The 52416-nt window shown below is 41.0% G+C and overlaps 2 protein-coding genes across 2 annotated transcripts; both read right to left on the bottom strand.

Annotated features, from left to right (window-relative positions):
* Positions 1–15581: 15581 nt before the first annotated feature.
* Positions 15582–20958, bottom strand: KRT12 (keratin 12). Its single transcript, XM_077779222.1, has 8 exons — positions 20326–20958; positions 19866–19948; positions 18500–18656; positions 17471–17632; positions 17249–17374; positions 16888–17108; positions 16156–16226; positions 15582–15673 (listed from the first exon to the last, which is right to left on the bottom strand). The coding sequence occupies exons 1-8, from the start codon at positions 20956–20958 to the stop codon at positions 15582–15584; spliced, it is 1545 nt and encodes a 514-aa protein (XP_077635348.1).
* A 7444-nt stretch (positions 20959–28402) lies between these two features.
* Positions 28403–35692, bottom strand: KRT20 (keratin 20). Its single transcript, XM_077779208.1, has 8 exons — positions 35288–35692; positions 33282–33364; positions 31613–31769; positions 31162–31323; positions 30909–31034; positions 29781–30008; positions 29034–29073; positions 28403–28500 (listed from the first exon to the last, which is right to left on the bottom strand). The coding sequence occupies exons 1-8, from the start codon at positions 35690–35692 to the stop codon at positions 28403–28405; spliced, it is 1299 nt and encodes a 432-aa protein (XP_077635334.1).
* Positions 35693–52416: the final 16724 nt, after the last annotated feature.

Below are 52416 nucleotides of genomic sequence, written 5' to 3'. Positions count from 1 at the left end.
TGAAAAAAAAAAAAAGGGGAAGAGGGTTTTTTTTTTTTTTTTTTTCTTTGGTCTCTAGGCCTTTCCCTTCACCTTCAGTGGGGAAGGGTCAGGCACTTTGGCTCTGACTTCCCCATTTTTGTACAAGTTACTCACCGGATACATACTATATACCAGAAACTTTGTGGGGTTCTGAAATGCAAAGGTAAGTAAGAAGCGGTCCTGCTCTCAAAGAAACCATATCTTGGGAGGCAGAGGGCAGGGGGTAAGACACAAATAATTACAAAATAGGATGAATTTAGTAATACAGATTTATGTACAGCATATGAAGCACCAAGAAAGATAAGCCAGAGGACAGAGGGAGATGCCACTTATAAAAAAATGAGTAGGGGAAAAATTTCAGTGTATGTGCTGCCGAAGCGAGCACAGTGGGGGAAAAATTTCAAGGCAGAGGGACAAGTGGGCATAAAGGAGGTATAAATATGCATTACTTATTTGAAGAACTGAAGCGTTTGGTTTGGCTGGAGCATAAAGTTTGTATGAGTGATTTCCAAGAGATAAGATTGGAAAAGTAGGTTGGTACCAGTTGGGGAAGGGCCTTTAATACCATGCTAAGGAATTTGAGCTTGGTCCCGTAGTCAGGGGGTGGACCAATAAAGGTTGCTAAGCAGGGCATGAACATGATCCTAATTTTTAGAAAGATAACATTGTTGCCGGTGTACTAGATGGATCACAGGGAAGCCGAGGGCAGGGAGATGAGCTAGGAGGATTTGCAAGAGTCTGGGGGGAGGGGAAGAGACAATGAGAACTTCAGGAAAGCAGCAGTGGGGTGGAAAGAACGGGAAGATAGAAGATAGAAATGGTTGCATTTGATTATCGCTTAGTTTTGAGGTGAGGAAGGAGAAGGAGGGAGTGTCAAATTACAAAACGTTTCCAATTGTGGACTTTGAGACATGCCATTGACTGATGTGGGAGTGCAAAGGAGGAGCAAGTTTTGTGGGAAAGATAATGAGCTCAGGATAGGGAAGATTAGGGCCGAAGCGCCTGTCAGCATCCAAGTACACATACTTCAAGGGCAGTTGCAGTGTGGGATTCAGAAACTGTGGCTAGATTTGGAAGTTATTGGCAAAAGAGCAGCCATGAAACTGGATGAGAGTTCACAGAATCCATAGAGACAAGAACCAAGGATAAAGCTTTGAGAAACTGTAACATTTAAGGAGAAACAAAAGAGGTTGAAAGGAGAGAGCTAGGAGACAGAAGTTTCAAGAAAGCCAAGGGAGAGGAGAATTTCAAGAAGGTGAAGTGGTCAACAATGTGGAAGATTTCAGTAGTTCAGAAATGTCGAGTAGGATTAGAACTGCAAAGTCGCTTTTCAATTTGGCTGTTTGAGATTCTGAAAAGACCATATAAGTACTGGGAAGTGAGTTCTCTCAAAGCTCCTGAAATACGTATGTATTCTCAGTCTTTATAGTTTGTTGATTATATAACATGACCATGTGCTCAAATTAAAGGATAATTTTAATTTCCTTTAAAAAGGAAGTTAATAGAAGAATTGAGGAGAGTGCACAAGGCCAGATACTATCCATATTGGGGTGATACTTGAAGCCTTGAGAACAACTGAGTTTTTTAAGGGAGAGAAGAGCAGAAGGTTAAGGCTGAATGGTGAGGAAACCCCAGGAAGTCACAGTATGGATTGAAGCACGAATGATTCACCTGGTGGAGTTTCTAGAGCCTCCCAGAGGTTTTTCCAGGTCTTGAGTTTCAAAATCTGCAGAGAACGAGGGCTAGAACAATGTCCATGATATTGCCACAAGATCCTTGGAGATCTGAAGGCAAGCATTTTCTGGGCAATTTAGGTCCCAGAGCCAGGCTGCCTGTCATTAGGGAAGAAAGGAAAAGGATGGAATGAAGCCATCTGTGTCTTGTATTGCTGCCACATCCCACGTAGGCATAGAAGACAAAAGAAGGGTGAGGAGGGGAGCAAGGGTAGAGGGAAGATTCTTGGGTGTGGAATGCACTTGAAAACAAAAGCAAGTAGAGTTTTGTAGCTCTTTAGGGCTTCTGGGAAAGCAAGAAAAGGAGAATGCTCAGGGAACTAAGAACGGAAATAGCATTTAGGTATCTGGAAGGAACAAGTAATCAGAAATAATAGTGATCCAGGGCGCCTGGGTGGCTCAGTTGGTTAAGTATCTGACTCAACTCTTGATTTTGGCTCAGGCTGTGATCTCATGGTTCATGAGTTCATGCCCCACATCAGGCTCTGTGATGTCAGTGCAGAACCTGCTTGGAATTCTCTCTCTCTCCCCTTCTCTCCCTCTCTCCTCCCTCTCTCTCTGACCCTCCCTTGTGTGCTCTGTCTCTCTCTCTCTCAAATAAATACACTTTTTTAAAAAAGGAAATAATAGTGATCCTGTTGAATTACTGTATTGTACACTTTAGAAAACTAATAGAACATTATATGTTAACTCTGCTGGAATAAAAATAAAATACTTAGTGAAAGAAAAAAATAATAGTGACCCAAGACAGGAGTGCCTGGGTGGCTCAGTTGGTTAAGCGTCCGACTTTGGCTCAGGTCTTTGATCTTGCAGTTCATGAGTTTGAACCCTGCAGCGGGCTCTGTGCTGACAGCTCACAGCCTGGAGCCTGCTTCGGATTCTGTGTCTCCCTCGCTCTCTGCTTCTTCCCCACCTGTGCCCTGTCTCTCTCTCTCTCTCAAAATAAACATTAAAAAAATATATAGTGATTCAAGACACAGGGCAGCCTCATTGATGTAGGAAATGACCTGTTGGATGATTAATTTAAACCTTATCACAAGGAACTTTGAAAGAATAGATCTGTAGTATCATTAAAAACATGACTGAAAAAATTCTGTGTTTTAGAAGAGTCAGTGTGGCAAATGTGCACAGAGCTTGGAAGGTGTGTATTCTTCTCTTTTGTGCTTTGAAAATGATAAGACTTCATTTTTAGGTATAGTGAACCAAGAGGCCGCCTTTCAGTACTTGAAAGAGGTAGTCACGGCTATAAATATGAATGTGACAGTATCCCCATGAACTTGGGATTAAAGGAAATGTAGTTGCCTTCCTGACTGAACTGATAAAACCAAAATACATTCTATTTCCCAGGGCCAACAACTGGGTAAGAAGTGTGGTCAGGGAATATCAAAGGGGGATTTAGGAGAGATCGCTTTGGGAGAGCGATGCTGAATTTGGGCACGGGGTCAATCCACCCACTATACTGGAGTTGTCTAATGAGTAGCAGAGATCTCTTACCTGGCCTCGGTGAGATCTGGAGGAAACGTTCCTCAAGTCTTCTATTAACTTCTGCTTGAATTCTGTGCTTCCGCAACAATTTTCTGATTCCTATTTCACCCCATCAAGTATAGCTATAGCAGGAAAGTGAGTGTTCTGAAAGAGGCCTTGAGCACCTGGAAAGACATTTTGCTTATTGTTGCTTAATTAGCTGGCATTCTTACCTGTACACTAGTATTGTGCGGATACAATTACTTTAAGTCACCATGAAATTCCACGTCATCTCTGAGTATACTGGTGAAGTCCAGTTTCTGGGCATGAAAGGCTGAGAGGAACAGATTCTGGACCAAGGTAAGCTTTCCTTATTCCTGACTTAAATATATAAATATATATATATATATATATGTTCAATGGTGCAATATTCATTTATTTCCTGAAGAGACAGGCACATGAAACTGATTCTAAATGCAACTCTTAAATTCCACAATCAATTAAAAAATGTGGAAAAGGCTCTGCTAGTTACCAACAATGACACTTTCCCTATCTCTTATGCACAAGTGATAAGTAAAGCTTATAGCTTTCAACTTGCAGTTCTAACTTCCCTAAACCTGGTAGTCATGTGTTTGGGAAGCATCATTAGAATCCTGCCTTTTCCAGCTTTCAGACCAGCTAACAGCACCTGGGTGGGGAATCTAATATGTGATATTTTTTAAAAGCTCTTTGATAATCAGTCTTGTAGGCTACCCTCTCCCTCATAATGTATTCCTGTATCCTCTGTTACTGGTTTTACAAATAATAGCATGAAGTATTACTTTCAACAGTTGGTAAAATAATATGGAGCCTGTATCCACTCAAGAATTGATGATGAAAAATAGGAAAAGGCTTTGGAAATGTGTAGATTAGAGATGACAGATCAAAACATTTCTTGCTGCCACTCTTCTGTCCTATGTCCGTGGCAGACATTACTAATTGAAAATGACACTCCTTCCTGCTAAACCTGGACTGGCTTTGGAACTCTTACTCATGACCTTAATCCAAGAAGCCACAATCAGTTGCCTAGATTGGATCCATGTGAGCGAAAACTCTCTGCCCTTTCTAGTTTAGATGAGCTCTTAGGGATTCTGGTCATCAAATTCCAGAATTCATCTGGAAAGGATCTAAAAGGTGGCTTAGCTTTTGAGTTTGATGTCATGGGGGAAAACTAATGCACTCTGACCAGAAGTCTCTAGGTACTCCGATGGAAATAATACCAGACTAGATAGATGGACAGGAATTATTAGAATGGAATTATCTAGACCACTGTCACATTCACCATCAAGGTGTCAACCAAGGCAGATTTTATGAGGGACCTTAGATGCTGTTCCCAGTGTTCAAGTCCTCACTTTGCCTCTCACTGGGTGTGTGGTGAGTTAACATCTCTAAGCCTCAGTATCTCATCTGAGAAATAATACCCAATTTGCAAGTTTGAGACTGCCCATGTAGGTGACACATGCAAAGTGTCTTGCAAATGATAGGTACTCAAAAATGTTAGTTCTGCTTCTTTGGTTAATGATACTCAATCCCAAGCAGAACTCCCTTAATCAAAGATCTCCCGTTCTCTACTTGAATGTTTCTAGTGAAGAGTAGCTCGTTATCTCACCAGGCATTCCATTTCTGAGCCACTCTAACTACTAAAAACTCTCTCATTGCATTGAACTGAAATCTGCCACACAGTATATAGCTTGCTGTCTGCCAACATAGAACTTAGCTTTGGAATCTCTTGGATATTTGAAGAGTGTTACTCTACCCTCCTAAATCTTTTATTTTCTAAGCTGAGGGGTCATGAGTTCATTCAATTGCCCTTGAAGGACATGGTTTTCATTTCCATTATCATCTAGCTTGCCATTAGTTGTATCACTTCTAAATCTGCAGGATTAACCAAACTTTTTTTTTTTGGTCTCTAGTGTTAGTTCAAGGATTATTTTTTTAAGGAACGCATGCTAACTGTGTTTTATTCCATTGCATCAGTCTCCAGCATAATAGTACTTCCAGAGATAGAATCCAGTGTGAATTTCTTGTTTTCCAATTAAATATAGAAGTTATTTAAATTTAGTAATTAGTCATTAGTAACATAACACCCTTACCTCTCCCTGCCCCCCACCTGGGTTCAAGATGGCTCAGGTGTCTTGAACACATTTGTAATGGAAACTTGTTTCACTTACATTTTGGGTTCACCCTCTTGGGTGTGGGGCCAAAGCTTGTCACTTTAGACATTTCTGATTGTGGTGTTGATTAGCTAGTTGGCTCCTAAGCTATAATTATCTTCCTCCTTCAGTTAAAATCACAATTCAGTATTACAACATGAGCTATTGCAAAATCTAATAATATGCATTGGATTTTTATTTCACTCTAACAGACTTTCCCTGACAATTCATATTTTTTTCTTCTGGGTTGTTCAACTGTTAGATGTTGCTGTTCGAGCACTCCTGAGCAGGACATTCTTCCTAACAAAATTTGATCAGTGGGCACTTTGCAGTATTGTTGGCTTTGTTTTCCTATGGCCTCACTTCTGTAATATAGTGATTAAAATACTCTGTATTATTATTCCAGATTACAGAATTTTGAGTGACTCATAAACTAGAGCCATACCTGTGTGACAGTATAACTGATGCCAAAATGCAAAATTCAGTCAACATATGCTTTATTTTAAACTGTGCCAAATGATGGGCGTGACTAATAGTTTTCATTGGATTTCAGCCAGTCTTTTCCCCTGAATTTTTCAATCATCTTCACAATGTATAACCTGAATGTGATATTTCATTTTATCTTATCTTATTTTATTTTTTAAAGTTTAATTATTTATTTTGAGAGAGAGCATGAGTGGGGGAGGACATTGAGAGAGGGAGAGAGGGAATCCTAAGCAGGCTCCATGCTGTCAGTGTAGAGCCCAATGTGGGGCTTGAACTCACGAACCATGGGATCGTGACATGAGCTGAAACTGAGATTGGACACTTAACCAACTGAGCTACCCAGGTGCCCCTGAATGTGATATTTCTAAACATCACTTCAACCACCATATATTGGGCATACCTACATTCTGTGAGGTGCTGTATACGTGATGGGGATGTATTTCTAGATGGCCAGTAATGCATGACCCTGGCTTTGAAAAGGAATCAGACACACAAACTCATCCTCTATAAATAAAGTTCAGACCACCATGGTCAAAGAATATAGGGTTCTCAGAAGAAAGAGGATCACTTAATCTTGTGGGAAAGCATTCCAAGGAAGCTGCCCTTTGGTTCTGTTCTGCCTGCCCACTTTTGTTTAACACCATACATTGAGATTTTATATATCCACCAAGGCTCTGCCCAAATGCTTTTTCTGCCCTGGTCTTCATGCTCCAGCCTGGTGTATTCTCTCCATCCACCAAACTTCTGTAGCACCTCATTTGCGTTTTCTTTCTGGTCTAGGCAGGTGTCTTCATACCTCAAGATAATGTTATTCACATATATGTCTGTTTGCTCACAGTTGCTTCTGTAATGCCCAGTAAATATTTGATTGAGAGAAAAATCTACTTTAGGTAAAGCACCTTGATTAATGAAGGAGGAACACATTCTATTTTGGTCTAGATTGCCAGGAATATTAAGGTTTCAGTCTCAATTTTTTCATGGAAAGCTAATCTGTCTTCCATCAGTTGCTTTACGTGAACTCAGTTTTGTATCCATAGTGAGTTGATTGCCTGTATATGAAGCACACTCTACTGGTGAATAAGAAGTCTGGGGTTACTTCTATAAGTGAATTTTAATGGAACAGTTTTGTTTTGTTTCTATTTATAAAGCCTTCTTAGAAACTGAGGTACTCTTTTGTGAAAACCATTCCTGGGACTCTTTAAATATATGGGAAAAAGTCCTCAGATTAAATGCCTTAAAAAAAGCATCATTAATTAAAAGACTGCTTTATTGAAACTGAAGATCATCATGTACTGTCTGTTGAGCAATATGATTGATATAAATAGGCTTTGTGAAATTACCAAGTGAGAATTTGTGCATCTTAGATAAAAAAAGTTATGTTTCCACAAAGTGTCAAGTAGATACTTGAAAGGTTCTCTGGAAATATTAGTTGAATTCAACAAAATTCTCAGTAAAATGCAAACAATTTCTTAATGGCATTTTAGTCCCTGATAATGTAATCATTTAAGTAAGATTTCAGGAGAATAAGTGAAATTCATTTCCATGTGACTTACACATTTAAAAAAAAATAAGGCAACCAAAATGAATAAATCTAAGTTAAATCTATTCAAGGCATCCTATTATGTATGTATGTATGTATAATTAAGATACAGTATTCTCTTAGTTTCAGGTATACAATATAATGATTCAACAGTTCTGTACATTTCTCAGTGCTCATCAGGTTAGTCCCCTTTATTTCACCCATTCCCCTATCCATCTCCACTCTGGGAACCACTAGATTTTTTTTTTTTTTGGTCTGTTTTTTTTTTTGTTTGTTTGTCTCTGTTTTTGTTTGCTTGTTTGTTTCTTAAATTCCACATATGGGTGAAATCATGCAGTATTTGTCTTTCTCTGATGGACTTATTTCCTTTAGCATTGTGCTTTCTACCCTCTAAGTCTATCCTAGAGGGGATGTTGCAGATTGCAAGATTTCATTCTTTTTTATGACTGACTAATATTACACACACACACACACACACACACACACACACACACACACACACCATATCTTCTTTATGCATTCATCTGTTGATGCATACTGTATTGCTTCTTTATCTTGGCTATTGTAAATAATCCTGCAGAGCATCCTTTTAAGGCCTCCTATGTGATGGACTCTGCTTAGCTGCTGTGCATTGATAAACTTGGGTTTGTTTATTCAGTCTTTCCAAAGATAAGTGGTGGAGGATTTTGGAGTTAATAAATAGAGTAAAATCTGTTGAATGTTTCAATAAAGTAATAGAAGAAATATATCAACCCTTCTCAGTATTCATGCAACAAATGTTTATGAAGTGCCTCTTATGTGGTAGCCCTATGCTAAATCCTGGGGATATGACAGTAATGTTGTTCCAGCTTTTATTGAGTGAGTAGTCTGGCACTTGTATGCAATTCCATTCATACATATTCAGCAAATACTGATTTTCTCCTACGCATTGGGCTGGACACCAGGGCTATGGTGGAAGACAAAACAATAGAGACCTTAGAGATTTTACAATGGGAGAAGCAGGTGTTAATTTAGTAGTCATGTAAATTAATACATAAGAAGATCACAGTATACTATGAGAGTATATACTAGGAGAACCTGATGTGATTGGTGGGGGGAGAGGAGAGAGTAATCAAGACTTTTCAGAGGTGACCTCTGAATTCAAACCTGACAGGTGAGTAGGAGTTAGCCAGGCCAAAATGGAGAAGAAGCACATTCTAGGCAGAGAGGGAAAGGCTGTGAGAAGAAGCAGAGTATATAGAAAAACTGAACTAGGCCAGTAAGGGAGGTGAAGTATAAAGGAAAGGCTGGGGGAGGCACACAATTTGAGAGACGAGAAAGGGACCAAGCCAGACCTTGCTGGATTTTGGTCTTTATTCCAAGGACTATAGGAAGCCTGAGGGGTGTTAAGCAACAGGGTGACAGGGCGAGGTTTGTGTTTTTAAAACAGTCCTTCCCTGGCTCTGGAGGGGTGAACAGTGGAAGGAGGTGTAAGCAAGTGGTTTTCAGGAGAGGGGGCGATGGGCAGTGGCCTGGACAGGGTGGCGGTGGTGGTGGGGATGCAGAAGTAACTAGATTATAAATGTTTAGGAGCAAAATGCCTGATAACTGCCAGGATGTGCTCAGGATATTTGTTAAGTGAAAAAATAAACCGGTGGACTCAGGAGACACGGAGCTCGACCTAGTTAAGAAGTTACAATAGAAGGGTTTTGACACCAACACTGATGGAATAACTTCTCTCGGCTTGTTTGGCCACAGTACGTTTTGACGCAAATGTATAAATATGTTAAAATGACCCTTATTTGGTGATTTTTCTGTCTCAACCAAACATAAATGACCCACAGGCATTCTGAACAGAGAGAAATGATGATATAAAACATTTGGACCTACGTTTATATAGCAAGTATTATGGCATATCATGCGTTTTTGAAACTTAGTTTTATGTGACTAGGTTTCCCAGATGTCAGTACTTTGGAAAATGCGGCAAAACAACCTCCCTCTGGATAAATCAGGGAAGAATTGTGTAACCTGCTGCTTTGGCTTTGTGTCTGGGGAATTACGATATTATATTGTCCTTTATCTCCTCAGAGATGATCTCCTCTGTCATGCAGCTTTTCACTGTGTACCCCGGAGGTGACAGATGATGATGATAATGATGACTAAAATGTTCATCGGGCTCCCCTCCCTGCTGAGACCTTCCTTCCCCTAGAGCAGTTCTCATCTTCCCACCGGTTAGCCTTCAGTTCATGCTCCTTCCAGCCCTGCAAGCTGTGAAAACACCTCCCTGAGTCCCATAGGACAAGGAGGTCCCGCACTGAAGACTCCACTGGGGAACTGGGCCAGCTTCTCCCACCTTCTTCCCCACCCCCCAGACGACTTTTCCTTACCCCCAGCCTCTGACCAAAGAGATGGGGAAACTAGACCTCATTGTTCTGCTTTATCTGTAGCACTACCGACAGTGAATCCTCTGTTGGTCTGGATCTAATTCTGCATTCTTGGCTCCAGGATTATCTCTTAATTAGATACTAATTGTATATGTTTATTTGTTTTTTTAAAAAACAATGATGAAAATGTACCTTATTACTTATCAGCCTGCTCAGTTACTTACTAGGTAAGATGGGGGAAGTTTAATAGTAAACTTACTCTCTCCTTCCAGAATCAGCACATGAAGTTGTGTAAAATGGGTGTCCAGAGAAAACATCTTAAAGTACTTTGGAGGTACTTTTATATAATGGAAAAGTGTAATGTAAAATATAATTAAATATTTAAGAGTATCCTAACTTAAAAAAGTATGCCATGGTGCCTGGCTGGCTTAGTCGGTGGAACGTGTGACTCTTGATCTCGGGGTTGTGAGTTAGAGCCCCATGTTGGGTGTAGAGATTACTTAAAAATACAGTCTTAAAAAAATACCCTGAAAATACCTTTTGAACAGTATGAGTTGCCCCTCTTAAAAACTTCTAAAACTCCTAAAAATGAATGAGGAGGTTTATCCTCCAAAAGGAATTGACGAAGCCTCCTTACACTTTTGGTAAATAATCACATTTACTATGTGTGGAGAAATGACACTTTTGCGAATTAAAAATGGCGACAACTTGTCTTATTCTATTTGCACCAATGCAACAAAGGAGAATAATGTATGAAACTATCATGTATTTACCTTTAGTCCATAAAAGCTGGTTCTTTTCTTTTCTTCTTTAAAGTTTATTTATTTATTTTGAGAGAGAGAGGGTGCATGTGCGGGCACATGAGTGGGGGAGGGGCAGAGATAGAGGGAAGGAGACAATCCCAAGCAGGCCCTGCCCTCTTAGCGTGGAGCCTGACATGGGGCTTGATGTCACACATTGTGAGATCATGACTTGAGCCAAAATCAAGAGTCCGTGCTTAACGAATTAGGCCACCCAGGCGCCCCAAAAGCTGCTCATTTTCAGTAGAAAATATATAGACTTACATATAGTTGGTACAGAATAAATATTGGTTGAATGAATGAATACACAAATAAATGAGTACGTGGTGCCCCACACACATATAGAAATATACCAGCTGATCATTGTTTTAAAAATTAAAAACTATAACTGGTTAAGAAAAGTTGTATTTGCAGCTCTGTTCATTTGAAATATGAAATCGCAACCCTAATGACTTTTTTAAAAAAATCCCATGGTATTCACAAATAAATGAACTATTTAAAAATGGATATGTTTTTCTCAGCAGAAACTTCTGAGTTCCAAGCTGACAACTAAAATGCACATAATCTGACCAGCCAAGTTCAGCCAGGTGGCGACACAGGGTGAAGAGGCTATATTCAGTTACGACATTGATATATTTTAGTTTGATTTTGAGTTTATGATACTAATGTTAAATGGTATGTAAATCTTAGATCCAGTCCCCAAACTTAAACATTTCCTAGCCCATAAAAAGTCACTTTCTTGGCTATGTCAATAAATTTTCAGTTGATGTTTTGAATATACTTTTAAAAGCTTGACTAGTTCAGATTGTCTGGCTGCCTAAATTCTGAATAATTACTTGCTTTCTTCTTTATGCCTTAAGACAACTTGCCTCCTTACTGGTGGACTTTCTGGAAACTAATGCCATGTGTTATTTAAATAAGAATTTTTTCATTTATTAAGTTGATAGTTTGCCTTTTTGTCTTTTCTTTTTCTCTCTTTTAAAAAGTAAGCTTTATGGTGTNAGATCATGACCTAAGCGAAAGTCGGACGCTTAACTGACTAAGCCACCCAGGCACCCCAAGCAGGGGTTGTTTCTTAAAAGTTCAGTTTCTGAGCTCCCAGTAGGTGGCACTCTTACAAAGCCTAAAGAATTGACTACTTTGGCAACCCAGGGTTGTTTTCTAGATGGTTCCCTTCCTACTGTGACTTACTTGTAAACCCATTTGTTCTGGGTAACTAAAAGTTATTGCTTTTCCTAATTATCAGAGTCATACATGCTCTTTGTTAAGCACTTTAGGAAATGTACATAAGAAAAAATACAATTGTCTTCAGAGTCCTTGGTAATTTCTAGGAGGTAACTACTGTAACAATATACCTATATACATACAATATGCTAATATACATTCGTATATACAATATTTTCCAGGACTTTCTATAGCCTATGCATATAACAAATGCATATAAAAAGTAAACATTTTAATTAGCCAAGTTTTAGATTTTAAAATGATCATGAACAATATACTTGTCTTTTGTTGTCTGATCTTGTACTTGGGTTTTGTCTTGCAAGCTACTTTCCCTTTATTTCCTTAAAGACAGACCTCTCACTTCTGCAATTCATGAATTGCCGAGTCCAAAAGGACTTTTTGCAGCTGTGTTGAAATAGGGCTTGTGATCTTGTGAATGAGGGCTGGAATCTCATGATAAGGGTGCTGTGCTAGTTGTGCTTCTAAGCAGTGAGAATAGGGCAGAATGAGCTTAAATAACAAACCTAATGCATCCCTGGCCAACAGGAGACTGTAGAATATTCCAAAATATTATCAGAATAGGACTGCGATTTTGAACTTGACTGTTCCATGAGATCCTAGCTATTTGAGCTTATGTGGGCAATTTTGTGATACCACTGATTTTTTTTCAGGTAGCCCCTCTCCCCACCCCGCAACAGAACTTTAAGTCCAGATGACTTCCCCCAGAGTGAGCAATCCAAGAGACCCAGCCAGAAGTGAAATGCTTCTTGTGGTCTAACCTTGGAAGTCACACATAATCACTTCTTCAGTAGGCCTACTCTACTTATTGCTGGAGGGGACTCTGTACACAGGGACAGCAGTACCAGGAGGTGGGGATCACTGGGGCCATCTTGGAAGCTACCACAAGAAGTATTCAATGCATAAAAGGTTACTTTATTCTTTTAATGAGGTGTAATTGACACATAGCATTTATTAGTTTTAAATATACAACATAATGATTCAATATTTGTGTATATTGTGAAATGATCACCACAGTAAGTCTATAGATGGTTATTTTAAAGCCACAGGATTAGTTAAGATCACCCAGGGAATGAGTGTAGAGAGAGAGGACAGGAAGACGTGGCCAGCATTCAGAGATCACAAAGAAGAATCTGCGAAAAAATGGCAAGTGAGGTATTGTCCCTAGGAGCCCAGAGGAGAAAATGCTTTGAAAGGAAAGAGTGCTGAGAAACTAAGATGGTAGCTAGGAACCACCCCCTGGGTTTATCCTTGTGCAAAACTCCTTTCTCCTTTGAGTTTCACACAATTCAGATGTAGTTATAAGGAAAACAGATGTTATTTGAAAAGGGTAATAGTATTTGCAGCCACTTTTGTGTACCACAAAAGGGGCATCATCTATTTTTAAAAATTTTTTTTAATGTTTTACTTATTTCTGAGAGAGAGAGACAGCATGAGCAGGGGAGGGTCAGAGAGAAGAGGGAGCTACAGAATCTGAAACAGGCTTCAGGCTCTGGGCTAGCTGTCAGCACAGAGCCCGACATGGGGCTCGAACCCACGAACCGTGAGATCATGACCTGAGCCGAAGTCGGACGCTTAACCGACTGAGCCACCCAGGCGCCCCATAAAGGGGCATCAGCTATTACTTGGGGACCATGGACCTTGTTCAGGGAAGGACTTTGATCATCTCTTTGGGCCTAAAAGGTAAAGTTCTCCCAGGACGTGTTCTGGCGGGTGAGGGCTAGGCTGAGAGTGGAATTGCTATGCATAATATAGGAAGATAAATGGAGCACTGGAAACCACTAGCAAATATTAAAAGGAAGTGTGACTTCAGAAAGCTGCATGCTGAAGCAGGTCAGCTCTAATGGCATAATAACCTTCCGTGGGTTTTTGCACTCAGAGCTACAATTCCTCCAGGCTTCCCTGACTCCTGCCTCTCCCTTCTGCTCCCCATGACACTCCTTGTTCATCAGTTTCTTGGTTGCTGTGCCCCATTTTGGTTCCATACACTAAATAATAATAGAATGCAAATGTTAAGTACTTGTTAGGTGCCAGGGCTGCTCCTAGTGTTTTATGTATGTTACCTCATTTCATCTCCACAAAACCCACCCACTTTGATGATAGATGGGGAAACGAAGGCACACAGGGATTAGGTTACTTGCTGTGAAGTGGCAGAGCCAGGATTTCAACCCACTCTGGCTTCAGAGCCCAGGATCTTAATCATTAAGTCCTGCTCTTATTTCCCTTTTAGGGTTTTGAATTTGGCAACCCATATTGACCCCCATCTACTCAGGCTTAGACTTTGGCCACCTGCTGCCACAACCCAGAACATGACATCTGTTATTGACTCATGGGTCTGATACACCCCAGTGGAAACCCCACCCTCAGCCTCAGCGGCGCCAGATAGAAGGTACCTCAAAGCAATGTTTGTTTACACCTTCGTGTTTTTTCACATGTGTTTCCTCTGTTGCTTTGCCCCTTCTCTGCCTGGTTGATTTCTGTATGAAGCAATTAGTTGCCCCCCCGACAAGCTGTTCACTTCTTCCTCCATGTGTCCTTTGAACTTCTATCTGCCTTATCTCTCTGTATCACCATTTCTGGTAGAGGTGTATCTCTGCCCTTAATTGTGAGCTCATCCTGGCAAGGATTTTATCTTATTCACCTTTGAGTCTCCAGTCTCCCACGCTATAAGGGTTCCATAAGGGTTTCTTGACTGAATTAAAGAAGGTCCTAGAAAATGAACAGGACAACTGTTATCCCCCATCAGGGACAATATAATTTTGCTGTAACCTTGATTGGCTGATGTAAAAAGAACAGAACTTCTACACTTTGATCTTAGCAAAAAGGCCAAGAAGTGATAAAAGGACAGAACTTCTAAAATAATCTTTTTTTAAAAAAGTTTATTTTGTGAGAAAGCGAGAGAGAATGCTCATGTGGGTGCGCATGAATGGGGGAGGGGCAGAATCCCAGGCCGGCTCTGCACCATCAGTACAGAGCCCGATGCAGGGCTTGAACCCATGAACCATGCAATCATGACCTGAGCCAAAGTTGTACGCTTAACCAATTGAGCCACCCAGGCGCCCCTCTAAAAGACTTATTTATTTATTTATTTATTTAGAGAGTGAGAGCACGAGTGGGGGAGGGGTCGAGAGAGGCAGAGAGAGAATCCCAAGCAGGCTCTGCACTGTCAGCACAGAGCCTGATATGGGGCTCAAACCCACGAACTGTGAGATCATGATCTGAGCTGCAGTTGGATGCTTAACCTACTAAGCCACACAGGCGCCTCTCTCATAAAAGAATCTTCTTAACTTAATCTCCAACCTCGACATCTTCATCTCAGTGTTTATCTACTTTACTATTAGTATTTTACAAACCTCTCTCTGTACTCTTGACATTATTGTTAGAATCAAGAAGGTACACATTTCACATTATTACCATTCTTTTATTTATTAAAACCATACTACTTGATCAGAATCCTGTGATTAAAACATGTTCCTGGTCACCAGAAGAAAGTTTATTAAAGGACTACAACAGGTCCAGAAAGATGTAAGGCAATTTTGGTTTGTTATAAAGACCAGCGTGGCCATAGTGATTTGTAATTGAAGACCAAAACGGACTGAAAGAGAATAGAGAATCCAAGGAAAATGAAACAGACAAAAGGAGAATTGAACTACTATAGTATCTTAGTCTGAAAGGGATAATTTCTGCTTGCAAATTTACTATTTCTAAGGAACCAATCATGGGGCAGATCTTGTGAAATTTTATATTAGTTCTTCCTGAACTTGAGATGACACCACTTCACCATTCACCACTTCCTGCACAATTGTCTTGATTTTCCGGGGTTTGGTTGGATCTAAAGATAAAAATGGAATGAAGGGGGCAAAAGTTAGTGTTTCACATAGTCATCCAAAATTGGTTGTTGTTTAACTTAAGCTTTAAATGAGATATTGGCAGATATAATCCATCAAATTTAAACTTTCAAAAGTGACATTTGCATTCTAAAACAATGCATGTTGTTCAGTGAAAATGAAATGTATTCTGTATTATGCACAAATGAAAATATTTTTCTTTTTAAACATTTAAAAAGTGGTTATGATGCTCATAATACCTCTTTGTAGAGTAGATTTTTCCCTTCTTGGGCTTGCCAAAAGTTTTAATATAGTAAAGCCTACTTATTTTTCTGCAGGAATGCATAAATATTTCTCCTTGGCTCAGAAATGCAAATATACTTTAAGTTGTTAATAATACTGCAATATTCAATGAGATCTTATAGTTTTAGTCATTAATAAGTGTGATTCTGACTTATTCTAAGTGATTCTTAGGGAATTCGCATACCTTTAGAGGAGTCAATCGACTGTGTTTGAGATTTGGAGTCTGTCACATATAAACTTTCATCGAAACCATCGCTGTAAAGAAAACAAGGGAGATGATATCACATGATGCTTTCTGGGAGGAGGCGAAATAAACAGTTTGCAGTTTAAGCTAAAAATATGCATAAAATCAGTTCTCTAAATTTCTTGACGAACAATGATTGAATGTTGCACCCTGAGAGGAATCACTTAGTGCGGTGGACTTTTATTTTCAAACCCTGCCAGAAATGGGCTCTCAAAGTGAAGCAAACTGGCAAGTAATGGAAGATCTGCTCTCAGAAGTTAGATTTCCTGTTTTACAGCCCCGAGCTCTTCCCACTATTCCAGTCTGCTGCTCCCGTTTGGAAAGTTTGCAGCAGTCGGTTGTGAGGTGACTCAGGTGGCTGCTATTTGATGTGTCATCCTCAGCATTATCGATATCAGATCTCTAATGGGTGACTTTTTTGTGCTCCTTTGCAGTATGCCTCTTGTCTGTGGTGCCATTATTCATACCAGCATTTTATAAAATATCAAGAGAGTGGGTGACCGCACTTTGCAAAGTGTCGGACATTTACTAAATCCAAGGCATGTCTCTAGGAGATGTGGTATTTTCCATCAACCAGAGAACCCCTCCTTCTGTTGCCCAGAGCGCACAAGGTGGCCCCGCTGTTGGTCGGCCACTGAACTGATTTTCAACCCCTGCAACCTGTCTATTCACCCTTGAGCCTCGCCGTCCAGCAGGCGGCGGTAGGTCTCGATCTCCAGCTCCAGGCGGGCCTTGGCGTTCAGCAACCGCTGGTGGTCGGCGTTCTGGCGCTCGGCGTCGGCGCGCACCTGGAGCAGCTGCTCCTCCAGGCTGCCGATGAGCTGCTGCACCTGCGACAGCTGGCCGCAGTAGTCGCCCTCCACTTCGGCCAACGAGTCCTCCAGGGATCTCTTCTGCACGTGGGAGAGAAATGGCACATACAGAATGGTGGAGGGGACCGAAGTGAGGAAGGCGGCCGCCGGTGGCCTTCCTAGTGTGGATGGCACGTTTTTCTTTGGAAGTCATGAAAAGATGCCGCGCGTGCGCTCCCTACCGTGGCCAGCTGGGACTGGAGCTCGATCTCCAGGTTTTGAACTGCGCGCCTCAGGTCGGTGACCTCGCTCTTGCTGGACTGAAGCTGCTCCGTGTTGGTGCTGATCTCCTTCCTGAGCTCCCCGCTCTGCCGAGGCAAAGAGGGGTAAAGGGATGAGTGGGCGCTGCTCCCGCACCTCTTTTCTGCAAACGGGCCAAAGCCTTTCATTTCTGTTTGCGGTACCTTTTCAATGAACCAGGCCTCCGCGTCCTTACGATTCTGCTCAGCGATGGCTTCGTACTGCGCCCTCATGTCATTGAGGAGCCTGGTGAGGTCCACCCCCGGAGCAGCGTCCATTTCCACGCTAACCTCCCCTGGGCCGCCTGCCCGGAAGGTTTGGAGCTCCTGGGGACAGCGAGTGAGAGAGTGGGGTACAGGGGCCCATTGTGACTTTCATGGGTCTCTTCCAACACAAAAGACATTAAACATTTTATCTCATGACTGTGTTGCTGTACTGACATAATATATTAAAACTTTTTTTTTAACCTAAAAATTTGTATTTGTCTTCTATTTTAAAAGAACTTAAGACATTTTCTTGGGTCCCTAAACTTACCATAGGCTCTAGGGGCTGTGCCTCCCATGGAAAATGGTTGAGTTGGCCCTGCTTCTTGGGGACCCCGGGGCCTTTACAAAGAAGGGGAGGCTGGTGGAAAAGGTATAGTGGGGTTTCAACCACAGCTGCCAGACCTGGGCCGCAGACAGTGCAAGGCTTGTTCATTGTACCACAGTCCTTGATTTCCAGTAGGAAGCTCTTTAGAAGCCCATTGCCAGGGTCATGATTAACGTCTGTTTTATACACCAGCTTTTGATATACATTGTGGCACACCAGGATCCCATGGGTGTTTTATTCTGGGCATAACCAGGCTCTCTAACACATATAACATTATGTATTATTGGTAGACTTTTGTTTTTGAATTTTAAAAGTACCATATTTTTAAAAGAATCACTAAATTAGGACAATTAAAATTCTGTTTGTTCTTACCCAGTGATGAAAATGACATTAGACACCTGTAATCTGTTAGCTTTCACAGAAATCACCATCAATCCTGCCACTGCCGCCGCCACCACACATACACACATCCAGAAATTCAAAGCAAATGGCCAATATAACAGGGGCAGGATGTATCATCCATCGGTTCTAACTCTAGGTTTGTAAATTTGAAATTGTAATTTTTGAATTTGGGAGAAAAAAAAGCAGCTTAGAAAGCTCACCTCCTCGTGATTCTTCTTCAGGTAAGCCAGTTCTTCTGTGAGGCTCTCGATCTGCATCTCCAGGTCGGCTCTGGCCAGGGTCAGCTCGTCCAGCACCCTGCGCAGGCCGTTGATGTCTGCCTCCACGCTCTGGTGCAGGGCCAGCTCGTTCTCATACCTAAAAATCAAGTGCAAAGCAGTTTCTGGAGTCAACACACCCATTTAAATAAGGCCCCTGCCATCATCTTCAGGGCTGTCTCGTGTTCTTGGTGATTATTTAAAAGTGGCAGCATTGTGACATATGAAGCTATTTTTCCTTTTTAACATTTTCCTTTCCTTTATTTCATGGTAGTTTACTGCTCAGTTGGAGGGAAGTGAAAAAATTATGAGGTGAGACTTTTCTGCCAGCAATGAACCTCAGTAGCACTGTGTCCTAGGGAATAATTTCCCCTTTGGCTGACCACCCAGGCTATAGATGGTAGTAGCCCCTTTCCAGGTAGGCTTTCTGATGGCATCCTAAAAGCAGGTGAAAATAAAATCATAGTCTTCTTGCTTACCTTTTATTCACGATTTAATTTAAAGCACTGCTACTTCCTTAATAGCTATTTAAAAATTTTTTTAAATGTTTTATTTATTTCTGAGAGAGAGACAGAGAGGCAGCGTGAGCAGGGGAGGGTCAGAGAGAGAGGGAGACACAGAATCCAAAACAGGCTTCAGGCTCTGAGCTGGCTGTCAGCACAGAGCCTGACGTGGGGCTCAAACCCATGAACCGTGAGATCATGACCTGAGCTGAAGTCGGATGCTTAACTGACTGAGCCACCCAGGCGCCCCTTAATAGCTTTTACCAAGACTCTACAGGTTCAGGCTCATCACCACTGCCACTTCCTGTGTGGAGATTTTGTGGAGCAAAATGAGCATTAGTGTTTCTTCCTTAAGTCCAGGATGTTGGAGTACGGGGAAGGAGGAGGGAATATAAAAATAGATGTGTGGTTAATATTTTAGTGGTATGTGTCATCTGGAAAAAGATAGTTTCACTTAACTTCTAGGCAAAAACATTATTAATTCATTTTGATACATGGGAGATCAAGGTTTGAGACATTGGTGGAAATATCATGTCTGCATTATGAGCCAACAGCAAATTACCAGCATGGCCATCATAGCCCTAGGTTAAAAGCAGCATATAATTAAGGATGCATAATGTGAATTGTGTTCGAATCTGATTACTTCCTAGAATGCCCAATGTGCATTTACCAAAACAACACATGTGTAGAGCATGCGAACTGCAGAGGAATAGAATATTTGCCATCAGTGAAAGCAGGGAAATAGGGAATAAGAAGAAATAATGAGATCTGTCGATTCTCATTAGTCTTTCTTTTGTTCTACTCACTTCATTCTGAAGTCTTCGGCAGCCAGTCTCGCATTGTCGATCTGAAGGATGAGCTGGGCGTTTCCAATGGTGGCAGAAATGATCTGGCCAAGGAGGGGAAGACACACAAAATGAAGATGGAAAATACTAGTATTATGCAGGTATATTTTGGAGAGGAAATTTTTAGGCGATGTTAACCTGCCGATTTCATTAAGAGTTTAAGGCAATTTAACTTTTTAAAAGAAAACAGTTATAATATTTTATTTAATAATTGAGAAATATGTTTTTGCAGAAAGATAATGAAGTACAGTCACTTTATAATAAATGATAAAGTGAAACTAAATATCCTGAGATGAGAAATTGCTCCCAGTACAGTCACATTGAAAAATACCTTGTTTCACCTGGTTTATCACTGTAAAATATTGTAGTAGTAAAAAAGAAAAAATAATTCCCAAAGCCTCTTCAAAAACCGTATTGTTACCTTATTCCTGAGGTCTTCGATCAGTGGGTAATATTTACTGTAATCATTCTGTGACCCGGGGTCTCCAGTCCCAGATCCTCGTGTTTCATACCATTCTCGAATTTTGTTTTCTAGCTCAGTATTAGCCTCTTCTAGAGCTCGAACCTTATCCAGGTAGGAAGCCAATCTGTCATTAAGATTTTGCATGGTTTCCTTTTCTGATCCGGAAAGAAGGCCTCCATCATTGCCAGAGAGAATACCTCCAGGGCCGCCCCCGGGGCTCCCCACAAATCCAATTCCCAGACCTCCAAAGCCACTTCCCAGACCTCCAAAGCCGCCTCCCAGACCTCCAAAGCCACCTCCCAGACCTCCAGAGCCACCTCCCAGACCTCCAGAGCCACCTCCCAGGGCTCCCCCATAAGCAGCGCCCAGTCCTCCTGCAAAGGACATTCCAGAGCCACCACCAAAGCCAGAACTAGAACCAAACATGGAAGCAGAAGAAAAGCCTCCCCCAGAGCTGTCTCCAAAGCCAAAGGTGCCTCCCCCGTAGCCACTTCCAATGATGGAGGCGGCCGTGCCCCTGGCTCTGCCCGATGTCCCGCTCTGGGAAGATGGCCGCCGGGGCAGCGCGGGGGTGCGCACTGAGAGGGACATGGTGGTGCTGGAGAGATCCACTGCCCGGGGAAGGGGGCTACAACCGGAGAGAAAGCAGTGTCAGCAAGGCAGAAAGGTTGGCCTTTTATAGGTCCCGAAATGGGTGTTACAGTTGAAAAGTTCACTCTCCTCAATTCAAAATATTGCGCTTCCCCCTTTTTTGACCAGCTCAACAAATACATGATTTATGCATACTGAAAACTTGTCGGCATAGAACTAATCGAATAATTGTGCCCATTATATATTTGTTATACAAAAAAGAAATCTGGGTGGGGTAGAGATAGGTTGTCACAAGGAATTTTTCTCTTCAAAGTATTCTATTGCTTGTATTCACAGCACTGCCGGGTGTCTTAGGCACAGTAGGAAGGCAATAAGTGATTGATGAATGGGTAAATTAATTGTATGTCGTCCTCAGCCTTGAGCCTCTTAAAGTTCTTCACTCATATTTCCGACTTGTTTCCTTTAGAAAACTAAATGTAAACCATACAGTCATGATCTACTCTATCTTCTCGTGGAATATATAATTTCAGAAGCAGTTGTGAAACCCACCGGTGAGAGGTGGGGGAATAAATGCATTTTCCAGATTGATACAGGAGTTTGAATTCTCAAGGATTTAAAAAAAAATTTTAATGTTAATTTTTGAGAGAGAGAGAGAGAGAGAGACAGAGTGTGAGTGACCAAGGGGCAGAGAGAGAAGGAGACACAGAATCTAAAGCACAGGCTTTGAGCTGTCAGCACAGAGCCCAAAGCGGGACTCAAACTCACAAGCGCTGAGATCATGACCTGACCTGAAGTAGGATGCTCAACTGAGTCACCCAGGTGCCCCTGAATTCTCAAGAATTTTAAATCATCGGATTAGGATTAGGATGTCACATGGTCTCTTTTCTGATTCAGAAAGAGGACCATTTGAACATTGAAAACAATGCTATTTTTGAGTGGAATATGATAGTATTCTCAACAGCTTTCCCTTTACATAATTACTTTGTTAGTATACTCTATGAAATAAAGAGCCTGCTTTTTTTGCATATTAAAATTATATCAGTGCTCGCACCCTCAATCCCTGCCCCCCAAAATCCAGATATTATCTGCCTTGACTCTAGCTTCCTAGAAAGTAAGGTTCTTTTTTTTTTTTTGAAAGTGAGCTTCTTTAGGCCTGCAAATAGTCTTTTTAAAAAATTTTTAATGCTTACTTATTTTTGAGAGAGAGAGAGAGACAGAGACAGAGAGAGACAGAGCACGAGCAGGGGATGGGCAGGCTGAGAGAGAAGGAGACACAGAATTGGAAGCAGGCTCCAGGTTCTGAGCTGTCAGCACAGAGCCCGACACTGGTTCGAACACACGAACTGTGAGATCAATACCTGAGCCAAAGGCAGCCACTTAACCAACTGAGCCACCCAGGCGCCCTGCCTGTGAGCAGTCTTGAGCCAGAGCCAGCAGTGCCCACTGGTAATGTAGGGGCATATGCAGAGAGGGTTTACACCTGAAGCCCATGTCAGGCCTCTATGGGGAATACTTACTGGCAATTCTGGCAAATGAAAGGACTGTGTGACCCTTCTTACCACTTTCCCAGGGACAGCAATGATGAACCCAGGGTGAAATCCTGTTACAACTTCCTTTTACCTTACGATGGGAGGGACACACATGAAGAGATGTATTTTCCCCTAACCTCTACACATCACAAAGAATGAGCCGGTCCGATTTCCAAATAAAGGGATTTTAAGCAAGACATTTGCAGAAACTACATATTCTTACTCACAATCAATATAGAAAAGATGCAGTGATCAAAGACAGACTTCACTTGATGAGAGAGGCCATAATCCGTTGGTTTCATTTCTTGAGAGAATGGAAACGTGTTAAGTGGAAATAACCAGGGGGCCTCAGCCTTCCATGGAGATTTTTACCAAGGATTCCTTTAAATTAAAAAAAAAAATTAATGTTTATTTATTTTTGAGAGAGAGAGAGAGAGACAGTGCTAGCAGGGAAGGGGCAGAGAGAGACAGAATCTGAAGCAGGCTCCAGGCTCTGAGCTGTCAGCACAGAGCTGGATGCAGGGATTGAACCCACTAACCATGAGATCATGGCCTGAGCTGAAGTCGGACGCTTAATCGACTGAGCCACCCAGGTGCCCCGACCAAGGATTCCTTTAATCTATATTACAAGCATTTTGTCTGAGCCTGTCTTTGTTTGAACCGTTGATAGTGATAGTGTGCTTACTACATTCTAGACAGTGGGCCAGGTGAACTGCAGACATGATTTTTAACCTTTGTGGCAACCTCTTCAGTTGGATACTTTTGTCCCAGATGTGAGCAATCTGAGGGTCATGATGTCAAGTGACTTATTCAAGGCCACACAGCCAGGAGGTGGCAAAGATTCAGGTTGCAGTGCCTTTTGTAGACAACATAACCCTGCTTCTTACAGTGAAAACAGGAAGGACAGAGGGTCATTTAGGGCCCCCAGTTATGAGACTGGGTTTCAGCCCTGCACATTAACCAGGAGCTTTCGCTCTTTCCTTTTCAAAAAAGCTTTCTCCTTGAACTTCATTTCTCAGTGTACAGGCTGAGACCCAGAGAATGACACCACACATGAAATCCTGCAAACACGTGGGCAAATGTAGTTTTAGTTATACTTTTGACATGTAAGTGCTTTGTCAGAGATCATATAAAGTACTAGTTCAACTTGCACTTCCCACACAGGAACTTGATGTTATGGTCATTAATTACTAGTCACAAGCAGCTTCCCCCCGACCCACCCACCAAGGGTGAGTCCACTGTGATTGCCATAGAGATGAGAACAGGCTATTACTTGCTTACAGACTGGAGGGAATGTGCCAAATGCAGACTTGTAACTTAGTGATATCATCATGTGATATGGGAATATGATTAACTTGAATTCTTGGACTTGGAGCCAGTTTTGTGCTGACATGTATACTTTCCACCTCTAATGCCTATGTGTACATTTAAAATAATTATGCTCAAGTATATATACATTATGTTTACTCATTATACCTTCATGTTTCTATACATACTATATATCATCCTAGACTGTAAGCCTCCCAGGTAAGGACTATGTCTAATCATTTTTATTTAGTTGTTTTTAAAATGTTTATTTTTCAGAGAGAGAGAGAGAAAGAGAGAAAACATTGCATGTGTGGGGGAGGGGCAGAGAGAGAGGGAGACAGCATCCCAAGCAGGCTCTGCAGAGCCTGGTATGGGGCTCGAACTCACGAACTGTGAGATCATGACCTGAGCCGAATTCAAGAGTTGGAGGCCTAACTGACTGAGCCACCCAGGTGCTCCATTGAATTCATTTTTAATCCCGAGTCTTAGCTTAGTGTTTGGCTAAGCTTCATCCTTGTACTCCTGGAGTTATTTCACTTGGAAGAACTACATCCTTAATATGTTTGAATGGTTCATTTAAAATTAATTTCACTCTAAAGTGACTTTGTTCTAGTTTACTAGTATGATTTGACCAAGATCCATTCTGAATCCAATTATGAATGGGGAGCAGCTTCAGAAGTTGGAAAGAGAGATATTTCTTTTTCAGTGGCTGTTTTTTGGTGCGGGAGGGCTAAGGTATATAATTAAGGCATTATCTTGGAGTTTTTAGAAGTGAAAACAATTTTCTTTGACAGCTGTAAAAATACATCAAGGTGGGAGTATAGCAAACAGAAACAATCTTGGGCTTTGGTGGCAAAGTGATTATATACATTGAGGCCCAGGGGAAAATGACGAGAAAGGGTGAACAGCTCAAAAGAACAATGACCTCCCTTTCTGTAGAGTTTAGGGGATACTCAAGATAGAGACAATTATTTACCTGGTATTTGTAAATCTTTCCATTTTTATTAAGTAAAACATGTGCTCATCTTCTCATGTCCCATTGGTTAGTTTCCTGCTGTTTGATTAAAGGATTCTCTCCGAGTTCTTTCCATTAAAGACAGACCTTCCACTTTCTGCAATTCACTGATCGCTTGATCCCTACCACCTTTCACTTTTGCTGTGAATAACATTTGAAGATCCTGTAAGTGAATCAGGGAATACTGAGTTACTGACGTTGTATGCCATGCTTTAGAGATGAGGATCAAAAAGCATCCCCAGCAGTCTTGCTCGAAGATGAGTTCTGGACTCCAGACCTTAGTGTTCTCAAAGGCCAGGAGGATTGCATGTGAAGAGAGAGAAGAACGGAGAAAGAATCTTGGAATCTTGCTTTCCTGGGGAGCGAATCTTGGAACTGAGTCTAGGGTAGAGAAAAAAAATGTTCTTGGAGAAATTAAAAAATAAATAGCACTAGCTAATACTTTAAGTTGGAATTGTTATCTGACACTGCCCCCAAGTCAGTAAGGGTGAGAGCAGGGAGTGTCCACTGGTCATGTTTTGATTTTATATCATGCCATGTCATTCTTTCTAGATGTTACAAGGCTTTTAGTATGTGTAATTCTTCAAGTCCAGAAAAAGTAGTTCTCTCCATCCTAGCTTCACTTCTGGGGTTTCTCTCGGACTGTGATGGGGCCACTAAGGCACTGATGGTTTCGTATGAAGTCATGAAATTCCAGTGTGTGATAAAGAGACCCATATTTAGAGACTACAGATCTTCTCTGGATCTGCACGCCTGTCAGAAATAGGCTCATGCTGTTCTGTGTCCTAGCTGGTATAAGAAGTATAAGGAGATTAACACTTCACTTTCCCACAGCAACTACTGGTAGAACCAGAGGTAGAACCAGTGGCTCCACATGTATGTACGGTTTCACTACTTTCTTTGAAAGATTACTTGGAAGAAACTAGAGATTGACCCAAAGGCAAGGATTAGTTTTCATTTTTATGATAGGAAATTCAGTTAATACTAATCCTAACTTTCGAACAAAGTATCATTCTTGCCTAGGGCAACAGGCAATAATTGTCATATTGACAATGGCCATGTCTAGTGAATTTCAACTCCACCTCCTGTAGGGTTTTTACCAATCAGACTCAGTCCCTGGTATTTGCATGTCAAAGTTACAGACTATTATGGAATGTGTTTTGGTAGGAGACAAAGAATTCACTGTTGTGTAATTAATTGCCAAGAAGGGCATCATGACTTTAGACAAACGGTCCTGAGGTTCAGTCTTGCTCCATGACTTGGTAACTGTGACTTTGGGAGAGGACTTATTTCATGTCTTCATATATAATTCTCATTCATAAGATGGGGACAATGGAATAAGGTCAACCCATATGAAATTGCTATTTTTTAAAGGCAAAAAAGAATCATGTATTGGCAAGATCACATGATTCAACCTAATAGCTTTTACTTAATGGGCTCAGTGGGAGGATTAAATGAGAAATGTATATAAAATGCCAAACATGCTGCTTAGCTCATAGTAAGTGCTCAATAAATGGTAGATACTATTATCTGTAAGCAAATAACATTATTATTTTCAATATAATCATATTCAAAATCCTATTTATTTATAAGCTTACATATCGAAATTTAAATCCAAGCTATTCATTTTTCCTGTAAACATCTGCAAGGAAGTTACTGCTGACTGAAGTGCAAAATGTGTGAGGATACAGTATGTGTCTTTTTGTGTCTGACTTCCCTTAGAAAGCATAGTGTTTTCAAGGTTCATTTCTTTGCACTGTGTATCAGTTACCAAATAATATTCTGCTGTATGGACCTACTGCATTTTGTTTATCCATTGATCAGCTGATGGACATTTGAGTTGTTTCTACTTTGGGCTTATGAATAATGCTGCTGCAAACCTTTCTGTACAAAAGAACAAATTGTAAGATTCCATTTATTTGAAATGTCCAGAGTAGGCAAATCCATAGAGAGAAGACATGGATTAGTCATTGCCAGGTCTGGGGGGAAGAGAAGTGGGGGGTAACTCTTATTGGGGTTTCTTTTCTTTTGTTTAATGTTTATTTATTTTGAGAGAAAGAGAGAGAGCAAGGGAGGGGTAGAGAGAGAGAGGGAGAGAGAGAATCCAAAGCAGACTCTGTGCTGAGGGGCTTGATCCCATGACCCTGAGATCATGACCTGAGCTGAAATCCAGAGTCGGATGCTTAACGAACTGTGCCACCCAGGTGCCCTTGGGGTTTCTCTTCTGAGTGATGAAAATGTCCTAAATCTAGACAGGAGTGATGGTTGCACAATCCTGTGAACATGCTGAAAACCACCGAATTGCGTACTTTATTTTATGGTATGCAGATTTTATCTCATTAAGGCTGTCATTATTCATATATCAAATAGAAATATTTCATAACATACATTCACCCCATAAAGAAAGAGAACACCTGATGCTTTATGCAGTTTATTGTCATAAGGAGAAGGATTCTGCCTTGAGAAGGTTTTGACTAATTTTGTGTTTAATTTATTCCCATTTTTAAGGGTTTTTTTTTTTTGGTTGTTGTTTATTTTAGAGAGAGCACAAGTGGAGGAGAGGGGCAGAGGGAGAGAGAAAGATAGAGAATGAGACGATCTTAAGCAGGCTCTAGGTTCAGCACAGAACCCGACGTAGGGCTTGAGGGCTTGATCCTAGGACCCTGGGGTCATGACATTAGCTGGAATCAAGAGTCTCATATTCAACTTGGCGCTAATCTATTCCCCTTTCAAGCCTGATGTGCTTCATTCTTTTTCTGCTCAGCATTTGAGATTGGAGTCTGTCAAATTATTTGAAGAGCTGAGTTGGGTTTTTTATTTTTTAAGTTTATTTATTTTCTGTGTGTGTGTGTGTGTGAGAGAGAGAGAGAGAGAGAGAGAGAGAGAGAGAAGCAGTGGGGAGGGGCAGAGAGAGAGGGGAGGGGCTCTGTGCTGACAGCAGAGAGCCCAATTTGGGGCTCGAACTCACAAACTGTGAGATAATGACCTGAGCTGAAGTCAGACACTTAACTGACTTGTGCCACCCAGGCACCCTGAGCTGAGGTGAGTTTTAAAAGGTAATGGAGACAATGGAAAAGAAAGCAGATGCAACTCAAAGCTAGCAGGATTGTACCAATATGAGAAATCCAATGAATTTAACCAAGAAATTGGTTCAGCTAAGAATCCAGAGGCCCCTGAAAGGAGATTTTGCAATTCAGAAACAGGAAAGATTAGAGATTGATTTATTTGCAATTTGCGGGGACTCCTCTGCTCTGCAAGGTTTAGTATAATTCAGATATGCTATAGTTTTCAGGAACATTAACAAATTGATGTTAGGTGGTCTGTAGCTTATACCCAATGTGTTTCATGGTAAAGATGCTGGTAATGAGGTTTTAAATGTCCTAGTGCTCACTTGGTTTTGTTTTTGTAGGCAGTTTGCAACTCCTCTGAGTAAAACATTTATATTCAATTATAGAGGCTGGTAAATGGGCTTTACCCCGCTTTTGATCCCTACAAAGCATTAATAGTGCTTTCTGATGGCCACTTTCTGGTGGAGAGTAAAGATTATGTCTACGTTTCTTCCAGATCCTCAGCAGAATCTCCCGGCAACGGTTTATATATCTTCTTCCATCTCTTTGGTTTCATATGACACAACCTTGCCGTCTACAACTTCTTCCACGATCGTCCTAATCTTCTTTTTTTTCTTTACATCTGAGTTTAGATTTAAGTATATAATGTTAATTCAGGAGCATGCCTCTCGTGACTTATAACATTCAGTTCTAAATCATCATGCTCATATATGTATTTTTTTCTAAAAGGAAAAGAAACCCATTCTTTTTCTTAAGTAATCTTGTCCAGTTTATAAATAAATGCAGAAAATGTGTCACTGTCTCCAAATTCACAGATTTTCTTCTCTCCCCACCCCCAAAGAGAAATATACAATATCGAATTAAGCCAAATGCAGTTTTTCATCTTATTTTTTTTCCCCTTTGATGATCCCAGGATGTCTCAGAACAGCAATAGCTTGGGCCGAGAAAATCACCCTGTTGTGAGAGTGTGACAAACTTCCCATGTTGGTTTTTTTTTTTTAAATATGATGCACCTGATTTTCAGAATCTCTAGGATAATATCCATTGACTTGAAAACCGATCTCTCTTTACTTTTCACCAGTGGCATTTAATAAGTGGTAAGCTACTGAGTGAGAATTCAGTCTTCCAGGAAATGTATGAAATTAGAACACTTACCTTTCTCCTCCGGGGTGTTTAACTGATACTCTGTAGTTTTGTTTGTTTGTGTTCTTTAAGAGAAGAAAAAGAAACAACAAAAGGTGTTAGTGCCATTTTGAAAATGAAACACTGTCCTGCCTTGTTTGTTTCAAAATAGAGTCTGCGTGCTGTGTTTTAATGTTGTGTTTGCATTTCCCCCCCTTTACCATGTGTATATATGTATATGTATGTATATGTGTATATATATATATAGCTTCAAAACTGATGTTTACCCTATGCTAAAAGATTTTGTAAGAAAAATAACAAAATTACAGTGGGAGTTAAAATCCTGTGTTCTCTTACCAAGTGCCTTGAGTGTGGTAGTTGAAGACAGTTGCTGTGGCAACACTGATGCTTCTCAAACTGGTTCCCAGAGACCTCTGCGGTCTATTGTTCATTTCATGAACAAAATCCTCTCAGTGAGGATTTTTAAAAGTTACTGTTATGTTAGAAGTTATTCAATTATGTATTAAACATAAAAATTAGCAAAGCATAATCTGTATCATCCTATTGTAGAACCATCTTCTAAGTCAGTCGACTCTATACATACTTGGTATTTGGGGGATGAGCGTACTTTTGGTATATTTTTGTTTTGTTGTTGGCAATGCATGTGTAATTGCTTTTGTGCTAGGGACTGCATTGGTGCTGGGGAATGAGTGATAGAGTTTAATGCGTGGGCATTTAAAATAGCACAGCATATATCCCTTGATTCTAAGAGGCTTACATGACATTTTCTCCTTCTTCTCCTTCCAGAAGGCGGCGGTAAGTAGCAATTTCCTGCTCAAGGCGGGTCTTTATGTCAAAGAGGATATTGTATTCCTTGTTCTGGCGTTCTGTATCGGTCAAAATCTGGGTCAGTTGGACTTCTAGGGAGTTCAGGAGTTCCTGAATGGTGGCCAATTGGCTAGCATAACGAGCCCTGGTCTCCTCTAATGTATGCTCCAACGATTCTTTCTATGAGCACAAGAAAAGGTGGATGTTTCTTAGTTGAAAACTTAAGAGGTGGCTCAATTTTAGTTTCTTTTGAGGAGAATTTCCACTGCTAGTCGTTGTGGGCATGACTCTTATTTCTAGCTTTATTTTCCCATCTTTCCATCTAGGCGACTTCAGCCAGCTGCTAGGATCCCTAGCTCCTGGAGTCTGTTGTTAGTTTTTAGCCTTGCACTCATTATTGTTCTCAACATTTGCCTCCTCTCCTGGTGATTTGTGGTGCCCCTCCAAGCCGAGGATTAGGTTTCCTCATCCCTGTTGACAGAAGGCTGGGGCATGTAACTTTCTTTGGCTAATGCAATGCAGGTGAAACTGACAAATGCCTTTTCTGAGAAGCTTTAGGAGCTATCATGGGTTCTGGCCATTGCTCTTTTCTTTCTACAACAACCCTGGCATGCCCTGGCTAAGGTCTTCTCCTTTAGCCTTACGCCCCACAGTGGATATGTATGTCATGGAGCAGAGCTGCAGCCAACCCATGATGGGTGTAGTGTTGTTGTTGTAAGCTGCTATGATTTGGGGATTGTTACCACAGCATAATTTATGAGGAGCTGATTTGCTTAGCCTGGAATGTCTTTCCCCCTGTACTTCCAAGTACAGATTCATCTCAAGTTTTAAGATCTAGTTTAAATGCCACTTTCTCTGTGAAGTCTTCCAGATCTGCTTACTCCTCTGCATCCTTGCAATGTGCCCTTGTCCTTGATTTCTTTCTGTGTTTTAATTCTAATCAGTGGTTTGGCCTGTTTCCCTGCCAGCCTGCCAGGATGAGGGCTTCTTTCCTAGAGGTTTCTGCATCTCCAGAGTTCCTCACACAGGCACTTAGTAAACACACACTCCATTGAGAGCATGAAGTTAGATGTGCTTTACCATATTGAGGTGGGACTGGAGTTCGATCTCCAGGTTCCGGTAGGTGTGTCTCAGCTCTTTTACTTGAGCCTCAGCATCTTTTATCTCTTGAGTGCTCACTGTGACTTGTTGCTGCAGAAGTTGAGTCTACAATACCAAAAGTGAAAAAAAATGAGTAAGGAGAGAGAGAAAAGAAAGAATATGAGTTATCCTTTTTTTTTGCTTTAAAGACAGATTCTACACAGTTGCTTACCCTTCGGAATTATGCTATTACCTGTGTCTCAAACTGTTCCTTGGCCTTCTGAAGGTTCTCCTGGAGTATCACTTCATACTTCTGCCTCATTTCATTCATGTGGGTGCCAAGGTCCAGGGCTGGAGCAGTATCCAGTTCTACACTTACAGTATTGCCCAGATGTCTGCGTAGGCTGTCCACTTCCTATAGGAGTAAAAATCCTAATTACAGTCTGAGGCACATTCTCAGATGAGGCTGGCCAGAAATAATAAGTGTTATGGCTTCCTTCGTGGGGAATGAGTAAAAAAGAAAGAAAATAACTTAGATAGGGCTTATTATAGTGCAGGTACTGCACTAAGTCATTAGTTCTAAGTCATTGAACCCTGACAGCCCGTATCATTATTGTTGTCATCTTCTTAACCCCCCCACCCCCCCTTCTCACTCTTAGAGCCATTTCTATCATTCTCGACACCGCTTCTGAACATTTCCTCACCTCCTGATGTTCTTTTTTGAGGAGGTCCAGGTCTTTAGTCAGTTCTTTAACTTGAATCTCCAAGTCTGTTCTGCTTAGGGATAGATCAGCCGAGACCTTATTCAGGCCTTGGATATCACTCTCCACGTTTAGGCGGATCTCCCTCTCAGACTCATACCTGTGAATTAATTGGTATGCAGAGATAATTGAGTCTTTCAGAAGCCACTATAGAAGAGGTAGTCCTAATATAATGAGATATTTTTATGTGGTATATGAAGAGATCAATTTCAATACATTGTATCCTTTAAAAAAATTTTTTTTAATGTTTTATTTATTTTTGAGAGAGAGAATGAGCAGGGGAGGGTCAGAGAGAGAGGGAGACACAGAATCTGAAGCAAGCTCCAGGCTCTGAGCTGTCAGCACAGAGCCCGATGCGGGGCTCGAACCCACGAACTGGGAGATCATGACCTGAGCGGAAGTTGGACGCTTAACCTACTGAGCCACCCAGGTGCCCCCATTGTATCCTTTTTTTATACATACCAAAACTGTTCATGAGAACCCAGGAATCAGATAATTTGCTCCATAATATAATCTCTGCAATTTGGAGTAATTAGTAAAAAAGCAATCCGAAGTAACTCTTAAGCAGTTCCTAAATTCTCAAATATATTTTTAAGGAAATAAAAAAAATTTTGCTTTAATTAATGTGTCAGCAAAGGATTCTCACGATTGATATTAAATAATGGTTAGATTTACTTCATGAATGCACATGATCAGTTTATTATTTTTATTACTTTGTAAGCAGATGCATACAAAGTGAATTATCTTAAAAATTCATGATCCTCCTCCAAATCTTACCTACTCTCATTTTTATTAAAGTAGCAAAACTTAAAAAAAATAATAATGTAATGGAGCAGCCAGATGCCGACTGAGTCAAACTGGAATGAACAAACATTTACTGCTTTAGTCTTCAGATCTGCTTTCCCATTTCCTCCTTTTTGATTCTTGTAACATTAAAATGCTACCCTTTTAAGCCACAAAAGAGTGGCACAAAAGAGTAGCTTAAAAGCCATTGTACACATTCAGGATGAGAAAGCTCTAGCATCGGGGCCATTTATGAGGAACAGTTCTGATCACATGTAGTGTGATCTAGCTGCAAAAGAGTGAACACAATCTGCTTTAATGATAGTCCTACTTATTTGGTTGGTCAGACCCTATTGTAAAACACCAGCAAACTCAGAACATCAAAGGTCATCCCTGGAACTTGGGCTGTGCATTCGCAGGCACTCAAAGAAGCACGGATGACTCACTTGGGGAATCACTGAGTGTAGACAAATGGCTTGGTTCAGATAACAGAAGGGCACTTACGCAGAAGAGGAGTTGTAAATTGCTTTGGTGTTACTCCAAAGGGCAGAGTTAGGTTCAGTGGGTGAAAAGGTAGATAAAGATTACTAAAAAAGAATGTTCTAGCAACTAGAGCTAACCAGTGAAAAATATTAGGAATGTGGGAGATAGAAGTCTAGCCCTGAATGCAGGGCTGGACCAGATAGCTTCTAACACCCTTCAAACTCCCAGATCCTGAAAATACTTAAGGTAGCTCCTTTACCAACAAGAAGGTGGAAAGCTGAGTGTCTTGAAGCACCACTAAAAGGAATCCCTTTTCAGGAAGTTTTACCCTGGTGTTAGAACCTACTTTAGCCGGAAGTCCTCAGCAGCCAGTTTGGCATTATCAATTTGCAGGACACAACGAGCATTTTGCCATTGTACATTTTTAATCTGGAAAATACATGAGCAAGAATGACATTTTCAGCTGGACAAGAGTTTCAAATGATTGAGTTTATCCTCAGATACAATCACTATTCTATCAAAGATGATATTTATTTCAAGAATCTACACATGAAAATAGAAAGGAAGAGCAATGGTATGGGCATTTAAGATAATTGAGTCATAAAATACAACTCTGGTCCCAGGGTTTGGTGAACTTTCTTACAGTTTTACAAAAGGAAGAATTTCATTCAACTCCACCCACCAAATGTTGTTGAGTGCCTTCCCTTTGATGTTGTTCCTGCTGAGAATATTCCTGTTAGCCCTTCTCAATTGGTGAGCAACTTCTCCATGTCTCACGTTCTACATCTTTGCTTCAAGGAAGGCTCAGTGATTTCTTTCTTTAGGGCAGAACTGGATGAATTTCCTGTGTCCTCACTGCCCTACAGCCCCCCCTTGCTAGTATCTATCCCTCTGTGTGGGATAAGTGTTGCCTTTGTCTGTGTCTGTTCCCCCTAAGTTGCATTATGTTTCCCCCTAAATCATATTCCTCAATGCTCAACATGGTGTCCAGCACTTAGTATCTATTAAGTATTGGCTGAATGAATGGACACTTTGCTCTGTGAGAGTTGTATTGGGTACTGAAGATGTCAGAATGGATAAGCCCTTGATCTTAAAGAAAAAAAAAAAAAAAAAAAGGGATTCCCTAATGGGTGAGTTCCCTAAGATATATATGGATCCTGGCTGCGTGTAGAAGATGTTACACTGGCCTCTGTCTTTCAGCAGATCCAGTCCTGGAGGGAGCTGCCTTTCTTCCTATGTTGAGTCTGCCTAATTAAATGGAATAGGTGGCTTGGATGTGTCGATGTGTTTGGGATGCTCCACAGCAGATTTGGAAACGTGAATCATGAGACAGGTAGGGAAGAATGGTTTGCTGATTTTGAACATTTTTAGAGGGAGCCTGAGAAGAATGACCTGTTGGCAGAAAGATGGTTTAGACACCTTTGCCTGACCTCCCCATAGTTCCTGAAACTCCAGAGTGACTTTCTATGGAGTCTGGTTCATATTGCACTGATGTCTAATACTGGTAAGGAGGTGGCCTTTGCTCTAAAGGAATATGGGTGTTAAAATAGAAATGAAAATGAAAAGGATTCTTTCCTTGATTAGATAAGAATTTTAAAGCAGAGCAAGTGCTCGTGTAGTGACTGAATGCTTCAGTTTGGAGCAAAGTCCGCTCCCTTTATCATACACAGTAAATTAGAACTCCACCTTTTTCAGATAATGTGGGAGTAGGCTGTGATATAGTTGCAACAAATTTGAGTTGGAGGCAATAGAACATTTTATTGCTTAGAAGTGGTATCTGAACTGATGATGGGATTATTAAACAGGGCATTGAAAAATCTGGACTTCAGTAATACCTCCATCGCTTCCCCTGTTTCCACCCTGAGTCACTTTGTCATTGAAATTTTTCATATAGTGTCTTAATGCTAATATTACAATATTTACATAAATTAAAGGAGAAGCATCTCTGTGTTGCCTGGGAATCTACAAGTAAATGGGAACTGGATGAAAAAAATCAGGTTTATCATCACATAAAAGTTTTAGCTCTTCGTAGAAAAAATGTTTACTATCCACTTAGCGGCGTCCTGGTAAACTGTGACAAAAAGACAGTTTATGAGACTGGAGGATATCATTTTCATATTTTCCATGTAACTATATTGTAAAAAGTTAACAAAGTATGATTTACAGTCATCCAGTCATGTAGTCAGCTACTCCACCACTAAGGGTAAGTGATGGAATTCACCATTTTTATAGATAGAGCATTTCAGCCTAATTTGCTTTCTGGCATCCATTTGGACCCACCTAGCATAGATGCCCCCATGGTATACCGTGCAGCTCAGCAGTAGAGTGTGAAACACAGGCATCATCCCTTACCTGGTTTTGCAGCTCTTCTATTTGTTGGTAATATGCATGGTCGTCCCTGATGCTGGATGTGTTTTTTTCATACCACTGCTTGATCAGCAGTTCGAGCTTGGCATTGGACTGCTCCAGGGAGTGTACTTTCTCCAGGTAGCTTGCTAGGCGGTCGTTTAGGTTCTGCATGGCCATCTTCTCATTGCCAGCAAACTTGTGTCCTCCGGTGAGATCACTCCCATAGCCCACCATGTGTTTGGAAGTTGAGATGCGGATGCCCTGACCTCCAGCTCCACCATAGACGCTGGGTGCCAACATGCGCCGCTGCACGACTCCCTTCCCATACATGGGGCCTCTCATGCTGAGTGCAGGGTCCTGCAAGGAGTTACTCAGGCTTCTGTGGAAGCTTCTGCTGGTGAATTCCATGGTGGATGGTAGGAGGGAGCACCTGAAGCTTCAGGATTGCCAGAGCAGAGTCTGCCTCTCCGTGGTGGATGAGCTGACCTTTTATAGAGTTCACAGGAAAGAAACACCTCCTCTGCTGACACCTCACCTTCGGACTGACACCACCATCCACCTTGCCTTGCTTTGTGTTTTCTTTTTTCCCTTTGTACAGCAGTCTGTGTCATTTCATTCCAGAAATTACCACTAGAGGCATTCCTTAGAGGCTTTTTTCTCAGGGGTGATTCCTTTTTTTTTAAACAGAGACAATAAAAGGAAACCAGAAGATCTATTCTTTTAGGCCTTGCACCTGTGTTGGCAGATTTTTTTTTATCCTAATATACACAAAGAATATTTGCAAACCCTGTGAATAATTTAGGTACCTAAAGAAACAGACATGGGTACATAATAGGAAGTTATACTGGTTTAAAAGAAAAATGTTTTAAAGTCTTTTTTAATTTATCATTTTCTTTTTTTGTGAGAACATTTTCTATTATTTTCATAAATTCCAAGTATACAGTCCAGTGTTATCAACTTTAGTCACCATATTTTGCATTAGATCCTTAGACCTTATCATCTTAAAGCTGAAAGTTTGTATTATTTTACCTCTCCCTATTNGGTAGTTCCTGTTTCTCTGAGCTCCACTTTCTTTCTTTCCTTAAGATTCCACATACAAGTGACATCATGCAGTATTTGTCTCCTCTGTCTGGCTTATTTCACTTAGTATAATGCCCCCAGGGTCCAACTATGCTGTTGCAGGGTTCCCTTCTGTTTTGTGACTGAATAATATGTGTGTGTGTGATCCTTTTATTTATTTATTTTTTAAAGATTTTTGAATGCTTATTATATTTGAGAGTGAGAGTGAGCAAGAGCGTGAGAAGGGTGGGGCAGACAGACAGAATCCGAAGCAGGCTCCAGGCTCCAAGCTGGGAGCTGTCAGCACGGAGCCCGATATGGAGCTCGAACTCATGAGCAGTGAGATCATGACCTGAGCCGAAGTCGGATGCTCAACCAGCTGAGCCACCCAGGTGCCCCCATGTGTGTGATCTTTATCCATTCATCCTTTTGTGGACCCTTAAGTTGTTCCTAGATCTTGGCTATTGTGAATAATGCTTCTGTGAACATAGGAGATCAGATGCCTTTGAGATAATGATTTTTATCTCCTTTGAATATATACCTAGAAGTGGGATTGTTGGATCATATGGTAATTCTGTATTTAATTTTTGAGGAACCTCTATATTAATTTCCATAGTGGCTGCACCACTTTACATTCCCACCAACAGTGCACAGGGTTTCATTCCCTCCACATCCTCCCCAGGCTTTGTGATGATGGCAGTTCTCACTGATTGAGGTGATATCTCATTGGGGCTGTGATCTGCGTAACAACAGTGGTTTATAGGTACTGATAATCACTCTTCAGCATCTCTGTTTTATGCTTTTTTTTTTTTTGGCTTTTAGGTTTATTCCTGATTAGAGGTTATATTTTATAAAACTATTAAAATGTTTTGTACAAACACAAAACCTCAAGTATTTAAAACAGGAATGAAACATTTATACATTTGGAGATGTAGCTTGGGGAAGTGAATTAAATAAATGTAGGTGAATGGTGGACAGATGATTTTGAGTTTTTCTTTTTCCTAATTCTAATGTTCTAAGACTAGCTAATTCATTAAAATTTTCAGTCAATGCCTGGCTTTAGGTCTTGTTCCCTGAAAACAGAAGAAATAGTATAGTGCTTTGCACTTGACCTGGTGCACGGAGGTGTCTCTCTCCCCTGTTACAAGGTCAGCTCAGCACTCATCATGAGACACATCGCTTGCTCTATACATTCTGAAACTACAGCTGTTCCCTCCTAGAATCTCCAATGGATTTCAGTGGCTGAAGTTTTCATGGATATGGACCTTCTCACAGGTCCACAGACTGACTGATGGTGTAAGTGGAGCAATTCTAAGTATTGATGGGGTGTACAGACAGGTATAGCGTCTGTATAGCACCCCAGACCTAGCTATTCTAAGTTAGACGGGGCTACACCCAGCCTCCATGGTTGGGCTGGAAGTCTCTGAAGGTGTGTAACATCCAGACACATGGTGAGCTATGGGGGTGCTCTCACCAGTGGGGCTCTGATTAACATTGTTGAACCAAATGGAATTTATTCATTGGTTCTCTCTCATCCAAACGCTCTGCCCAAAAAAATTCACTGAAACATTTAAATTGTTTCTTAATCAAGTAGAATATTTCGAATGATTGCAGAAGCCACAGAAAACATCTCATTAATTTTCATTCTGATACTTCAGTTGAATTGAGGTTTGCCTATGATTAAAGCAAATAAGCAAGCTCAGAAACAACAACAAAGAAGAGGAAATCTGAAAGAAGGCATCTGAAATCTTTGCACCTTCTTCCTGAAGAATTTGGAATTTAGTGGCTCATTTTTGTTACTGTTGTTCTTCCACTGAAAACCAGTGTTGTTGTTGTTTTACTTTTGAGTTTGAGTTCTTTTAGTTACTTTTTTTTTAACAAACATCTTTTTCTAAAATAATGTAAGAGTATATTATTTCTCTCATAAACAGTGTACTTTCAAATAATACTTTGTGTTAGACTTTGCTTCAATTACATTATAAAAGTAAAAATTGGCAGAGTTAAACTTTCTTCATGCTCTTTATGATATATATGTGGATCTCTCTTACTTATATTTTCATCCATTCATATATGCATCAGCCAGTACTCACTGAGTGTTCACCACCAGTAACTGAATGTGTACTAAGCAGACCTAGCTATTTAAAAAAAAATTTTTTTTATGTCTTTATTTTATTTTGTGAGACAGAGAGTGAGTAGGGGAGGGGCAGAGAGAAAAGGAGACACAGGATCTGAAGCAGGCTCCAGGTTCTGAGCTGTCAGCACAGAGCCTGACGCGGGGATCAAACCCACAAACTGTGAGATCATGACCTGAGCCAGAGTCGGACGCTTAACTGACTGAGCCGCCCAGGCACCCCAGACCTATCTATTTATTACAAAGCCTTAAATTACTTTGTAATTAGCTGTCACAGCTAAAATCTTCAGTGAAGAACTTAAAAAAATTGTTTTAAATATTTATTTGTTTTTGAGAGAGAGAGAAAGAGCAAGCATGAGCGGGGTAGGAGCAGAGAGAGGGAGACACAGAATCTGAAGCAGGCTCCAGGCTCTGAGCTGTCTGCACAGAGCCTGATGTGGGGCTCAAACTCACAGACTGTGAGATCATGACCTGAGCTGAAGTTGGATGCTTAACCTACTGAGCCACCCAGGCGCCCCAAAAACTTTTTATGAACATGTGAATTGTGTTCTTTTATGTGTGTATATTCACAAAAGTAACATGTCTTTTGTTGTTGCTTAATGGGGAAGAAGGTAATCGTTTGATTAAAGTCACTGGAAAATTGTACTGTTTAAATCACACAAGGTTTGCAGTGCATTAGTTTCAGCTAAGAGTTTACCACAATAATACATACGGTCAAGGCATGTAGAAGTGTTATTTAAATCAAGAGTTAGCTTTATAAGAGTTGGGATATCAGTGCAGTTATTTAAACATGATAATTTTTGTTTTTTTCTTTGGCACAATTATTCCCTGTGGCTGGGCCCAATTATGTTTAAGTGAAAGAGTTAAAATCTCATTGAAATCATTAACATAATTTTTTAATGTTTTGCGAAATGGCTGTTTTCCCACTAATTTTGGCTAGTATTTGTGGGTTTTTTGAGATTTCAAATTTAAACTAAAATATGACACAATAGCGCTGTTATTATTTTAATCAAAGTATAATTAACACACAGTGTTATATTAGTTTCAGACATACATTATAATGATTAAATAAGTCTATTGTTATGGGGTTCAGTCATCCAATCTAGAAAAGTTCCTCTTGTGAAGACTCCCACATGTTTATGTCAGGGCAGGAGAATTTTCCAGCTCCTCTATCACATTGAGTTTTATGCTTTCGTAGATTATTGTAATTTGTAGTGTGATCACAGGAAACCAGGCTGGCGTTTCATAGCAATTAGCTTTTCTGAATTCTATCTAGGACTAGATATGGACCTTATGACTCTTGTTCATACACAAGTCATTTATAATTCAGAGCCCCTGCTATCCCAGGCTGTTAGATGACAGCATTTATAAATAAATATTTATTAGATCCAAACTTACAGCTAATCAGTGGTGCATTTTGACCTCTGAGACAGACTCTGCTGAGGATGTTAATGATTAATATTAAGTATGCCCCGTAATTTCGAGAGTTATTACAAGCACTACAGTTTTCAGAGTATTTTCAACTTCTTTCCGCCCAACATGGAAAAGGTATTGCAGCCCTAATGTGATACATATAGAATCCAGGGTGGGAGTTTGGCAGGGTGAGGGTTCTCTTTCCCAGACACCTTAGGACATGTTGCTCTCATTGGCTGGGGAGGATGGCGCATAGGAACCGTGTGCATTTGTAGGCAGTGTGGTTCTCGATACCATACAAAGTTATTTCAGAAAAAAATGATAGCCCCTGTGTTTAAAAACTGGTGTACTTAATGAAATCGTTGCACGTGAAATGATATGGAAAGGAATAGAGTATCTCCATATTAAAAAAAATAGATATTGTCATTGTTTCAGGCAAAAAATACATGTAATATACAAAAGCAAATTCCAGATTCTTTAAAGATGTGAATGTGAAAGGTGAAAGCTATAAAATACAGAATACTATCTCTAGGAATCAGGGTAAAGAAATATTTCTTAAACTAGACACAAAAAGTGCAAACTGTGATACTTAATTTAACAATTTTTGTTCATTAAAGGATACCATAATTATAACGGAAAAAGCCCCAAACAGGGAAGAGGTATTCATAATATATGTAACTGACAGGGAATTAGTTTCCAGAGTATGAAAAGACTACGTACAAATAAATAATACAGAGAAAAAACAACCGAGTGAGAAAGTGGGCAAAAATAGGAATGGATGCACAGAAGAGGAAAGCTGACTAGCCCATTTCACACCTGCCAACTTGAATAAATTAGAAAGATGGACAAAGAGAATTCTTACCCACTAGTAGTAGGTGTGTAAATAAGTACATTACTTTGGAAAAACAGTTTTATGTTATTTCAGAACAGTGAGCATGCACATACCTATCATCCAGTAACTTCTTTCCTAAGGTACATATTCCAGAGAAACCCTTACACATATTTATCTGAAGCCAAGTACAAAAATATTCACAGAAGTATTGTTCATAATACTAACATACATATATACACACACACTCGAAACAACGCAAATGCTCATCAACAGCAGAATGAATAAACACATTGACAGATATTCATACAATGGAATATGATGTAGCAGTTCAAAACTAGGGGTACCTGGGTGGCTCAGTGAGTTCAGCTTCTGACTCTTGATTTCGATTCAGGTCATGATCCCAGGGTTGTGGAATTGAGCCCCACATTGAGTTCTATGTGGAGCCCACTTAGGATTCTCTCTCTCTCTCTCTCTCTCTCCCCCTCTCCCCCTCTCTCCCTCTCCCTCCTCCTTTCTCCCTCTCCCTCTCCCTCTCCCTCCCTCTCTCTCCTTCTCCCCTTTTCCCTAGCTCACAACTCTCTCCCTCTCTAAAGAAATAAAATAAAAAGGATAAACTACATTCTTGACATAGATGAATCCAAAAAGCATGTGTTGTGAAAGAAATGACAGAAAATAATGCATCCAAGTTAATCCAATTGTTATAAATTACAAAAATAGGAAAAACTAAGTATTAAATGATTAAGGGATATGCACATAGTGTGGTAGATTGCACGCAATGGTCACAGAATCCTCCTGAAGCTGTATACACACCCCTTTGCAAATCCTCTTAGAGTTTAAGGGTCATCTGGACCATCTCTATTATTTTTGAGACTCTTGGTAGATTAAACAAATAAAAACAGTCCAGAATGGTATAGTCAAAATTACCACGTTTAAAGTATTTTTATTGACTACATGTTACCATTTTCAACACAAAGATATTATAATATGTTTGTATCAATACAAGATATATTAAAAATGGTTACTTGTTTCACACTTTGTAGGCCGTGTGGTCTGGCGCTGGGGCACTTTTGACTGGCAAGATGAATGTCTTCTTTCAATCCTGGAAGTGATCACTGAAACCATTTGAATTCAACCTCCAAAGTCTCTGAATGGAAAGCCATAGGCCAAATGGCCCTCTTCTGCAATTGGCCCTGTGTCTGGATTATTCGCCAAAGTTTGATGTAATACCAAGGACAGCTGGTAGGTACTTATTTTCTCCTAGCTTGACTAAGAGAGAACCCAACCAAATTCCTCCCAAAACAGAATAATTTCTCCCCAAGGCAACTTCCAGTTTCTATTCTTAGAATGACAGTTAAGAGGGGTGCCTGTGTGGCTCAGTCAGTTGAGTGTCTGACTCTTGATTTCGACTCAGGTCATGATCTCAGGGTTGTGGGACTGAGCCCCATGTCGGGTTCTGCACTGAGTGTGGAGCCTGCTTAAGATTCTCTCTTCCTCTGCCCTCTCTCCACTCACACTCTCTCTAAATTTTTTTTAAAATGACAGTTAACTTATTGACAATTTAAAAGTAACAGCTCCTGCTTCTAACCATCAATGGTTCATAAATGTCGAGGCCCATCTCAAAACACCTGCCTACCAATGGAAATGCAAAATTTCACTTCTCCAAAAAATTCCTGGCACTTACATGGTCAAGATCAATACATAGCTCCCTAAGATCTAACCCCTGTCTACCTTTCTAGAGTTCTCTTACTACTTGCTCTGTGCTGCCAACTCTATGTTTCAGGAACACAAGCCACTGATACTCTTCCACTCCACACCTTTGCATGGATGTCATTTCTTCCAGGAAGAATCTTTGTACTCCCAAACTCTTCCCTTTCCAAGGTGTCCAGCTATTTTGATTTGCCTAAGATGGAGAGGTTTTCTGGGATGTGAGACTCTGAATGTTAAAATCAGGACAGTTCCAGGCAAACTGGGACAGTGGGTTCACCCTGTTTGTCTCTCCCACACATGTCTCTCTGGGGTACACATATGCACACTCTGGTCCCGATTCCTTTGTTGAATGAATGGGTGTGGATGTGAGGAGTAGAAGGAGATAAGGATAAGTCCCAAGGTTACGACTTGGGTGACTAGGTAATGATAGTTTACTAAGGGAGGCGCCGGACAGGCTGGGAGAAGATCTGGGAAGGGATTGTTGCAAAGGCGTACGTGATGTGTTCATTTGTAGACATGCCAAGTTTGTGGCATCTGTGCTATTAGATGTACGTGGAGAAGGCCTCTGTGAAGCTGGCTGTTGAATACGCTGATCTGGAAGGAACTGAGCTGGAGGTGTATAATGAAGTAACAGGAGAGGTTTCCTCTACCTTGTTGATTTGCACGTTATCCCTCATATAAAAATTGCCACCGTAATTCTAGTCCACTTGGTCTTTTCAGAACCCTAGAGTCAAACCTCTGCACAGAGAGACCACAGGTGACAGGGAGGAGCCTCGCCTTGTGCCGGTCTTGTCGCCCCATTAAGGTTTTTTCCTTCTCTAGACTACTCTGCATTGCCCCACAATCGAACATTTCATTCATTGTAATAAACTAAAAATGTAGTAGTTATGGTGCTTAAGTGCAATTTGTGAAGGATCCAAAAAGTCTGGCCCAGACTTAGCAGCTAAATGGTAATAACCAATTAGCATTGGACTATGTATAAATATATATTTATTTATTTATTCAAGGTAGTTAACATACAATGCAGTATTGGTTTCAGGAGTAGAACCCAGTGATTCATCACTTACATATGACACCTAGTGCTCATCCTGAAAAGTGCCCTCCTTAATACCCATCACCCATTTAGTTTAACCCCTCCCCCGCCCTCCTTCCCTCCCATAACCGGTAGTTTGTTCTCTGTATTTAAGAATCTCTTATGGTTTGCTTCCCTCTCTGTTTTTATCTTGTTTTTCCTTCCTTTCCCCTGATGAAGCAGGGATGTTCATCTGTTATGTTTCTTGAATTCCACATTTGAGTGAAATCAGATGATATTTGTCTTTCTCTGACTGATTTCACTTAGCATAATACGTTCTAGGTCCATCCACATTGTTGCAAATGACAAGATTTCATTGTTTTTGATTGAGTGGATTATATTTTAAGGAAAGAAGTGATGCGTGCTTCAGTTTCATGATGTCCTTTCATGTTATTTGAACAATTCAGACTTGGTATTTTTGTAAACAAGTAAGCAAGTGGCAATTACTAATTGTGTGCTATTTTTCATGGTGCTTAATTTTCAGTACTGAGAGCTATAGGTTCTCATATCGGGAAGAGACCTTGAAAATCATTTAGGCCACGTTTGTCACTTTATGAACAAGATATCTGGGGTGTTGGTAGATTTATTGACTTGCTTATGGCAACAATGCAAATATAGAAAGTGGGTGAACTTAATCCACATCATGTTTGCTCTCTATATTGGTTTTCAGTAAGTTTGCCTGACCCAGGAAAGCTGTCTTGCTAACAGCACCCTGATAAAGGAACAAAACTCTCACTGATTAGATTACTGCTTCAAAGGCTAATATAAGTTATATGCCCCACATATAACTAGTTACCACCCTGGGGCTAAAGACCTACTCTTTCAACATCTTCCTTCATTTGCTCCTACTAGCACAAAGCTGAAGTAGATGGTCTAAGATGTGGCAGTGATCACTGGCCCCAGAATATTCCTCAAACAAGGCACGGTATATACAGATACATCAAACCAGATGAAGAGATGCATTATTAATTAGCCTTTCGGAACACAAACAGCATATGTGTTCACATTTCAGCTCCATTGGGTATGTCATTACTTTTTAATGTGTACACATTTAAGTTAAAAAACCTGTACAAAGCAAATTATTGATTAAAAGAGAAGCTCTCGATGCTAATATTGAAAATCTGTTGTAGGGAATAGGATAGAACTTGAGAAATGAAGGAGGGAGAGAGTGAGAGGTAGAAAAAGAGCAAGACGGCAAGAGAGAGAGACTGAGAGACAGTAAGCATTTTCAACATCTAATTTTGGAAGGAGGAGTTGTAAACAGGTTTTAGGAAAATGGCCATAAAGATCAACATTTTGTGAATGAGGCAGTTGGCAAAGCCTGAAGCAAAATTTTGACAACTGGCTTTTAACAAAAGAAAAATAGGGGCACCTGGGTGGCTCAGTTGGTTAAGCGTCCAACTTCAGCTCAAGTCATGATCTCATGGTTTGGGGTTCCAGCCCTGCATCGGGCTCTGTACTCACAGCTCAGAGCCTGGAGCCTGCTTCTGATTTTGCGTTTCCCTCTCTCTCTGTCCCTCTCCCACTCATTCTCTCTCTCCCCCCCAAATTTAATAAACATTAAAAATTTGAAAAAAAGAAAAATAACCAGGTAAATTAATAAAATCATTTTTTCCTTGTGTGTCTAAATGAAGGGTGTGTCCAGTCTCCAGTTATGTTCATTGAATGTAATAAATATAACACTTGACTAGAGGTCAAGTTTTTAATCTCTAATTCAGATTCTCCACCCCTAGCACCCACCCCCAGACCACACAGACACAGGGCCTTAGCACTGTTAAAAGTGAAAATACCCGACAGCAAAATTGGCCCTAGCAGCAATGATCAATTAGTCAGACACTGCTCTCAAGGAATGCTTCTAGCAGAGGACGTACTGACATGGAATTTAATTTTAACCTTTATTTTAACTTAAAAAGTTTTTTTTTAATGTTCATTTATTTCTGAGAGAGAGAGAGAGACAGCGTGAGCAAGGAAGGGTCAGAGAGAGAGGGAGACACAGGATCTGAAACAGGCTCCAGGCTCTGAGCTAGCTGTCAGCACAGAGCCCGACGCGGGGCTCAAACCCACGAACCGTGAGATCATGACCTGAGCCGAAGTCGGATGCCTAACTGACTGAGCCACCCAGGCGCCCCCCTTTATTTTAATTTTTAATGTGGGTGGATAAGAATGATGAGCAATTGTGGGATGTGAGAGTTATCACACTGAGACCCAGAGGGGCCCTGAAGATAAAGAACTGGGTGAGTTCAGTCAGCCTTCGGGCTCTGGGGTCCAGGCTATGTAGTATTTGTTGAGTTGGGATGCTAGCATATGACAAGGTAATAAATCCTTAGGTAATCATGCTTGGGCATCGGAGGGTCAGGAGGAAAGAACCCCACTGGGAGGAGCCCCATTTAACCTGCTTAGAAAAGCGAAAGCAGAGAACCACTATGGCTGCAACAGGATTCACTAGCGCCAATAACTAGTGCAGAGAGCATAGCCTTTTTGCAGTTTTGCGCTGTGCTCCTGCGCTGTGTTTTCTAGCCACGAAACCAGGGTCTTTACGCCTTTCTGGGGACTTACCAAGTGTCAGCAGAGACATAGTTTATTCATATTTTCTCCAAGAACGAGTTGCTACTATTCAGCTCTCACGACGCTACTAATATTTTTGATGCCTCATGTTCCACAAAGACCTCCTTTTCTGGCGTTTCCTACTTTTTTTAAGCAATGAAAACCCAGGAAAAGCCTGGAGCAATTTCTTACGTGTTTGACACACACGTTGAGGGATACTTAATAATTGCTGCCCTGGGCAAAATATACCGGGATTTTATGGCCAAGTCTTATGTTGATAGAGTGGACGGGCTGGTAGCTACACACACTTTTTCAAAATAAATGCATCTCTGTGAAATGAGCTGTCAGGGGGACCACGGGGCTTGGAAGCCTGGTGTAATTAAGGCGCAATATATTGGTTCTGAGGAACTGACATTAATGTTGACACATGAGGTTTCTGGGCAATTTGATCTATACCAATAATTCATTTTGTTCCCTACTGCAGGACTCATTTTGTTCCTAAGTCATTTGAGGCTTTATTAAAGATTTACCTGGTGGCTTTTTAAAAGCACGATATTTACTGTGGTGTGTGTTCAGTCACCAGTTATGTTTATTGAACGTAATAAGTATGACATTCGACCAGAGGTCAGGTTTTTAATCTCGAATTCATTCTGCCTCCTCCCCTGCCAGATTCACACCAATATGGAGCTGTAGCATTGGCAAAGTGGAGACACCAGACAGCAAAATTGGCCCTAGAAGTGAGGATCAATTAGTTACAGATTAAAATGGAAACCAATATTTCTGGCCTGTCACACTCTCATGTTAAAGCCATTATTCTTAATCTGTTTCATCACGATGATTACAATCATTTTGTCTCCTTCATTTTGCACTTTAGTATTCCAGGAATTCTCTCCCACATTCTTTTTTTATTTTTATTTTAAAACTTTATTTAGTTTTGAAAGAGAGAGACACAGAGTGAGAGTGGGGGAGGAATAGAGAGAGAGGGGGATACAGAACAGGAAATAGGTTCCAGGCTCTGGGCTGTCAGCGCAGAGCCCAACACAGGGCACAAACTCACAAACCGTGAGATCATGACCTGAGCCGAAGTTGGACCTGACCTCAGTGCAATTAGGGCTAGTAGCATTGTCACTGATACTGATTGGGCCCATGTGGCTTGCACCAGATAAGCTGAAGGACAACCTTCTGTATGAAAATGTAATTGAGACAGTGTGTGATAACTCTGAAAAAAAAATTACAGGGACCCAGAAGTATTATAAAGGGGAAGAGCAATGAATGATTTACAAAGAGCATCAACACATCAGATATTCATGTGCTGGGCACTGAGGAGAGAAAGATGCAGAAGACAAGGTCCTGTCCTCAAGTCTGCTCCAGTCTGGTGTGTGTATGTGTGTGTGTGTGCGTGCATGTGTGCGCATGTGCATATGTTGGAATGGAAGGAGCCAGCGCAGCAAACAGTGTGGTGAGAAGTTGAGGGATGAACTCAGCTATCAGGCTGTTCCCTCCTTGGATGATGTCCAGGGCTGGTCTCACGTTCCCACCCCAGGGAGTTTATAATCCGATAGCGTTTCTCGAACAGTGCTGTTTAATAGCAATGGTACATCTAAGTTAAAGTTTTCTAGGAGCTGCATTTAAAAGGTAAAAAAAAAAAAAAAAAGATGAGATTAGTTTTAATAATATATTTTGTTCATGCCAATATATCCAAAACATATAATCTATAAAATTATTAATGAGATACTTTACCTTTTTTTTTTTTTTTTTTTTGGATTGTCTCTGAAATGTGGTATCCACTTAAACTCACGGCACATCTCCATTTTTACAAGTGCTCGGTAGGTCCATGAGGTTAATGGCTGCCTTACTGACAGTTCTAGACTTACCTACTCAAAGTGTGGTCCTCAGTCTCATAGTATAGGTGTCCCTTACTCCTGGGGTCCCATGTTCACCTGGGTCCCGTACTCACCTCCTGAATCAGGAGCTTCATTTTTACAAGATCCTTGGTGAATCACCAAAGTTTGAGATGTGCTGCCTTGGTGATTTGAAAAGCTGGTTGTCTGAAATCACACACACCCTCACCTCTAACCACCCTCACTGTGCTGTACATTTCCTTATCATAGTTTGGGTAAACCATCTTATCATAACCAGACCAAAGGTAGGGTTCATTTTAGCCCTGTTGGAATCAGTGGCATCTCATTAGGTTTTTCTAAATCAGATGGTTGAGTTATTTTAGTGAAAAAAGAAGGAAGGGTAGGGCCAAAGATGAGACAGGGACAATTTTTTATTCAACAATGACACTACCATTGTTGTCATAGCTATTCTTTTTGGACACATGTTTCGAGAGGCAAAAAGAGGAAGAGAGAGAGTGAGAGGGTCTAGTTAGTTTTCTAATTCATGGGTGTTTTATTGTGTAAGAGTCCTTCCCCCCTCAGAGTTGGCTTCATGGGCATATGACCTTAGAAGGGCCTGGCCATTGCTATAATGCTCTGCTGTTTTTTATTTTTAATGTTTTTTTGGTTTTTTTTGTTTTTTTTTTTTCTGAGCGAGAGAGACAACGTGAGCAGGGGAGGATCGGAGAGAGAGGGAGACACAGAATCTGAAACAGGTTCCAGGCTCTGAGCTAGCTGTCAGCACAGAGCCTGACATGGGGCTCAAACCCATGAACCGTGAGATCATGACCTGAGCCGAAGTCGGACGCTTAACTGACTGAGCCACCTAGGCACCCCAATGCTCTGCTGTTGCAGTGTGGAAATTCTTAATAATTTTGAACAAGAGGTCCCAAAGTTTTATTTTGTAAGGGGCCCTGCAAATTTTATACCTTGTTCTATGCTCCTCTAAGTGGGTTCTTAATATTCACCTGCACTTGTAGGAGAGAGTGGATGAGGTAGGGTTTGGGAGGAGCTAATGCCATCTTTCATTTCCCCATCACTACAGTTTCTTTATAGCCTGAGAAATTAAAAAGAGGTAACCCTGGCCTTGAGGGGGGGATTGGGCTCAATGATGCATTAGACAATTGTGTCTTAAAACCAGTTGTCTATGAAGGCTGAATGCTATAACTGTATAACAAAACAGCATTCACCACATGACAAAGGGGAAGTTCCTAAATCAAAACGTGTAAATAGTCCCTCCCTCCGGGCCATCTCCAGCAGGTTTACCATTATCTATCTATACTGTTTGAACAGAGCTCAGGTGCCAGTGAGTCAGCTGGTTTCATCCATGTTGAAAGTTTTATAGGGGGGGAAGTTAAATGTTCACTTGCTTCTATTTTGTCAGGATTTTAATAATGAAGTGTAATAATAAATAAAGTGTAAAAGTATATTGGTAGTTTTAGTGCTCAGACCCAAAATCAAATGCTTTGAGACCTGTACAAGTACTCGAATTTTCTTTCTTTTTTTTTTACATTTATTTATTTTTGAGAGACAGACCACAAGTGGGGGAGGGGCAGAGAGAGGAGACACAGAATCCGAAGCAGTCTCCAGGCTTGAGCTGTCAGCACAGAGCTTGACACGGGGCTCGAACGCACAAACTGGGAGATCATGACCTGAGCCGAAGTCAGATGCCTAACCGACAGAGACACCCAGGTGCCCCAAAAGTCCTTGAATTTTAATACTAATCCCTTTGGTACAATTTGTAATGCATTGAACTCAAAGTTTGGTCCCTGGATCCACAACCTAGAGCTGGTTAGAAATGCAGATTTTGGGCCCTACCTCACACTGGTTGAATAATCTGCATTTTCAAGAGAGCCTCAGGTGACTTGTGTGAATTGAGAAGGATGAGGAGTGCTGTAATCATGTATCCAACAGCTGGTTATCTTGGTTGAGGAGTGGAGTAGCAAGAAACTTAACCCATTTCCAGGTATGTCAGCTTAGCATCCAAGACCTCCCAGAGAGTTATGCGGGAGCAAGGGCTCTCAAAGAGCGGTCCCCAGGTGGGCAGCATCAGCATTACCTGGGAAATTGTTGCAAATACAGATTCTTCCTGATCCTCTGAATCAAAGGCCCTGGGGATGGGTGCCCAGCAATCGGGGTCTTAAATCCTCTAGGTGATTCTGATGGGTCGCAAAGTTTGAGAACCACTGCTAGAAAGTAATGGTAGTAGTGATGTAGGAAGACCTTTCAACTGATTGTACATTTTAGTTTTGAATGCTTTGTTTTGTCAAGTGGAGGCCAGTATTAAATCAGACAGTTTCGCAAGGCAACAGATCAGTTGTAACTTGGAAAAAAGCCATCAGGCTCCGAGACTGATTTAACTGTTAGTTGAAATGTATTTTTATTTTTGAGGGAGATTTGAACAAGGAAAGTGGCTAGAAAGAAACGAAATCGTTGAAAAAAAAATTAAAGTGAATGAAATGATCTGGGATTAATGAACCTAGGAGCATGAAGAGTGAAAGGAAAAACAGTTGATCTACACTTTATTTCTGTAAATGGCGAGAGAGCCTCATCATAAGGGCTCACCCAGGACAGGAAGAAGTTCTTTCTCTCGTGCCTCTGAGCATCAGGCAGGGCCATGAGTTCTTCATTCAGAGCTTCTTGAGAATCTATTATGATGGGTCTGATGCTGTAACAGACTGTGGGGTCCAGAGATGACCAAGGACCTCCATGATGCCAAGGAGGCTGCAGCCTAGTTGGGGAAGCTGATTAATAGATCAGTAGTTATAAGTCACCGTAAGTTTTAAGAAGAGTTTGGGGACATTGGGTAGGGATTCCCAAGTGAAAGTGGATGAGAGAGAGTCGTTGAAACTTACCTGCAGGTGGTCACATGCCAGCCAGGGCAGCATTCAACCAGCCAGGCACCAGGACGAGGGATGTGGGGGGATGGCCCGTGCTCCTGCACGTGCAATAACAAATGGCTTGTGGGTGAGTTACATACCATAAATCTGAGTGTTCTACAAATACTTCTTCAGTGCCTACTATGTGCGATATTGCTCTAGGCCACAGGGATACTTCAGTGAGCAAAATGGACAAAAAATTTCTGTTGATGGAGCTTCATTCCAGCTAGAATTGTATCTAGAGAGATTTATGATATCAATCGTGTTGATACATTCAATTGCATGTTGTAGCTAGAGGAATTCAGACAAAAATGATATAAGATAATGTGATATGATTACATCAGAAAGGTGGAGGAGTGGGAACTGGGTGTGGAGTGGTATCAGAATCCTGTCATGTCATCTTCTGCAACAGCAACTTAGGTTTAATGTCTTAAATTGAATAATTAAAAATAGTCATAGAAGCATGTTCTTCAGAAATATATAGGCTAATACCCGAAGAAATAGTTACAAGATCTTGAAGAGGAAGATTGAGGATGGGGATTGCTATTGTTTAGTCTGAGCCTTGTAGAATGTGTGGTGTTCCATTCATTCACTCACTCATTCATTCATTCATTCATTCATTCATTCATTCACTCACAAACATATATAGAAGTGTGTGCCAGCCCCTGTTTGGGGGCATCTTGTGGAAATTGGCATCAGAGTTGGGGACTACAAGGAGAAGAGTCTGTCAGAGGATGACCTGTGCTTTGGGGACAGATGTGGGGGCCTGGGGTTGTTCTAGAGAGGGTGTACTTGTGTATGGAGTAGATAGGACTGGCCGCACTGTGAGAGGTACTTTAATGAAAATGGGAAGTTTGGGGGCACCTGGGTGGCTTAGTCAGTTAAGCGTCCAACCTCGGCTCAGATCATGATCTCACAGTTCGTGAGTTCTGTGAGAACTTGGGCTCTGTGCTGACAGCTCAGAGCCTGGAGCCTGCTTTGGATTCTGTGTCTCCCTCTCTCTCTTCCCCTTCCCTGCTCACACTCTGTCTCTGTCTCTCTCAAAAATAAATAAACATTAAAAAAAAAAAACTAAAAAAAAAGGAAATGGGAAGTTTGGCGAGAGGGAATTGCTGTGTAGAAATCTGGGGCAGGGACCTCCCAGTGTGGGTGGAGCAGTGGCCCCCTCACACCCGGAGCTGGTGCTGAGGGATGGAGGGAAGACTGGCGGGAAAGGAGGGAGGCCAGAGGAGAATGGCTACGGTGTGCGAACTGCATCGTCCTGCAAAGTCTCTGGTTTTAACTCTGTGTAATAAGGGCAGCCATTGAACTTTGTTCATGGAGTACTTGCCTGTGTCTTTAAAAAGAGACATAGAGGCCACACTTTGTGAATACTGATTTTAAATGAACAGAATAGACAATCTTTTTCTTTACAATCATTTGAGAAGGAAAAGTAGAACCAGTACCAGTACCAGCAGTACCAGTAACACACACACACACACACACACACACACACACACTTGAATGCAAAGAAATGAAAGCTAAAGAACAAACTGGTAGTGATTCAGAACGAGCCCCCTAACACCTCCCAAATGGGGCCGGCAGCTTAGGACTCTGGTAACCCAGACGCCGGCTG

Source organism: Crocuta crocuta, unplaced genomic scaffold, assembly GCF_008692635.1.
Source record: "Crocuta crocuta isolate KB4526 unplaced genomic scaffold, BGI_CrCroc_1.0 scaffold68, whole genome shotgun sequence".
Classification (NCBI taxonomy): Eukaryota; Metazoa; Chordata; class Mammalia; order Carnivora; family Hyaenidae; genus Crocuta; species Crocuta crocuta.
Note: the sequence above shows the minus strand (reverse complement) of the source record. Positions and strands in the feature narration are given on the sequence as shown.

Bases quoted from the DNA above. Each gene is read 5' to 3' on its own strand.
- KRT20 (XM_077779208.1), bottom strand. From the start codon at position 35,692: ATGGAATTCACCAGCAGAAGCTTCCACAGAAGCCTGAGTAACTCCTTG. The intron at 30,009-30,908 runs GTAAAGCACATC...TTGTGCTCATAG, and splicing joins TCCAGTCCCACCTCAATATG to AAAGAATCGTTGGAGCATAC. The intron at 28,501-29,033 runs GTAAGTGTTCTA...ATCTAAACTCAG, and splicing joins AAACACCCCGGAGGAGAAAG to ATGTAAAGAAAAAAAAGAAG.
- KRT12 (XM_077779222.1), bottom strand. From the start codon at position 20,958: ATGTCCCTCTCAGTGCGCACCCCCGCGCTGCCCCGGCGGCCATCTTCC. The intron at 19,949-20,325 runs GTAACAATACGG...CTCCTTGGCCAG, and splicing joins TCGAAGACCTCAGGAATAAG to ATCATTTCTGCCACCATTGG. The intron at 17,633-18,499 runs GTGAGCTTTCTA...CGCTGTCCCCAG, and splicing joins TGAAGAAGAATCACGAGGAG to GAGCTCCAAACCTTCCGGGC.